Source organism: Heterodontus francisci, chromosome 8 (assembly GCF_036365525.1).
Source record: "Heterodontus francisci isolate sHetFra1 chromosome 8, sHetFra1.hap1, whole genome shotgun sequence".
NCBI lineage: Eukaryota > Metazoa > Chordata > Chondrichthyes > Heterodontiformes > Heterodontidae > Heterodontus > Heterodontus francisci.
The window spans coordinates 78,647,361-78,719,449 of record NC_090378.1 but is presented as its reverse complement, the minus strand read 5'-3'; the positions used below and the strand labels follow the sequence as shown (position 1 = coordinate 78,719,449).

Below are 72,089 nucleotides of genomic sequence, written 5' to 3'. Positions count from 1 at the left end.
ATCATTCTCTACCTCCACTCCAATCCCACCACCAAACACATCTCTTCCTCTCCCGTTACAGCATCCTCTCCCGTTACAGCATTTGAAAGGGACCAATCCCTCTGTCACATCCTTGTCCACTCCTCATTACCCCAATATCTGGTGTCCTTTTCTTGCATCTTCCCATGCAAGCGAATGAGATGCAATACTTGCCCTTTGACCTGCTCCATTTCCATCATCTAGCACCCGAAACACTCCTTCTGGGTAAAAGCAATTTACATGTACTTCCAAGCAACTATACTGTATTCACTGCCCATTATGCGAACAAAGAACAGTACAGCACAGGAACAGGCCATTCGGCCCTTCGAGCCTGTGCCGATCTTGATGCCTGTCTAAACTAAAACCTTCTGCACTTCCGGGGCCCATATCCCTCTATTCCCATCCTATTCATGTATTTGTCAAGATGCCTCTTAAACGTCGCTATCGTACCTGCTTCCACCACTTCCCCCAGCAACAAGTTCCAGGCACTCACCACCCTCTGTGTAAAGAACTTGCCTCGCACATCCCCTCTAAACTTTGCCCCTCTCACCTTAAACCTATGTCCCCTAGTAACTGACTCTTCCACCCTGGGAAAAAGCTTCTGACTATCCATTCTGTCCATGCCACTCATAACTGTAAACCTCTATTATGTCGCCCCTCCACCTTCGTCGTTCCAGTGAAAACAATCCGAGTTTATCCAACCTCTCCTCATAGCTAATGCCCTCCAGACCAGGCAACATCCTGGTAAACCTCTTCTGTACCCTCTCCAAAGCCTCCACGTCCTTCTGGTAGTGTGGCGACCAGAATTGCACGCAATATTCTAAGTGTGGCCTAACTAAGGTTCTGTACAGCTGCAGCATGACTTGCCAATTTTTATACTCTGTGCCCCGACCGATGAAGGCAAGCATGCCGTATGCCTTCTTGACTACCTTATCCACCTGCGTTGCCACTTTCAGTGACCTGTGGACCTGCACGCCCAGATCTCTCTGCCTGTCAGTACTCCTAAGGGTTCTGCCATTTACTGTATACTTCCCACCTGCATTAGACCTTCCAAAATGCATTACGTCACATTTGTCCAGATTAAACTCCATCTGCCATTTCTCCACCCAAGTCTCCAACTGATCTATATCCTGCTGTATCCTCTGACAATCCTCATCACTATCCGCAATTCCACCAACCTTTGTGTCGTCCGCAAACTTACTAATCAGACCAGCTATATTTTCCTCCAAATCATTTATATATACTACAAACAGCAAACGTCCCAGCGGAACACCACTAGTCACAGCCCTCCATTCAGAAAAGCACCCTTCCACTGCTACCCTCTGTCTTCTATGACTGAGCCAGTTCTGTATCCATCTTGCCAGCTCACCTCTGATCCCGTGTGACTTCACCTTTTGTACCAGTCTGCCATGAGGGACCTTGTCAAAGGCTTTACTGAAGTCCATATCGACAACATCCACTGCCCTTCCTTCATCAATCATCCTTGTCACTTCCTCAAAAAACTCAATCAAGTTAGTCTCCTGTACTCTGGGGAGGCCAAACAGATTAGGTAATCGCTTCGTTGAACACCTTCATTCTGTCTGCAAGTGTGAACTTGAGCTTCTGGTCGCTTGCCACTTTAATTTTCCAGCCCATTTCCACTCTTTCTTGGCTTCCTACACTGTTTCACTGAAGCTCATTGCAAGCTTGAGGAACAGCAACTCATCTTGCTATGAGACAGTTTACAGCTTTTAGCCTTAACATTGAGTTTGATAACTTTAGGTCTTAACCGTTGCTCCCACTTTCTTTCGAAAAGCAGGTGCTGTAATGGGTGCACCAAAACTACTGGGAATGTGGGAGTTGTGGGCTGGTGTTTGGGATTAGAATTCTTTCTCAAGACATGACAGCGAGGTATCGACCTGCCTTTCTTACACCACATTCCTGGGCCACAAGAACCATCTCTACTTGGCCAGATTTTCCTTGCTTCCTTCTGCTTTTGCTATTCTGCTGTAACCATTCACACACATCCTCTGGATACATCTTTGTTTCTTTACTTTCTCTCATTAACTCCTTTTGTTTTCTGATATCATCATTTCCGTCATTTAATCATCTGACATTTGTTTGTCTACTTTTTTCATGTAGGTGTTAACCTGTTTATTTTCTATGGGTTAATCCCTCTGCTAAAAATTTGAACAAAGAAATGCCATATGAACACCAAGTTGGTCCACTAATATTATCAACAGCAATTTTTGGACTACACTGTTTGCTGGATTTGTGCATAATAACTTAAGTAATTTTGAGATTCATCTCCTATCCTCTTGTAATTCATTATCTGTCCTTCGTCCAATCACAGACCTTTTTTTTTCTTTTCCTGCCCCCTTTTCCCTAGCTCTGTACCATTTCAACTGGAACGCATTTCAGTTCTGTTACTAGATCAGCCTGAAAAGTTTTTCTTGCCATAGATGCTGCCTGATCTGCCCAATGTTTCCAGCATTTTTGGTTTTTATTACTGTATTGTGTTACCTTAGTTATTTTTGAGTGTTTAATCAATTTTTGCTATATTTAAATAAGTAAAGACAAATGCATCATAAAGTTAACTATAACAGAGCACAATTTATATGTAGACTATTATGACCAAAGCAGGAGGAGTGCACTGTTAATTCAGTCCCACTTCTCCACAGGCCACAGTGTATCAATAAATTTTCCCACTTACTGAAACAGCCAATTAAATACTCTATTGGTCTGCAGAATAAAGCACACCAACCAGGTTTCTTTAATAAACAACAAAAATTATCTGTTTATTATAAAACCAAGTCTTAACCAATAATGAAGTAAATATATATATACAAATCAAAATATTAAAGCTCCTTATTTTTCCCTAGCCCTCACGCACACGCGTACACATCCAAAAACCAGTTAACCGGAAAAAAAAGGGATTTTTGTTTTCAGCTGCTCCAAAGAAATAGAAGGAGTACAAAAAAACTTTTACTGAGAAGATATGGAAGGAAGTCATTTGGTTTAGCGAGGTGTCCCAAAGTTGAATAGTTGGCGGCCACTAGACGTCTTTCCAGGCGAGGTTGATGAACAGTCTGTTTAGGGTAGGCGTTCAAAGAAATTCAACTGCAGCAGGTGTCACATGGCTCTTCCATCAAGTGTGCAGAAACAGAGGTGTCAGTATTCACACTCAATGCAAATGTCCTTTTTTTTTTAAAAGATGCAAGGTTTCTGCAAGCATTCAGGATGTCTTCAGAATTATAGGAGGCAACAGTACCACTTCATACAAACTTTTGCTTTTCCAGAGCAGGGATTCTTCAGAGACAGGAGGAAATAAGAATCTGCCACAGTTGAAATACAGGGTTTCTTCTCAAGACATGCAGGATTCTTTTTCAAAGAGAAAGATGGGCAGTTCTTCTCCTCTCCAGGCAGAAACAACAACTGTTTCAATAGTTCAAATTGTAACAAAACTTCCAAGCAGGTCTCATGCCAATCATAAATTCTCTCATCACAACAAAGGGTAGCTATAAGGTCAAAACCAGCTGTGGTTTCCTTGAAATCACCTGGTTTCAGGTATTTGTTTGCTGGTCAAAACCAGGAACTTCTTGTTGACCTTGTTTTTTTTAAAAGCATCCATAAAATTCAGCTATCTCCACATGTTTCAATGTCCATGAAATCCTTTTTAGTTTTTCAAAAATATAGATTCCCAAGTATTAACAAAAAATGGAACTCTCATAACAAGTCAATCATCCAGTTCTTTTTTTTAAAGATGTTAATTTATATAGTATCAACTATTTTAACTGGCAACCTCTTAACATATCCAATGCGGTGGGCAACTTGTTCCTTCTAATCTGAAGTCTTGCTCGAGGCTTGTTTATAGTATACTTTTTCCTTTACTTCTGTTCCTTCAGACCAGTTCATAGTGAAACAAGACCCCAGCTGTGCAATGCAATAAAAAAACATTTAAACAAATCTCTAGAATCTTTACTGTGTAGGTGGACTAAATGCATGCAGACAACTGACAAGAAAAATCTTTGGCAGACCATGCAAAGTCCATTCAGAGAACACTTGGAATATGAAAACACTACCATTCCACCCCCCCCCCCCCCTCCACCCCCGAGAGGAAATGTTAAATAGTGCCAACAATGGAAGTAGCGTATCCACCTTTGCTCATTCAGTGAAAATCCTTCCTGTCAAGCTGCAGTTGTTAAGTTTTGCTAAATTACTGATGGTTCTGCCTTAATTTTAAATTCTTCTAGAATCATAGAATGGTTACATCACAAAAGGAGGCCATGTGGTTTGTTGAGTCCGTGCCGTCTCTCTGCAAGAGCAACTCAGCTAGTCCCACTCCCCCACCCTTTCCCTGTAACCCTGCAATTTTTTTTCCCTTCAGGGGCTTATCCAATTCCCTTTTGAAAGCCACAATTGAATCTGCTTCCACCGTCCTTTCAGGCAGTGCATTCCAGATTCTGCGCCCCTTTTAGAATTGGACCCTATAGTAGTTCATATTGCCTCTCCTCATTCTTCTTCTCAAAATGTATCACTTCTTTGCGTAAAATTTCATCTGCCATATGTCCTCTCATTCCACCAGCCTGTCTATGTCCTTTATTCCTTTTGAAGTCTATCACTATCCTCTTCACAGTTCACAATACTTCCAAGTTTTGTGTCATCTGCAAATTTTGCAACTGATCCCTGTACACCCAAATCTAAGTCATTAATATATATCAAGTAAGGCAGTGGCCCTAGGACTGACTCCTGGCGAACACCACTGTATACTTTTCTCCAGTCCACAAAACACCATTCACCACAACCTTCTGTTTCTTGTCACTCAGCCAACTTTAAATCCATGCTGTCACTATCCCTTTAATTCCATGTCTTCAACTTTGCTAGAAAACCTGTTTTGCAGCCCTTTATCAAATGCCTTTTGGAAGTCCATATACACCACATCAACTGTAGTACTCTCATTAACCTTGTCTGTTACCTCGTCAAAAAACTCAGTCAAGTTAGTTAAACATGATTCGCCTTCAACAAATCCATGATGGCTTTCCTTAATCAATCCACACTTGTCCAAGTGACTGTTAATTTTGTTCCCAATTATAGTTTTCCTACCATTGAGGTTAAACTGACTGGCCTGTAGTTGCTGGATGAATCCTTACACCCTTTTTTGAACAAGGGGGTAACATTTGCAATTCTCCAGCCCTCTGGCACCACCCTAGTATAAAGAGGATTGGAAGGATATGGCCAATACCTCAGCATCTTTGAATGCATCACATCCGGACCTGGTGATTTATCAACTTTAAATACAGCCAGCTTTTCTAGTACCTCCTCTCTTTCAATCTTTAGCCCATCCAGTATCTCAACTACTGCATCTTTCACTACGACTTGGGTAACATCTTTCTTGTTAAAGACAGATGCAAAATACCTCAACCATGCCCTCTGCCTCCATGCATAAGTCTCCTTTTGGAGCCTAATTGGACCCACCTATTCTCTTACTGTTGTGATATTGCTTTAATTGCTTTCATACTGATTAACATACCAAAGATGTAAATAGTTTAGTATACATCATCCCAGGAAAGTGATTCAAGTTAACATGTGATACAGTAATTGGAGCAGTGTTAGCAGGTAGCACGGGTATTGAAGAGCTCTCCTAGAATCCTGTTTTTCTTCAATAAAGAACCTTTCATTTAATTTACCAATTATTGTTATAGTTTGGTATGTATGTATTATGAACCAATAACAATATGGTGGCAGAAATGTAGATGTGCGCAACATATTAGCAGCAGTGTTCGACATAGTGGCAGTGATCACAAGCATAACGTAATGCACAATGGGAGAAGCCATAAAAGCCTGGACAACACTGAAAACTGCTGGAAGAAGCAGCAGTGAGATTTCAGACCAGATTCGAAAATCACCCTCGAAAATCGGTACTCCGAGAGAGAGAGAGAGAGTGATCGAATGGGGAATTTTATTGGGACAGTAGTCGACCAGAAAGGCACTGTTCTGGTGGAATTGGGCTCAGAAATAGTTGATTTGAGTCGGGGCTGCGAAACTAGATTGCCATTAAGCGTTGAGTTTTCCTGCCGAAAAGCAGCCACAGAGCTCGGTATGGAAAGGTTCCAGTGCTGCAGGCGCAGTAGACCTGCATTTTTTCCTCGAAGAAAAGTCATTAAAGGGAAAGTTGTTTAAGGGGAAAGCCCTGGCAAAAAGAATTCTTGTGAAGCAGGGAACTGTGGCGCCATGACAATGAAATATCCAGCTATGAATTGAAAGGTTCTGGACGTCCTTCATGAATTCCAATGACTTCAACAGTGTATGGAGTTATGTTTTTTAGATCTTGCTGTTGCAGAACCTGACAAGCAAGCAACAAATATAAAGATTGTGATTTGCAGTTAAAGTCTCCATTGCATGAACACTGTCAGAAGCAGTCCAGAAAGATCCATTTAAACTCTGTACAATGCTGGAAGGTTAATTAAGGTCAAATTTAGAATCCATAAACTCAAACTGATGGCCTATAGACAACAGCCCAAAGAAACTAAAATAAAAACAAAAAGTGCAGGAAATACTCAGGTCTGGCAGCATCTGTGGAGAAAGAAACAGAGTTAACGTTACAGGTTTGTGACCATTCATCAAAAATCCCAAAGAAACTATTGACCAGTTTGTTAGTTGATGTCAAAACAAAGGCAAAGATTGCGATTTCTCAGACGCAGAGCTGTCCGAGAAAATAATGGAGATCGTAATCGCATCGATTCCAATAGAGGCTTTCCAAAAGAATCTGCTTGATGAGAAAAAAGGATACGACATCAACGGTCTACTTGAAGATGGCAGGAAATACAAAGATATAGCTGCGAGCAGACAATATATACAAACGCTTGGAGCAGCAACAACCATAGGTGAGATAGCCAAGGCACCTCAACGGGTCAAGGTGTGCGGCAAATGTATTAGCCATGTAACTGTTCTGCATTCATAGATACCTGCAAAGCATGTCATCTAAAGGGATACTGGGCAAGACTGTAGAAAATCTGTCGCGAAGAAGTGGTCAGAAGCCACAGCTCAACAAAAAACAGACACTGCCTAGTGGCAAGGATGAAAAGAAGAGTTCATCAAGTTCCATTTCAAGCACAGGCACTTCAACAGGGTAAGCAGAGACCTGGACAGCAAAGAAAGCACTGAAAACGGCAAACACAAGCTAGAAAGTGAACAAGCTTTCCATACAGTAACAGTCACATGGCATTTCAATGCAATCACATAGGAAGCTTTCACCACAGTCAAAATTATATGTCCTAACAAAAGTGGTAAGCACAAGCTGTGACTGAACATAGATACCAGGGCAAGCGCCAGTATTTTATCGCTGCGGATACTCCCGTGTATACCTCCCAAAGTGGGAGTCTGTTACAGCCAGCTAGACTCACCACATATAACAGTTCACCAATCTACTGCGTGAGAGCATTGATGTTGAAGTGCAGATATGGAAGTTCTGCATAGTCGCCACAAGTCTTCTGTGTTGTTGACACCAATGGCCCAGCGGTAGCAAGAATAAACGCATGCAGTGAACTTCGGATTGTGATGATTCACGAGATCAGTAAAGCACCAATGCTAGATAGTCCAGGCAAGTATGACCCTATCGAGTCTATTCAAGGTTTTCAACAGAAGTACCCAGATAGATTTGACGCCGTGGGCAGTTTTGGGAGATGCTGTTTTTCACCTAAAAGACAACACAGTTCCCTCCATAGATCCACCACGGAAGTGCAGTGTCCATATAAAGGACAAATTAAAAGCTGAACTTGACACGATCGATGACAAAGATTATTTGCTGTGTTCAGCAACACACTGGTGTATCTCTATAACCACTGTAATTAAGAAAGATGGTACCATTAGAGTATGCTTGAATCCCAGAAGATTAAATCAAGCAATCAGAAGGTGTCCTCACCTTAGAGGAGCTCAACCTAAGGTTTGCTATACCCAAGTTCTTAAAGGTCAACACGAAAGTGGATGTTGGTCAGTGCATTTTTCTCAGGATTCACAGGAACTGACCACATTCAGAACACTGTTTGGGATGTATTGCTTTCTACAGTTACCATTTGGACTGTTACTGAGTCAAGACCTGTTTTAACAGCATATGGATCGCATTACCGAGAATGTTCTTGGCTGTGTTTGCATTGTGGATAGCATAGCACACACAGGAGGTGAGAAGATCAGTATGACAAGAATCTTCACATTCTAATGGAGATGGCTAGAAGAGAAGGTCTTGTGTTTAATAGCAAAACATGTGCTAACAATGTGAGCCATATGAATTTGTTCGGCTCACTCTATTCTGACGTTGGAATATAATCATTATTTTTATTCGTTCATGGGATGTGGGCTTCACTGGCTAGGCCAGCATTTATTGCCCATCCTTACTTGCTCTTGAGAAGGTGGTGGTGAGTTGCCTTCTTAAACTGCTGCAGGCCTTGGGATGTAGGTGCACCAACAGTGCTGTTAGGAAGGGAGTTCCAGTATTTTGACCCAGCAACAGTGAACGAATGGTGATATAGTTCCAAGTCAGGATGGTCTGATGCTTGGAGGGAAACTTGTAGGTGGTGGTGTTCCCATGCATCTGCTTCCCTTGTAGTAGGGGTCGCGTGTTTGGAAGGTGCTGTCAAAGGAGCCTTGGTGAGCTGCTGCAGTGCATCTTGTAGATGGTACACACTGCTGCTACTGTGCATCAGTGGTGAAGGGAGTGAATGTTGAAGGTGATAGATGGGGTTCCAGTCAAGCGAGCTGCTTTGGCCTGGATGGTGTTGAGCTTCTTGAGTGTCGTTGAAGTTGCACCCATACAGGCAAGTGGAGAGTATTCCATCACACTCCTGATTTGTGCCTTGTAGAAGATGGACAAGCTTTTGGGGGTCAGGAGGTGAGTTAGTCGCTGCAGGATTCCTAGTCTCTGACCTGCTCTTGCAGTCACGTTCAGCTTCTTGTCAGTGTTAACCCCCCGGGATGTTGATAGTGGGGTATTCAGTGATGGTAATACCATTGAATATCAAGAGGAGATGTTTAGATTCTTTCTTGTTTGAGATGGCCATTGCCTGGCACTTGTGTGATGCGAATGTTACTTGCCACTTATCAGCCCAAGCCTGGATGTTGTCCAGGTCTTGCTGCATCTGGACATGGGCTGCTTCAGTATCTGAGGAATCGCGAATGGCACTGAACATTGTGCAGTCATCAGCAAACATCCCCATGTCTGACCTTCTGATGGAGGGAAGGTCATTGATGGAGCAGCTGAGGATGGTTGGGCCTAGGACACTACCCTGAAGAACTCCTGCAGTGATCTTCCTTTGCGCTAGATATGACTCCAACCAACGGAGAGTTTTCCCCATGATTCCCATTGGCTCCAGTTTTGCTAAGGCTCCTTGATGCCATACTCGGTCAAATGCTGCCTTGATGTCAAGTGTAGCCACTCCTCACCACTTTGTGGTCGAGGCTGATCATAAGCTGTTGGCAATGATTTGCCAAAAACCACTCACCAGCACACCACCTTGACTCCAACGACTGCTAATAAAGTACAGGGGTATGATTGTGAGGCCCGATATAAACCTGGAAACGTCTTGGTTATGTCAGACACATTAAGCAGGCTACCCAACCCCAAGAAGACAGAAGATACACCATTGGAGGTCCAAGTGGATGAAGTAGATATGGAAATAGAAGATGTGTACAATATTGACCTCATGTGATTTGAACAGAAAAAATGTGAAGTGCTCCAAAGAGAGACTTCCAGAGATCCTGTCCTCAGGGCATTATGGCAGCTCAGCAGTGGATGGCCAAATACAATGCAAGAGGTTCCCACAGACCTCAGAACCTTTTGGCCATATCATGATGAATTAGGGCTATCAAATGGAGTCATTTTCAAGGGAAGTCAAGTATTGATACCAAAAGTGCTTTGTCAAGATATTCTTACCCAATTAGATCGTGGGCATTGACAGATCAAGACGACTTTCACATAAGACAGTTTATTGCCCAGGGATCAATAACAACATAGAACGAGCAGTGAAGTTGTGCGATGCATGTCAAGAACACCAGCTGAGTCAACACAGAGAGCCACTTCATTCTCACAATGTTCTATCACATCCATGGTCAAGAATAGCTACCAACTTATTTACCGTCAGAGGTGATGGGGGCTACTCATTACCAACTATTGCTCCAAATTTCCAATCATTCACTAACTGAGGGCTACATCAATTGCATCAGTAGCAAACATGATGAGTGCAATTTTCAGTCTTTTTGTTTCCCTGAAGGAGATGGTGTCAGATAACAGTCCAAACCATTGCAAGAGATCTGTGCAAAGTGAGCTGTAAATCACATTATGTTATCTGCACACATCAAATGGACTAGCAGCAAGGATGGTCCGAACGGTAAAGTCACTAATCTTGATATTTAGAGAGATCAATCAAGGCATTCAAACAGCAATGTTGCACCTACAAGCAAGACCACTAGATACGGGATTACCACCCCAGCAAAGATTATGTTTGGAAGGTCAGTCAGGACAACTCTTCCAAGTCGTCATCTGATCAGACCGTCGTCCGTCCAAGATAAATTATTGGTAAGACAAGAGAAAATGAAAATCAAACATGCAGGCGTGGAGTTGTCTCCTCTTCAGATTGGACAGAAGGTCAAAACGATCCACCTGCAGGAGAAGAGATGGTTCCCTGTGGAACAAAGATTTGTAATGAGCCACCGCCATATGAAGTAACCACCTCGAATGGAGCGACATTCAGAAGGAATAGATGTCAGCTGAGCGAGTTGTCCAACAGCATCATACCCAACACTCCTTACAACACTCAAGTACAAGATAATTGTCAGTCCAAACCTACGAATCAAGAGAAAAGAATTGACAATTCCAGGTCTCAGCAAAGTTTCACTGTTACCAGATCAGGTCGAGTCAACAGACCATCTGTACGTTTCAGAGACACTTGAATAATTAATGTGCGAGTCCATACATGTGTAAATGCTGTTCACGATTATCCTATTTCATTATGTACATAGCTTATAACTTATGTAATTTTTCCATTTAAGGAAAGGGGGACGTTGTGATATTGCTTTAGTACTGATTAACGTACTACTGAATATGTAAATAGTTTAGTATACTTCTTCACAGGAAGTGATGCAAGTCAACATGTGATACAGTAGTTGGAGCAGTGTTAGTTAGCAGGTAGCACATGTATTGAAGGGCTCTCCTAGAATCCTACATTCTTCAATAAAGAACCTTTATTTTACCAACCATTGTTATAGTGTTTGGTACGTTTGTGTTAAGAGCCAATAACACAACACTTACCCCCTTTTTTACTTTTTATATGCCTGTAGAAGACTTTTGGATTCCCCTTTGTGTTAGGTGCAGTCTCTTCCCATACTCTCTCTCTGCCTCTCATTTCCTTTTTCACTTCCCCTCTGAGCTATATTCATCCTGGTTCTCACTTGTGTTATCAATCTGACATTGAGTAATTTGTAGCAGTGGTTCTGTATCTTAAAGAATAATTTCTGTCAATGTACTGTATTCTATAGTGGACCATCTATTTTTCACATTCTTAATAAAATTCACTGACCACCTACTTGTGCAGTGATATCCATACTCTGTAAACAGGACACCCTGCTTAGTCGACCCTGCAAACTCCTCCTAGCTAATATCTGGGGGCATGTGCCAAAAGTGGGAGAGCTGTCCCACAGGCTAGTCAAGCAATAGCTTGCCATAGTCATACTCAACGGATCGTACCTTGCAGCCCTTGTCCCAGACTTTTCCATCACCATCCCTGGGTATATCCAGTTTAGCATGCATGTAGTCCTGTGTTGTAGCTTCACCAGGTTGGTACTTTTTTATTAGGTATGCATGGTGTTGCTCCTGGCATGCTCTCCCGCACTCCTCATTAAACTACAATGGATGATCGTTTCCTGGCACCATTACTGAGACTAGCTTTCAATTCCAGATTTTTTAATTAAATTTAAATTCCACCAGCTGTTCTGGTGAGATTTGAACTGGTGTCCCCAGGGCATTGGCCTCTGGACTACTATTTCAGTGACATGACCACTACGCTGCTGTCTCCATCAATTAAGTATGAAGTGAGAAACACTATCCTTTCTTTGAATAAACATTTGGCCAGGCCACATCATGAATGCTGTGATGCATTGTAATCCCCTCATATAGTGGAGGTATATGGAGGCACTGGAAAAGATTTAGAGTAGGGCCATTTGTTTGGTAATTAGTTTAGGGGTCCTTGGTTACCAGGACAGACTTGTAGAGCTGGGTTTTTTACTTGGAAAAATGTAAACTTCAAGGGGATATGATTGATGTTTTCAAAATAATGAAAGGATTAGACTCCGTGCAAGTGGATGGCTGTTGAGCTAGATAAGTTGGAGAGAATCAGAGGACATTAGTATACGTGACAAAAGCACAGAAGTAGGTCAGATGCTGGGAGGTACCTTTTGCACAGAGTCATTGAATTCTCCAGAAAGTTTTTGGCACATTTTGAGTGCAGATTTACTTCAAACATTCAGATGGAGGCTGGACAAGTTCCTGAGAGTGGAAAATCTCTCTGCATACAGAAGGGTCATTGGGGTTATGCCACACAGTTACTGTGATCTCCTGGTGTTGGCTGGATTGCCTTTAGGGGCTGTACAAGAATTTCCTAAATCGGTCTACGTTTTTTTTGCCCTTCAGGAGATTCCACAACTGCGTTGAAGTGGGGGCAAAAATAGGGGTGATGTGCGGAGTTGCACCATACTGGGACGGGACAGGCTTGATGGACCAGCTGGTCTTTGCTGTCATTTTTTGTATGTTCTTAACTGAAGTTCTGAAGTTTCATTACTGAAGTATTAATTGAATTTTGTTTTTAATTTAGTCGCCATAGTTGACAAATTCTTTGCCTATTAAATTTAAAACATTGTGCAAGATTAGTTTCTAAATTAATCTCTCTATTCAGGCTGGTTTTGTTTTAACTGAACCTGGAGCAGTGGTTATGAAATAACTAATACTTCCTGAATGGAAAATAGGGTTTTAGTATAAAGCATTGGCTGTTCATGTTCCCATCTTTCCCAGCAACTTCTATGTTATGCCTTCATAAGATGATGAGAAAATGGAGCAGTGGGGGCTTTGTTCAGGAACAAGAGAACTTTGTCCACCAACTTTGACTCAATAATAAAATGATGCATGCTTCCTTCAACAAGCCAAAATTCTATGGAATTATTGAGTTGTCATCCCACAGTAGTGCCAACCCACTCAAGAATGTACTGCAGAAAAGGAGGAAATTAAAATTTCTGAAGATGACCAAATGTAACTTAATCTCTCGAGGGTGATCCAGCCAGCTTATCTTGAGGGCATAATTTATCTCATTGCCAATCAGAAAAAGGCTTCTTGGTTATATGTGTGTGTGAAAACTTTTGTAAGTACTTGTTACTGATTGCTGGAAATTGTGCAAAACAATACCAGGGAGCTGTTGAAATTCTTGATTGATGTTCAGATATAATGACATGTATATGTCTTCAGTAATGTCCTTAATAGTATGTTATCTAAATTTTAAAAATCCTACAGTGTAGACCTGATTTCTGCTTCTCAAACTTCCAGAACTGAACCCACTGTAGATATATGTTTATTTGGTACAAATAACATGCTGATTGTGGATTACACAATTTATTCTACCCCAAAGGAAAACCTTGAAAACTCAATTGGGATTTTTGCCATTGGAGTTATTACAATCTTTCTTATGATGAAACAGTATCTGTATTCTACATATCTCACTGCTGTCCACAACATCAGCTACTTGATCAAAACATTGTCAAAATTAAATCCTAATTATAGACAGTGATACATTATTGACATCAAGAAAGCGTGAACGTCATCATACAGTCAATTTGAAGAAGAGTATCTGTTCACAAAAGGCTTTTGATTTTTTTTATTAATCTCTATAATACGATCTCTGATTTTTTTAATTTACTGCCTGAATTCAGTGCTGCTGTTCAGATCCTGGGAGAGCAGTATCTGTAGGCTGTCTGCTAAACTTGGCTCCCTCATCCTGCCAAGCGACATGGGATTTTGCTCAAAAGCTTATTCAAAACCTATTGCATTTCTAACTTTACCTAGTTCTGACAAGATGTCACAAACCTGAAATGTTAGGCTGTTTATATCTCCACAGATGCTGCCAGACCTGCTGAGTATTTCCAGCATTTTTTGTTATTTCAAAGTTCTTGGTTGGTGTGCAAGTCTGCCACAGGGATAAGGGAGCTGGTTCACAGTAACAACTTGCATTTATATAGCACCTTCAATGTAATAAAACATTTCATGGATGCTGGTTCCCCAGAATCTGCATTTAAACATTGCCAACATAAAAACAGCTGAATATATGTTCTTTTCCTCAAATAGAACTTAAAATAAGAGATCTGAGTGAGACTCAGCATTCTGGGGTGACCAAATGGAATAGTGGTTTCAAATGATGCTCTTACACCTCTGGTTCCTAAATCTAGCTCAGGCTATTGGGATGAAAGGGTCCTTTGATAACTGTTCTAAGAGAAATGGATTTAAGCATTCTCAATAAAATTCTAGTGGCCACAAGTCTGCAGCACTAAGATACCCTTGATTTGACACTATGAGCATGAAATTGCCTCGCATACACGTTCCCTTTAACTTCTGTTTGCTGTGATGTATACATCTTTAAAGGGAACATTGCTTATACGCAGCCTGTTCATTCACTGCACAGCACATTCCCAATAGCTGTGCGACCACACACCTATGTGGTTTAGAGGGAACATCGCTCGCATAGTGACTCTTTACCTGCGTGACCTGCGCCGCTGGCCGCTTCCTGCGTGGCCCTTGCAGTATTGCTGAAGGAGAAGGGCGCACGTGGGAACATCCCCGTGCACCCAGGGCCTTGAATCGACACTATCCTAATGTCAAACAGCCCAATCGGCTGATTCCAAATTTGACCAACGCATGTGCAGGCAGCCTTTGTTGTTCACTCTGCAAACAAGTGTGAAGCTCCAAGATGGGCCCTGCATTAGTGTTATTTAAGTACCCAGCATCTTGGTGTGTCCCATCAGCGCTGTCCTGTATGCCACCCTCTCAAGATCCGCATCTGAGTCCTCTGCAGCAGTACTCATATGTGACCTCGTCCTCTGATACACTAGCCAATGAACTTTCCTTTCCCTGGCCTGGCTTCAGGCCACCTGTTCCTGAATGATTCACCATGTGCTGATCCTAACTCAGTACGAGCTTCCAAGGAATGTGCAGTATCTGAGCTGGTGGCTGTGAGTGACAGATCAAGGGACAAGGCCTCTTCATCAGTGCTGTGCTGTTTCTCTCTCGGGCTAGTGTGGCTGGGCAGGTGGCAGTTTTTTGGCGCCTGACAGCAGGATCTCAGAAAGGGACGGTTGATGTGAGGGAAGCAGGGTCGGGTGGGAAGCAGGAGGTCCACAGTCACAGCATCAGCAACTTGCTTATCATGTCAGATGGCAGGATGAGGGCGTGCTCGGAGTTGAGAAGGGACATAAGGCAGGAAGATGTGGTCATCCTCACTGTTCTCAGTGACGTCGGATGCCACGGACTTTGTTGCAGCTGCCCCATGATGCAGACAATCATCTCCTTCAGAGAGCTCAGGAGAGCCCTACGGAGGTGGGTTCACCAAATTTGCATGCTGCCCATCTCAATCTGCATGAGCATGGGCAGGTCGCAAATCATAATCCTGGCATCCAAAAAACAGGGCTATCCAATTTCTAGCCCTAATTCTCTTTTAAAGTCTAAAAATTGTTGTTCTCACCTCCCAAAGGTGGTAATTGTGGGAAATGTTCTTGATTAAAGTGCATTGTTGAAGTAGTCCAGAGATAACTTTACCCTATATGGAAATGTTCAGAATTATGAAGGGTTTGATAATATTATTAGGAAACGACTATCCCAACCCGTAGCTTGGCAACATAAATTTAAGATCATCACCAAAAGAATGAAAGGAGTATTTTTACATGCAGAGGATTGTTGAAACATGGAATGCCCCAGCAGAAACAGTATTGGAAGCAGATTCCATAATAGCTTATAAAAGAAAAAGAAAAATGTAAAGAGTATGAAGAAAGGGAAGAGAAATAAGTCTAAATGGGTGGCTTTTTCAAGTAGCCAACACCAGTGATAGGTTTAATAGCCTCTTTCTACGCTGTAAAATTCTCTGATTTTGTACAATGTGATATTCCTGCTTTTATATTGATTTCTGACACTGAGGGAGAACAACTGTTCCATTTCCCAGCACTGACATTACACAATAAATTAAACCACAAACCTCAAGCAGTTGTACATGGCTGTACATGCAATAGAATATATTAAGTGTATTGAAGAGATGCCCATCACTAGCGGCAGAATCACCAAAATGGTTCACAATTTTAAAAAAACAAGTTAAATCTGGCAACTCGTTTGACTGCATGGGATATTAAGAGAACCAATGTCATTTTCCGAACAATTTCAGATAGTGCTATACTATTGGGCATGTTTCTATTTTACCACAGAGGTGAGTTTTTTTGAGGGTTGCATGTTTAATATTCTGGACTAGACTTTACCTAATCTCCTGTTTGCAATTGTCGTTTCAGAATTTTGTCATCTGATAGTCATGTTCAAGACTTTCAGAAGCTCACTGAGATTCTGCACATCTTTCTAAATAATGAAGAGGTATAACAATAACTTTCAGGAAAATAGCTAGAATGTTTAAGCCTTTCTGTTCACTTAATTCACTTTTTAAAGTTTTATGCTGAATAATGTAATAAAAGTTGCTGCATAACAAAGTACCTACTTGATACCTATTTGCATAAAACAATTATCATGGAGATTGCTCATGTTTCTGTTTGTTTTCTATTTTGTCTGTTTAACTTTTGTCACTATAAGAAGCCTTGTTCAGGTATTTTATTGACTTGTTCCCTGCAGGCAAATATTTCTGTTACCAGGATCTCTGCGCAAGACTTGCATGAATGTTTCACTCATGAAGAGTACAGGTGAGTTGCAAACCAGTTTTGGCTGGCATGGCTGTATACAATTTGATCTGGCGAGTATGCTATTGAGTCTCTAAATTGTTGCCTCACTTCTGTGATGTTATTTTTGATATGATTTTCTGTATTTAGCACACGAGCAGAGCCTTTTTAACATTAACATAAAGCTATCATTAATACATTATTTAAAACTTTGGAAAGAACACACAGAACTGGACCAGTTAAGGAGAATCTGGTTTAAAATCTAAACTTCATCTACAGGGCCATTATTCAATAATATATATGCAAAATATTAATGGCTTCATGGCTAAAATCAAGTTTATGACTGTTGATTCTGATTAGTCAAACACACTTCATTGGCTTCTAACCTTGTTATAAAGTGGCGTAAGTGATCACAAAGAAACACCCTGGATGGCAAAACACTTAAAATTCTGAGTGAAAAGTTTCTAAAATCCTTGAAAAAACTGGAGAATGAGCCAATCTGTCAAGATCGCTGCAGCTTCCTCTGCATTCAGTTATCTATCTGTGTATATTTCGATCTGATTTTCTGTCTCTGTGCTTCTGTTTCATTCCCCTGCATGCTACAACTGAAAGAACGTAAAATTGTGGATCCCATTCCAGTAAAAATGTCATTTGTGGGGACTAGGACAGTTTTCCATTTTTGATACCTAGTTACAGTATCAAGGTCAGGTATCACGTGGCAAATGCAAACTAAAAATCTTTCTACTTTTCTCCGGTAATATGGTTTAAACCCACTTGTCCCCGTAAATTTTTTCACTTCCTACACTGGCTGCACTTAATTGCCATTCTGAAATTGCCAGTTTCACCTTAATTTGTGAGGAATTTTGTGTTGTGGCATACCAAATAGAAATTAGGTTTGTCCAAGCTCATTGGAAACATTTAACCAGAGAGGAGACTTTGCTGATAGTAATCTAAGCTGATCTCAAACCTGGGTCACAGACATGAAAGTACAGTGTGCTAATTCACTTGTTGCCAAAGCCATAAATAGGCATTATGCTATAAACTAGAATTAAAAAGATTGTCTTGTACTGTAAAACAACACTTGTATTGTTCTGATTAAAATTGTATTCTTGTAGTACTTAATTTGGTATAGAATTCTACTGTTTTGAAATTGTCTGCTGTACAGAGCAGCACAGATGTCATGTCTATTAATTATATCTCCAAAATGCATCACTTATAAGGAACACTGTGGATCAGAAACTGAACTGGAGCAGACACATAAATACTGTGGCTACAAGAGCAGGTCAGAGAGTGGGAAATCTGTGGCGAGTAATCCACCTCCTGACTCCCCAAAGCCTGTCCAACGTCTACAAGGCACAAGTCAGGGGTGTGATGGAATACTCTTCACTTGCCTGGATGAGTGCGGCTGTAACAGCACTCAGGAAGTTTGACACTATCCAGGGCAAAGCAGCCCGCTTGATCAGCACTCCATCCAGCACCTTCAACATTCACTCCCTCCACCATCGATGTACAGTGGCAGTACAGTGTGTACCATCTACAAGATACACAACTTACCACGCCTCCTTCGTCAGCACCTTCCAAACCCACGACCTCTTCCACCTAGGACAAGGGCAGCAGATGCATGAGAACGGCACCACCTGCAAGTTCCCCTCCAAGTCACACACCATCCTAACTTGGAAATATATTGCCGGTCCTTCACTGTCGCTGGAATTCCCTCCCTAACAGCATTGTAGGTGTACGCACACCATATGGACTGCAGCGGTTCAAGAAGGCAGCTCACCACCACCTTCTCGAGGGCAATTGGGGATGGGCAACAAATGCTGGCCTTGCCAGCGACACCCACATCCCTTGAAAGAATTTAACAAATATATTTTTATGACATGCAGACAACCTTGAAGATCAAAAAGATATGTAAGGCTCAAATACTAAATTAGTTTAATGTCCATTAAAAATAGACCAGAAAAGACAATGGGTAATACTTGTCTATCATCCCAATTTTGGGTGATTGCGATACAGAAGAGGACTAAAAATTCCTGCAAAGTTATGGCCCTATTCGAGTTGGGCCTGCAGCGTGCACCTGAAGCTCCCATTGCAAGTAGACAGGAAATGCAGGTGACGACCTATCCGTACTTTAGTCTGACTCTTTTTTTTATTGCTGGGACGATTGCTTCAAGACATCCTGTCTCGGCTGTTGTGTGTTCATTGTTTCCTGTTTTCATTTGAGCACTAAAGTTAATTTCTATCTGTGTTTCATCATTACATGAAGTGTATTTCTGTCTAATTTAATTTTATGTATAATTTGGTTTCTTAAAGTTTCAGTAATATTTAGTCATAAGGAATGTAAAAATAAGTAAGGACTTCTTTTCATTGCATCTAATAATATTGTAACGACCAGGTGGGAAAGGGTCTAGGGGTCTTTTCAGCCTTCACCTGGTCTTATTGTAACAGGGTTTAATTTTAAACACACTGTGTTTTGAGCTCCCCCTTGGTGAATCCTTGTTCACCACTTTCCAATTATAAGGCAAAGAAATTAGCATAAACAGGCTTTCTTCGGTTTAAAGAAGAAAAGTGAAATTTATTAAAACTTAACCTCTAATTCGGTTAACGCCTACGGATACAAGACGTGCCACACGTTAGCATGTATACACGATATGCACATGCAAATAGAGACAGAAAAGAGCAGGAGAAAAATAAAATGGAGAGGTTTGAGGCAATATCAGAAGAGTTTCTTGTTTACTGTGCCCCAAGCTCACAGTAGTCCTTTTGTAAGTCGTCTTGCTTTCCGTTGGGGCCCAGTATTCTTCTTAAACCTTGTTCCTTGTAGGAGGCTTTTCTCTCTTGGGGTTCATATGTCTTCAGTTGTTTCCGAAGCTGGTGAGAGCGAGATGAGAGCAGAGAGGAGAGAGGTGTTCTCCCTCCAGGAGCAAACATCTTTCTCAGTTTTTACCCTGTGGTCAGTTCAAATTCAAAAAACTCCAACAGTCAGCCAGTCATGTGACTAAACTGGTCTGACCATGTCTGCTTGTGTATTTGGCCATCTTAGTAGTTAACCTGAAATGCTTCAATGTCTGGTAATCAAATGTCTATTGTGGATTAAATTGGAGCAGGGAATAGCCCCTTTGCCCTTTGAAGTACTGGCTGTTGATATGCTAATGTCTTTCTCCAGCCAGAATCTCCAATTGTTTTAAAGCAAGTTCCTTCTTCACCAACGGCAGTTTAAAATCAATGTTGATGTGGCAAAATTAATTTTCCTCATTCTTGGCAGGTGGGTTGGGTGGGGGTGGGGGCTTGCCTGACCATATTCTCAGGACATGCTGAAGCTTTTGACAACCAACCAATTACTTTTGAAATGTAATCATTGTTGTGTAGACAAACATGGAAGTTAACTTGCACACATCAGGAAACCGCAAACAATAGTGAGATGAATGGCAAGTTAATTTGTTTTTGGTGGTGTTGGTTGAGGAAGGAGTGTTGGCAACAACACCCGTGAACACTGCTCTTTTTCCAGTAGTGCCATGGGATCTTTTGCGATCTCCTGAACCATCGGAACAGGAAGTGAGATTCAGTTTTAATGCCTCATCCAAAATGCAGCAGCTTTGATGGTGCAGTTTTACATAGTTAAATAGTACTTACAGCACAGAAATAGATAGTTCAGCCCAACAGGTCTGTGCTGGTGTTTATGCTCCACTTGCACTTCCTCCCACCCTTCTTCATCGAACCCCAACAACACATGCTTCTATTCCTTTCTCCCTCATATGCTTATCTAGATTCTCCTTAAATGCATCTACTCTTGTGGTAGCGAGTTCTGCTTCTAACCACTCCTAGGGTAAATAAGCTTCTCATGAATTCCCTATTGGATTTATTAGTGACTATCTTATATTGTTGACCCCGCAAGTGGAAACATCTCTTAGGTCTACCCAACTTTCTTGCACCTTCTCCAGTACTTCTATATCCTTTTTATAATATGGAGACTAGAACTGTGCACAGTACTCCCAAGTGTGGTCTGATCAAAGTTCCGTACAAGTTTCACATAATTAATCTGTTTTTGAATTCTATTCCTCTAGAGCTGAACTCCAGAGTTTTGTGATACTACAGTGCACGAACAACCATATAATAACCCGCTGACTTGCAGCTTTTATTCAGGCAGGACAAGGGTCGGACAGTCAGCCCGCTCCCAGGAGGAAGGTTGGCATTTTAAAAAGGTTAATGAGGCCAGAAGCCTCAGATTTAACCTGCTGTGGCCGACCAGGTTTCCTGGGCCTCAGGAAACCTGGCAGCTGCAGAGAGGCATGGACAGTCTTGGAGAGAAGAAAAGTGTCTTCACAGCCCTTGTGGACCAGGAGTGCTTCCTCCTGGCCCCCCAATTTCAACCCATTCCCCCCCCCGCCCCCCACCTTTGCCCAAGATTGTGAATCGGACTGTCGCTGCCTCACCCCTCCCCCCCCAGGATTGGGAACCAGATCTCACCGCACCCTCGTAATCAGACCCCTCCTCCAAGGAGTATGTGGTCTCTTTACTCTTAAACCTCACATCTATATTTTAGTTCATTTGCCCATTCTGCAAGTTTCTTCATGTCTTCCTGTATTTTGTCGCAGTCTTCCTCTCTATTAACTACACTGCCCACTTTGTGTCGTCAGCAAATTTTGAAATTATACTTCGATTCCCAATTCCAACTTGTTTTTGTATTGACGTGTCAACCTAGATTAGGCTTGGAACAGGGTTTGAGTACTCAACCTTGTGGCTCAGAGATGAGTTCAACTGACTGAGCCATGCTGTCACAAATATAGTAATTTGATATATTATTTAGGTTTGGATAACACAGGATTTCCAACTATCTTGGTACTTCAAGATTAGGGTATGCCTTAGATATTTTCTCAGATACAGGAATGCTAGTCACTTCAGTAAGTTTTCTTGGTGTTTTAAATTTAAGAGTGTGCCATGCTCCCCAATATCTAGCTATATAACAGTTTAATCTAGGGGTGTGAGAATTGTGATCTCAATGGATTTCATGTGCATTTATGGTGGACTGAAATATGGTGAAAGGAGGTGAATGCGAATTAGTAAGCAGTTTTATTTCACAGACAGTAAATGAATGTATAGGGTAGCAGTCAAAAGTAGTTCAATTTACTTAATTCATTCTTAATTTCTTTCCCTGAAAACATGGAAGAAGAAGCCATATGTCCTGTACCTTTCATGGGCTGACTTACCTGTTTTTGGCATTACTTTTCTTTCAGACTACTTCTAACAGGAAAAAAAATGCCTTTAATTTTTAACTTCCAGCTCCAGGCCTCCAGCTGTCTATACATGTAGCCCATTGAAATCCCGGCCAGGGGGTTGGTTGAAGGATTGATTTCCTCTGTGTAGCGATTTGCCAGTAGGGATTTCAATAAAACTGAGTACCTTTTTTTAGATTAGATTAGAGATACAGCACTGAAACAGGCCCTTCGGCCCACCGAGTCTGTGCCGACCATCAACCACCCATTTATACTAATCCTACACTAATCCCATATTCCTACCAAACATCCCCACCTGTCCCTATATTTCCCTACCACCTACCTATACTAGTGACAATTTATAATGGCCAATTTACCTACCAACCTGCAAGTCTTTTGGCTTGTGGGAGGAAACCGGAGCACCCGGAGAAAACCCACGCAGACACAGGGAGAACTTGCAAACTCCACACAGGCAGTACCCAGAATCGAACCCGGGTCCCTGCAGCTGTGAGGCTGCAGTGCTAACCACTGCGCCACTGTGCCGCCCTTTCTTCCTCCTTGCGGTGTAAATTTTAAAGAGGATATTGCCAAGTTGAATGGAGGCCATCCTAGCTAAAGGGCCTGGAATTAGACAGTTGACCCTTATTGTTTCAATTTGAAGCAGTTTATTAGCTGTTAGGTTGCACAAAGTGATCCGCTTTGTTTTAATGCACATCTTCAATGCCTGCAGCTTGTGGCTTTCCCCTTTTTAAACCTGTCCAGATTTAAAACACAAGTTTTAAACATAACTCAATCCCTAAATACTTCCGATTTTAGAAAAATTCAAAAATCCTGAAATGTGACATTTGGTTATTATATGGTTGTTAGTGCACTGTAGTATCTGTGCATTACACACATACAATACATGGAATGGACTTCCAGATAGAGTAGTGGAGGCAAAATCCTCGGAATCAACTAGGAACTAACTGATGCTTAGGTGGAATTATTTTAGGGTATTTCTGGACAGATAAACTAAGATGGGTCGAGTAATCTCTCTTAACTGTAATTTGTTTGTAAATAAATATGGAGTTATTAACAGAACAGTCTCCTGTAAAGATTGTATTATTCCAGCTATTTTATGTTCTACATATAAAGTAAAGGATGGGTGGAGCAAAGATTGTGAAAGGTCTTTGTATTACATAAAGATAAAAGGATAGCTCACTTGTCCAACAATGGATTTAATATTTATTGCACTCGACATGATTTGGTTAAAGCTAAGCAACTGGAAGTTCTTCAAATTGATCTTACAGCTCATGTTGTGAGGAAGAGATAAGTTTAAGACCTGGTATAAGAGAGTTATTTATAGAGGTCACACAAAGGATTGATTTAAAGCTCCTTCAGAACATGAACTTTTATTTAGGTAGTACTGTAAATTTAAGAGATGCAGTAACAGATCGACTACACTGCTGTCCGGATGCTGTGTTTTTTTTAATTCATTCATTGGATGTGAGCATGCTGGCAAGGCCAGCATTTGTTGCCCATTCTTAACTGTCCTTGACAAGGTGGTGTGAACCACTTGCTTGAACTCCTGCAGTTCCTGTGGTTTAGATACACCCATAGTGCTGTCAGGAAAGGAGTTCCAGGTTTTTGATCCAGCAACAGTGAAGAAACAGCGATTATAGTTCCAAGTCAGGATGGTTTGTGACTTGGAGGGGAACTGGTAGGTGGTGCTGTTGCCATGTTACTGTTGCCCTTGTCCTTCTAGGAAATAGAGATCATGGGTTTGGAAGGTGCTGTCAAAGGAGGCTTGGCAAGTTGCTGCAGTGCATCTTGCAGATGGTACACACTGCTGCCACTGTGCGCCGGTGGTGGAGGAAGTGAATGTTTAAGGTGCTGATCAAGTAGACAGTTTTGTCCTGGATAGTGTCGAGCTTCTTGAGTATTGTTGGAGCTGTACTCATCCAGGCAAGTGGAGAATATTCCATCACACTCCTGACAGGTTTTAGGGAGTCAGGAGGTGAGTTACTCGCCACAGAAGTCCCAGACTCTAACTTGCTCTTGTAACCACAGTACTTATATGGCTGGTCCAGCCAAGTTTGTGGTCAGTTGTTATCCCCGGGATGTTGATGTTGATGGTGGGAGATTCAGTGATGGTAATGCCGTTGAACGTCAAGGGGAGATAGTTAGATTCTTTTTGATTATGGTCATTGCCTGGCACTTGTGTGGCGTGAATGATACTTGCTACTTATCAGCCCAAGCCTGAATGTTCTTTGGAAAATCCAATATACTGCAAATTAGTTGCCAGTAGAAATTATATTTGTTGATTTTAATCTTTGTATAGAGCAAGCACAGCATTAAGCATTATAAACACCAGGGGCTAGAAATTGGTGTGCCCCAGTTTTTGAGCACAAGGTCGCAATTTGCAACTTGCCTGCACTTGTTCCGACTGAGGTGGGCAGCATGTAAAATTGGTACACCCACCTCAATTCCATGATTGTAACGTGGCCCCAAGCGGATCCTGCGCTGCACTCCTCTTTGTAACACTGCTGGCGGCCTCTGTGCACTATAGGAGGCCAATTAGCATTGTGGGAAAACCGCATGCTCGAGGCAACCTTCCCTTTTTAAAGGGGCAGTCGCAATAAAACAGAAGCTGATGGAGTGAAAGTTGCTACATAATCACTTTGGAACACTCAGGCTGAAGGGAGACGTTGTGCCGTGCCAGGGAGAGGGCTTCCTGCTTTAGTGACATCGTCCTGGAGGCACTGGTGACACAAGTGGAGGGCAGGAAAGGTGCCATGTTTTTGCCAGGGGACAGGAAGCCTTTGAGGCAGTCCCTCAGAAAGGAATGGAAGTAGGTGGCAAGAGCAATTAATGTCCAGAATGTCTCACCCAGGCACAGAAACAGTGCAGAAAAAAGTGTAATGAGCTCACTCAGGTGGTCAAGGTGAGTGAATGCATCTGCACATCTCAGTCCCACCACATCATCCAGTGCTCAATGCCCCACACCCTCACCGCTCTCACCTTGGCACTCGGGACTCACCCCTAACATCCTTAACACTGCATCTCACCCAAACATACCTTCCAGTCATGCCAGCTGCATACACGCCTCTCCAACCTTTTGCAAATCTACAGCTATTTAGCTATGGCAGGCACATCACCCAAGCACAGTGACACACAAACACTGACATGCTGCCCTCTCTTTCAGGAGAAGGTGGTTAACAACCAGAGGGAAAACCCAACATATCTGCATCCCCTCACTGCCCTCAAACTCATGGTGCAACGAGTTCTCGGTGCTGCCGAGGCCATCCTGAATGCCCTGTGCACCTTCTTCATTTACCTCTCACCTTCATCCTGAAAGGGGCCATGAAATAGAAACTGCAGTTGGTGTGACCATGAAACTCCTGTTTTCCTCCTCATCCCACTTTTCCCTCAGCCCAATCCTCCCCATATGCTTTTGTCCTTTCAGATTGTCAAGAACTGATGTCTGCACAGGCTCTATAGAGCCATGAGGAAGAGGAAAAGCAAACTCACAACACTGAAGAGGAGACACAGTCACAATCTTACACTTGCAGCCACCAGCTCAGATACTGGCACTGCACAAACTTTAGATGCTAGTATAAAGTCAGAATCGGCACATGATGAACCACTGGGCATAAATGGGCTGCAGCCAAGCCAGGGAGTTAGGACAGCTTGTGTGCGAACTCCCTGGAGGGCAAGGTTGTACACCAGTTCTGCTACAGGGTACTCAGTTGAGGATCTAGTTGGGGAGAACACTGATGACGATGTACATAATGATGCTTGGTGCATTGGCAGGTCTGCCAGAAGGTCTCCAGTTACTGGTTTGGAGCATGAAGGAATCCGTTTCCAACATGCCGGTAGGCATTGTGCAGAGCTTGTAGCCCATCTTTGCCACTTTGGAAGTGGTGGCCAACTCCATGGTACTACTGCCAGACCAACCCATGATGTAGCATCTGCAGCACAAGTGATGACCTCCCGACATCTCATTACTGTAATGGAAGCTCAGTGAATGCTGTCATCGTGGGTGCAGATCTCAGTGCTCAATGAGGCATGCAGGCTCTCACAGCAGTCCAGCAATCTGTGTTCCAGCAGATTACTAGGATTGCTGAGGTGCTGTCCCATGTGAGTGGCAGTCACACTGAAGAGCATGAACTTGCTGTTCTAATCATAAATGTAAATGGTGGACTCTACCGACACTTCCCCCAACCCATCATAACTCCTCTAACAAGTATGTGTCATTCTCTACACTTCAGTCAATTCTTTATCCATACTCAAAAATTTACCTAGAATCCTTAATAATTTGGTCTTAACTAATAGCCTGGAAATCTTGGTACAGTTTATCTTCAGCCTTATACTAGCTTATTTGGGATCTCACTTTCTCAAACAAGTCAAGGAGGTTGTTCAAGCAGAATCTTCCTTCTGAATCCACGTTAAACTGATGAACCTCAGTGAGTCAAATGTTTTTTTCTTATCCTTAACTTTCTAAATGTTTTTTTGCACACCTTAAACCAAACTTATAGTATCTTTATACCGCAGCTACTAAATAACAATTGGTTTAAGGTAGTGCAAGTCAGCATCACCAAATTGTACATGTATTCGCTTTTAATGTTAGGCTCTTACTAACATTAAAAACTGAAAAACATAGCCCTAGCTGTTACTGCCTAGAATGTATTTTATTTTTAAAGTTTAAGATGATGAGTTGATGCCAATTTCTGTTATACATTTTTTGTGCATGGATATAATGCAAAGCACACATCTTATTGCTGAACTTAGAGCTGCTCTATTAAATATAGGTATTAAAAACAACATAGAAATTTCTATACGATTGGAGGCTGTTTGACTTATTCTACCTGAGGGTTGTTAGCTCCCAGATCGGGATTATCAGATGTACCAGTGCTTCTCTAATATGTATTGCAGTCTGTTAGCTAGCTGTCTAAATATCTTTGAATTTAATCTGTGCATTCAAACTTTTATAGTCCATAGAGACATGGAGGTTGCAGTACAATGCTTTTTGGAGATGAATAAAATGAACGATCCTGCTGACAGTACAGCAAAGGATCTCAGCAATTTGATTTTGGATAGATTTTGAGTTTTTTTAATTAGTTTAATCCAAAGGAAAAAAGTGATCAATTAGCTTAGAAAGTACAAATATCTAATGTGGATTTTGTTGGATTGCATGAAATGATATAAATATTGCTGTTCTAACAAGGCTTATAAAATGTAATTTTCACCACATACAACATGGCAGCAGGATGTTAGATGTTTCCAGTAAGTTGCGTTTTTTTTTGTAAAGATTAATCTGTTTCTTTCCTTTTCAGGAAGAGGCTGATGGTCGGTTATAGCCAGTTGGCTGAGTTAACCTACAGTTTGGAGCAATGCAATGCAGCAGTCTGTCTCGAGGCCAGAAACAGAGGTTTAGTTTAACACTGCTGAACGATCGTACACTAATATTTCTCCACAAACTGGATTTAGTTCATTATGTTGTACTAATGTTCATCTCTTGTTATGAGAATGATAAAATTCTCTGTATCAGAGGTAAAAAATGTAAAAGGTTTTGTTAAGGTGCTATTTAAATAAAGAAAAAAAATTATATACTGTCTAAAACCATGCAAGAAATTTTTCAAAGGAGCACTAGATCTAATATTTATCTCATAAATCCTGTATGGAGTGTAAAACTGAATGTATTTTTGAGCATTCATTCTGAATTGTTTTAGGACCGGGAATAATGCTATTTAGACCTCCTCATTTCCAGGTTTACAGAGGCCTTAGAAAAAGAAATCTGAATGGCATAGTACATTGAATTTCCAACAAAATTTCCAGGGAATTTGTGTTTACTTAGCAAAGTTTTCCAGCTATAGATTCTTTCCAGCAGCATACAGACTATTTACAAAATGTCATTGCAAGTTCTGTTCAGCCATATTTACATTTCAATTCAGTATCCTGTGTTTTAAATTTTCCCAGAAATTATAGCCATTAAATTTAGGAAAAGAAAGCTGATTTTGTTTTATTCTCCATAAACAAATTTCAATACGGTTACATTGGGAATCAATAGGGATACTTGATCTATATAATGTCCTTGTGAATGGACTTAAACTACTGTCTTTTATCTCTTTTAAGTGTTGAAATGCAGGATTGACGGGATGAAAACCACTTCTCAATAACTAAGGCTTGTAAGTGAAATGAGATTGGTAAATTTCAATCAAATGCCTATTGGGAACTTGCACACTGTGCAAAATAGCTGATAAGTCAGCACTGATTGGCACTAAATCTTCAGTCCCGTTTGGAGAGTCGGCTTCTGTGGTAACAGACATAGGAGGTGCATTTCTGAGGTTGGGATTCAAGCCACATTGTTTGTGTGTGTGTAAGATGGCTCTGTCTGTAATTACCCTGCATTATTATCGATCTTTGGAGTGGTTGCATGCTGAAGAAAGTTTTCCATTCCCCAACCAAACCTCAACACTCCACCCCCCTGCCCCACCCCACCCCACCATCAAATGATTTTTCTTTAAAAATTGAGCAGGTGACCATTCTTTATGTTTTCTATTCCCCATCCCTAGACACGTTTAGGCTTTGCACAGATTCCAAAAAGTTGAGCTTCAAAGTTTTTTTTAATAAATATTTTGACAGGCTATCTTATTTACTGATTGTGTGGCTATTTAAATACATCATTGCTGTATGCTTACAAGATAGTTCTTTTGTACAGATTTTATAAGTTACAGTGTTAATTGACCCACTGATTTTAGAAACCAGTCACAGTACCAGATTTTTTAGTCCATTAAAAAATGGGAGATTTTATTGAAATGGATCACAGCAGTCAGCACACCACACACAGGGATTAAACTAACTGCAGAAGGCACTGCAACATTCCTATGGAAGCTATTCAGATTGAAGTAGGTCAAAGGATAGATACTGCAGAGGTTAAAGTCAGTCCAGAGACTACTGTCAGAAAGATGTTCATCGGACTAGTAGTGTCCATGTCATTAGCTTCTTCCTGTCTGAGGTGAAACCAAGGTCTTTGGGTTTTTTGGATAGTGTCAAAATTTTGAAAATGTCTGCCACTATTAAAAATTTATTTCTTAAGTTATTTATCACATCTTGAGCCCCTAACAAGCTAGGGATAACAGCAAACCTGCAGACAAGGGTGGTGCTGTTGTTGTATGGCGTACCGACCTCTACCTTGCAGAAGCTCAACGCCAACTCACAGACACCTCTTCCTACCTCCCTCTGGACTATGACCCCACCACCGAACATCAAGCCACCGTCCAAAGGACTGTCACTGACCTCATCTCCTCTGGAGATCTTCCCTCTACAGCTTCCAACCTCATAGTCCCGCAACCCCGGACAGCACGCTTCTACCTCCTTCCCAAAATCCACAAACGGGACTGTCCCGGCAGACCCATTGTGTCAGCCTGCTCCTGCCCCACTGAACTTATTTCTTCCTATCTAGACTCTATCTTTTCTCCACTGGTCCAGTCTCTTCCCACCTACATCCGTGACTCTTCTGACGCCCTACGTCATTTTGACAATTTCCAGTTTCCTGGTCCCAACCGCCTCCTCTTCACTATGGACGTCCAATCGCTCTACACCTCCATCCCCCACCAGGATGGTTTGAGGGCTCTCCGCTACTTCCTGGAACAGAGGTCCAACCAGTCCCCATCCACCACCACCCTCCTCCGCCTGGCTGAACTTGTTCTCACATTGAACAACTTCTCCTTCAACTCCACGCACTTCCTTCAAGTAAAAGGTGTCGCTATGGGTACCCGCATGGGTCCTAGTTATGCCTGTCTTTTTGTGGGATATGTCGAGCATTCTTTGTTCCAGTCCTACTCAGGCCCCCTCCCCCAACTCTTTTTCCGGTACATTGATGACTGTATCGGTGCCGTTTCCTGCTCCCGCCTCGAACTAGAAAACTTTATCAACTTTGCTTCCAATTTCCACCCTTCTCTCACCTTTACATGGTCCATCTCTGACACTTCCCTTCCCTTCCTCGACTTCTCTGTCTCCATCTCTGGGGATAGGTTGTCTACCAATATCCATTATAAGCCCACCGACTCCCACAGCTACCTCGACTACACTTCTTCACACCCTACCTCCTGTAAGGACTCCATTCCATTCTCCCAGTTTCTCCGTCTCCGACGCATCTGCTCTGATGATGCTACCTTCCATGACGGTGCTTCTGATATGACCTCCTTTTTCCTCAACCGAGGATTTCCCCCCACTGTGGTTGACAGGGCCCTCAACCGTGTCCGACCCATTCCCCGCAGCTCTACCCTCACCCCTTCCCCTCCCTCCCAGAACCGTGACAGGGTTCCCCTTGTCCTCACTTTTCATCCCACCAGCCTCCATATCCAAAGGATCATCCTCCGCCATTTTCACCACCTCCAGCGTGATGCCACCACCAGTCGCATCTTCCCCTCCCTTCCCCTGTCAGCATTCCGAAGGGATCGTTCCCTCTGCGACACCCTGGTCTACTCCTCCACTACCCCCACCACCTCGTCCCCGTCCCAGAGCACCTTCCCCTGCAATCGCAGGAGGTGTAATACCTGCCCATTTACCTCCTCTCTCCTCACTATCCCAGACCCCAAACACTCCTTTCAGGTGAAGCAGCGATTTACTTGTACTTCTTTCAATGTAGTATACTGTATTCGCTGCTCACAGTGTGGTCTCCTCTGCATTGGGGAGACCAAGCGCAGACTGGGTGACCGCTTTGCGGGACATCTCCGCTCAGTCCGCAAGCAGGACCCTGAGCTTCCGGTTGCTTGCCATTTCAACACTCCCCCCTGCTCTCATGCTCACATCTCTGTACTGGGATTGCTGCAGTGTTCCAGTGAACATCAACGCAAGCCCGAGGAACAGCATCTCATCTACCGATTAGGCACACTACAGCCTGCCGGACTGAACATTGAGTTCAACAATTTGAGAGCATGACAGCCCCCCATTTTACTTTCATTTTTAGTTATTTTTTCTTCCTTTTTTTTTTACATTCTTTTTTACATTTTTTACTATCTTTTTTTGCATTTATTTCATTTCATCTTAGTTTGTTCAGTTTGCTTACCCACTGTTTTTTTCAGGTTTTTTTTCAGGTTTGCACTTACTGCTGTTCAATATTCAGTGTATTCACACCTAATCTGTACTAATGCTTTGTCTTCCAACACACCATTAACATATTGTTTGCCTTTGCTCCGTGACCTTTTGGTCAGCTATGTGGCCAGGTCCAATCTGCACCTTCTCCTTTGTTATCTCTTGCCCCACCCCCACCTCACTTGCTTATAATCTGTGACTTTTCTAATATTTGTCAGTTCCGAAGAACGGTCACTGACCCGAAACGTTAACTCTGCTTCTCTTTCCACAGATGCTGCCAGACCTGCTGAGTGATTCCAGCATTTCTTGTTTTTGTTTCAGATTTCCAGCATCCGCAGTATTTTGCTTTTATTTTAGGGATAACAGCTATACAGCTAACTGTCCAGAAAGTGGATGATGCCACTAAAAATCAGCAAACTTTTTTCTATTAAAAACAGAAACTGCTGGAAACGCTCAGCAGGTCAGGCAGCAACTGTGGAGAGAGATACAGGGGAATTAATGTTTCAAGTATTCTGACCCTTTGTCAGAACTGGAAAATATTGCCATCAATCAACATTTAAAAAGGCACAAGGGGGAGGGAACAAACACAGGAAAAGAAATAGAATGACCTATGAACTGCCGAAGTGGGGATAGGATGATGGTTAAATCGTATAAATGATATTAGCACATCATGAGAGAAATAAAAGATACGTACCACAGTTTGTGAATAGCTTAAAGAGGTGAGGGATAATGAAGTAGAGAGGGGAGCAGTTAAACTGGCAGAGCAGAACAGGCTCCAGGAGCTTTCTAGAAAAATAAAATTCTACACAAAAGGTGCAGACCACCTTGCCAGCACTGTTTTTACAGTGGGGCTTCACTCAACCTGCTACCCCCCCCCCGCCCCCCCAAATATTTTGGAAATGCTGGCATAGCTATGCCACATACTGCCAGCAGTTTTTGCCAGAGAGAAAATAGGGAATATACTTAAGTTTTTAAAGTCAATTTTAAAGCCAGAGGGCTGCATAGTAAGTACTGAGTAGAAAGATGAGGTGATATTCCTCAAGATTGCAGTGAGTTTCACTAATAGTCTAAAAAAAAGACATCACAGTAAGACTGGGACAGAGAATTGAAGTGGCGAGCAATAAGGACCTCAGGGTCACATTTACGGGTAGAACAGGAGCAGACCCCTTTCCTATCCTGAGTGGCGTGAAACAGGGCTGTGTTCTCGCACCCACACTTTTTGGGATTTTCTTCTCCCTACTGCTTTCACATGCGTTCAAGTCCTCGGAAGAAGGAATTTTCCTCCACACAAGATCAGGGGGCAGGTTGTTCAACCTTGCCCATCTAAGAGCGAAGTCCAAAGTACGGAAAGTCCTCATCAGGGAACTCCTCTTTGCTGACGATGCTGCTTTAACATCTCACACTGAAGAGTGCCTGCAGAGTCTCATCGACAGGTTTGCAGCTGCCTGCAATGAATTTGGCCTAACCATCAGCCTCAATAAAACACACATCATGGGGCAGGACGTCAGAAATGCTCCATCCATCAATATTGGCGACCACGCTCTGGAAGTGGTTTAAGAGTTCACCTACCTAGGCTCAACTATCACCAGTAACCTGTCTCTAGATACAGAAATCAACAAGCGCATGGGAAAGGCTTCCACTGCTATGTCAAGACTGGCCAAGAGAGTGTGGGAAAATGGCGCACTGACACGGAACACAAAAGTCCGAGTGTATCAAGCCTGTGTCCTCAGTACCTTGCTCTATGGCAGCGAGGCCTGGACAACGTATGTCAGCCAAGAGCGACGTCTCAATTCATTCCATCTTCGCTGCCTCCAGAGAATACTTGGCATCAGGTTGCAGGACGGTATCTCCAACACAGAAGTCCTCGAGGCAGCCAACATCCCCAGCTTATACACACTACTGAGTCAGCGGCGCTTGAGATGGCTTGGCCATCCCCAAAGACACATTGCACAGCGAGCTTGCCACTGGTATCAGACCCATCGGCCGTCCATGTCTCCACTTTAAAGACATCTGCAAACGCGATATGAAATCCTGTGACATTGATCACAAGTCGTGGGAGTCAGTTGCCAACGTTCCCCAGAGCTGGCGGACAGCCATAAAGGCGGGGCTAAAGTGTAGCGAGTCGAAGAGACTTAGCAGTTGGCAGGAAAAAAGACAGAGAGGCGCAAGGGAAGAGCCAACTGTGTAACAGCCCTGACAATCAAATTTTTCTGCAGCACCTGTGGAAGAGCCTGTCGCTCTAGAATTGGCCTTTATAGCCACTCCAGGCGCTGCTCCACACACCACTGACTACCTCCAGGCGCTTACCCATTGTCTCTCGAGATAAGGAGGCCAAAGAAGAAGTAAAGCAATCACTTAATCTGTGTTAATCTTCCCAAAGTAGGTTACACCCTGAGCAGCAATTGCAGCATACTGGTTTGGACTATGTATACATAAATTGCTGGAAGGAGTGTTTGAGTCTTGGACTGTGAATGGGTAGGTATTGCATCATCTCTCTTTTGCCAGGAGAAAGAGAGCATGTGGTAGGGCTGATGGAAGACTAACACAGGGTGCCATCAAAGGAATGGGAGTGGTCCCTTTAGAAAGCTGAGAGATGAGGGGAAATGTGGTTGGTGGTGGAATTGTATTGAAAGTAGTGAAATATGTATTGAATGCAGAGTCTGGTGAGGTGGAAGGTGAATGTAAGGAGGACATTTTTTTTTTGATAAAAAAGGCACGAAGGTAACAGCTTGAGATAGAGTGAGAGCTTGGGAATTTAGTAAATGTGGGAATTCAGTTTGATGAAGGAGGAGGTGCTGTTCTGACCTTTTACAAGAGAAAAGGAGCCGGAGACATGAGAGCTGAAGCCTGGAAGCATTAATTAAGTGAGCAGACAGTTGAGTTTTAAGTTTTCTTTCTCCCTAAATAGGGGCAGTTTAACTGGTACTGGTGAGATACAAATATTGAATTAAATTGATTGCTTAAACCAATTGATATAACTACAGATAATTGTTGAGTCATATTTCTAAAGCTAATCTGTTAAATAAAAAACTGTAAAGATGGCAGGGCAGGTGTTGTATTGCAGCTGTAGCCTGTGGGAGCTGGTGGACACCTTTGTGATCCACAGCAACTACATCTGCCCATAAGTATCTGCAGCATGAGAAACTTTGGCTCAGAGTTGATGAGCTGGAGTCCGAGCTTCCGACACTGTGATGCATCAGAGAGGGGGCAAGTTACCTGGACACTTTGTTCCAGGAGGGAGTCACAACCCTTAGGTTAGGTACTTCTGATTTGGTCTGTGGTCAGGGACAGGATGGTGTGACTGCAAGGGAGGCAGGTATGGGGATCCAGAAGATAGCACTGGAGGAGTCTCAGCCCTTGCAATTGTCCAACAGGTTTGATCTTCTTGCAGCTTGTGTGGATGAGCAAACTGACCATGGCACCTTGGTGCAGGGGTCCCTTCAAGTGGGAGGAGTTAAAAGGAATGTAGTTGCATTTAGGAACAGTGTCGTTATGGGGATAGAAATGGTTCTCTGCAGCTGAGAGCATGAGTCCCAAAGGCTGTGTTGCCTGCCCTGTGCCAGGGTTAAGGACATCTCCTTGGAGCTGGAGACGAACTTGGAATAGGAGGGGAAGCATTCAGTTGTCATGGTCCACATAGGTACCAAAGACATAGGTAGGACTAAGAAGAAGTTCTGCTGAGGGAGTATGAGCAGCTAGGGGCTAAATTTAAAAAGCAGAACCACAAAGGTAATAATCTCTGGATTACTATCTGAGCCACAAGCAAATTAGCGTAGGGTAAATAAGATCAGAGAGTTGAATGTGTGGCTCAAAGATTGGTGTGGGAGAGTGGGTTTCAATCCATGGGGCACTGGCACTAGTACTGGGGAAAGAGGGAGCTGTATTGTTGGGACAGCCTTCGCCTGAACCGCACTGAGATCAGTGTTCCAACGAATCGTATAACTAGGGAGGTAGAGAGGGCTTTAAACTAAATAATGGGGAGGAGGGTTCTCGTGAGGGAAGATTTGGGAAGTTAAAGAGAAAGGACAAGGAAACTGCAAGATATTTATACAGATTATGAGAACCAGAGTGTGACAGGAAGGGACAGAGCATACAAACATAAGAGTTTGTATGCAAATAGTGTCAGAGTGGGGAAAATTGCTGAGAAGACAGAATTAAAGGCTCTTTATCTGACTGTTCACAGTATTCACAACAAGATGGATGAATTGATATCACAAATAGAAATAAATGAGTATGATGATAGCCGTTACAGAGACATGATTGCAAGGTGACCAAGGCTGGGAGATTAATATTCAAGGGTATTTGACCTTTTGGAAAGACAGGAGAAAAAGAAAAGGAGGTGGGGTAGTTATGTTAATAAAGGATGAGATCAGTACAACAGTGAGAAATTATCTTGGTTCAGAAGATCAAGATGTAGAATCAGTTTGAGTGGAAATGAGAAATAGCAAAGGAAAGATGTTACTGGTGGGAGTAGATTATAGGCCCCCTAACAGTAGCTACAAAGTGGACAGAGGATACATCAAGAAATAATGGGGGCTTGCAAGAAAGGTATAGCAATAATCGTGTGATTTTAATCTTCACATCAATTGGACAAATCAACTTTGCAAAGGTAGCCTGGAACATGAATTGATTGAGTGTATTTGGAACAGTTCCTTAGAGCATACCAGGCTATTTTGCACCTGGTAATGTGTAATAAGGCAGGATTAATTAAAGATCTCATCGTAAAGGATTCTCTAGGCAAGAGTGATCATAACATGATAGAATTTCACATTCAGTTTGAGGGTAAGAAATGTGGTCCATAACTAGTGTCTTAAACTACAAGGGTATGAAGACAGAGTTGGCTAAAGTGGACTGGGAAAATAGGTTAAAGGTAACACGGTAGAGAAGCGGTGACAGACATTTAAGGAGATATTTCATAACTCTCAACAAAGATATATTACATTGAGGAATAAAGACTCTTCCCGAAGGATGCACCATCTGTGGCTAACTAAGGAAGTTAAGGGTGGTATCAAATTGAAAGAAAAGGCGTACAATGCTGCAAAGATTAAGTGGTGGCCAGAAGATTGGGAAAATTTTAGAAACCAGCAAAGGATGATAACAAAAAATAGAGGGAGAAATTAAGAGTATGAGAGCAAAATGGTAAGAAATATAAATAAAGACAGTAAAAGCTTCTTTAAATATATAAAAAGGAAGAGTAGTTAAAGTGAGCATTGGTCCCTTAGAGGGTGAGACTGGGGAATAATTGGGAATAAGGAAATGGCCAAGGCTTTGACCAAGTACTTTGTACATGTCTTCACAGTAGAAGACACAAAAAGCATTCCAAGAATAGAAAATGAGGATGCAAAAGGGAGGAACTTAAAACAATCACTATCACTGGAGAACAAGTAATGGGGATAATAATGGGACTAAAGGCTGACAAGTCCCCTGGGCCTGTTGGCCTGCATCCGAGGGTCTTAAAAGAAGTGGCTGCAGAGAAATTAGATGCATTGGTTGTAATCTTCTAAAATTCCCTAGATTCTGGAAAGGTCCCAGCAGCTTGGAAAACTGCAAATCTAACACCTCTGTTTAAAAAAGGGAGACAGAAAGCTGGAAACTATAGGCCAGTTAGCCTAACATCTGTCATTGGGAAAATGCTAGAATCCATTATTAAAGAAGTAGTAGCAGGACATCTAGAAAATCGGAATATAATCAGGCAGAGTCAACATAGCTTTGTGAAAGGAAAATCATGTTTGACAAATTTATTAGAGTTCTTTTTGAGAATGTAACCAGCAGGCTGGATAAAGGGGAACCAGTAGATGTATTTGGATTTCCAAAAGGCATTTGATAAGGTGCCACATAAAAGGTTACTCCACAAGATAAGAGTTCATGATGTTGGGAGTGATATATTAGCATGGCTAGAGAACTGGCTAACAGGAAACAGTCAGGATAAATGGGTCATTTTCAGAATGGCAAACTGTAACTAGTGGAGTGCCACAAGGATCAGTGCTGGGGCTTCAACTATATACGGTCTATATTAATGACGTGAATGAAGGGACCTATTTTAGCCAAACTTGCTGACGATACGAAGATAGGTAGGAAAGCAAGTTATGAGTAGAATGCAGAGTCTGCCAAGAGATATAGATAGGTTGAGTGAGTGGGCAAAAATTTGGCAGATAGATATAATGTGGGAAAATGTGAGGTTGTCCACTTTGGAATAGAAAAGCAGAATATTATATAATTGATGAGAGACTGCAGAATGCTGCAGTATAGAGGGACCTGGGTGGCCTTGTACATGAATCACAAATAGTCTAAGATCAAAGTTCATTGAAGTTACAATTATCCTTAGTGCACTCTAATAAAATAGGCAAATGCTGTTTAAGATTACATGATTTAATTAAATAAATTTGTCGTACATACTCCATTATATCATTTTTATTATTTCTGCTTTACTGCATAGACATACCAGTCATAGGTAGGTTCTTCCTTATGGCAGGTACAGCAAGTAATTAAGATAAATGGAATGTTGGCCTTTATTGCAAGGGGGATGGAGTATAACTGTGGGGAAGTCTTGCTACAACTGTACAGGGTGAGCCTGCACCTAGAGTACTGTGTACAGTTTTGGCCACCTTATTTAAGGAGGGACATACTTGCATTGGAAGCAGTTCAAAGAAGGTTCACTAGGATGATTCTTGGGATGAGGGGTTTGTCTTATGAGGAATGGTTAAGCAGGTTGGACCTCAACTCATTGAAGTTTAGAAGATTCAGAGGTGATCTTATTGACAGGTGTAAGGTTTTGAGGGTCTTGACACGGTAGATGCTGAAAGGATGTTTCCTCTTGTGGGGCAATCTAAAACTGGGGGGCAGTTTCAAATTAAGGGGTCTTCCAGTTAAGATGGAGCTGAGGAGGAATTTCTTCTCTCAGAGGGTAGTTAGTGTTTGGGATTTTCCCCAGCGAACAAGTGGCGGCTGGATTATTGAATATATTCAAGGCTGAGTTAGACAGATTTTTGATCTACAAGGGAGTCGAAGGTTATGGCGGCCAGGCAGGAAGGTGGAGTTAAGGTCACAATCAGATCAGCCATGAACTTATTGAATGGCGGAGCAGGCTTGAGGGATCGAATGGCCTAATCCTGCTCCTATTTCTTCTGTCGCAGTGGAATTACTTGTTTTGAAAAATTCTGTTTTCTGAAATAATATGAATGTGACATGGCTATTCTGTCCAGCCTTTTCTCCACCCCAAGTAGAAATGATTCTAATTTTTTATTATATTGTATATTTGCTTTCTTGTTTGAAAAAAACTGAGGGAGTAATTCAGACCTTGGCCTTATAGACTCTTTGGGAAGGGGCTGATAAAAGTATTTATGCAAAAATATCTTAATGGGACAATGTTTCAAACAACATGGGCTTTTGTTTGATGTGGAGGATGGCCTTTAAAACATAAGGACTTACCTGTGACTGGTATGTCTGTGCAGCAAAGCAGAAATAGTAATGATATAATAGAGTATGTATGACATTTATTTAATTAAACCATGTAATCTTAAACAGCATTTGCTATTTTATTACAATTATACTTTGTGCACTTTAATGTCAATGAACTTTGTTCCTAGACTATCTGCAATTCATTTTAATATTTTTGGTGTGATGATTCTACAAAATGGAGTCCTCTTCCACTTTGTTTAAGCAGTTCTTTGCTTCTTAAAATGCTTCTAGATTTGGTATGCTATGGAACAGGAACAGGATGAAACCCCATCTATGCTTCATCTCCAAAGTCAACAAGCTTCTCCTCAATACACCAATGTGAATATTTCTGCTTCTTATTCATGTGAACTGTGATTTTGTCCGGAATTTTACCATATTAAAGACAGGAGTCCTCCAAGGCATTAGATGGCGGGTGATGACGTTGGGTCGGATCCCCGATGTCATGATGCCCAAAAGCCACTTTACGCTGGTTAGACAGCGGCCAAGATCACAGTGCTACTTGTCGTATGCTTAAGAGACAACTAAAGGCCAATTGAGGACGTTAATAAAGCACTTGACAGCCATTTTATGCAGGCTGTCAAATTTTACGGCAGTAAAACGAGTCGAAAGAGGGGTCGGGAACCCGGCAGCTTTAAAAGTGCAGCAGGCAGTGTTTCTATGAAGGAGTTGGGGGTACCTTTTTTTGATTCATTGTTCATTGATATTTCTTTTTGTTTAGTTTGGGATTCTTTCTGCTGGTTCAGCAGGGGTCATCTGAATATGAAGTGTGTCTGTCCTTACAGCGCCAATGCTGGGTTCCCCATGGTCCAAGCCATTATTGACTACACACATGGGGCCATTAGAGCACCTAGGCCAGTCAGGGGCCTTCATTAATCGAAAGAGGTTTCACTAAATGAATATGCACATTATCTGTAACCACCATAAGGGGTATATTGAAGATGTGTGCTCATTATCCTGGAAGCAGTCACGATGCATTCATTCTCCGGAACTCCCAGGTACCAGCACTATTCAGCCCTCCTGCATGCCTGGATACTTACTTGGCTGCAGGGCTGATGACACTTGTGAGGAACCCACGGAATGAAACAGAGGAACGTTACAATGCGACCACCAGAGTCCCCATAGAGCAGACCATAGGTCTTCTGAAAATGATATTTAGGTGTCTGGATCACCTCAGAGCCACAAAAGGTGCTGACAGCCATTTAAAAGGGCCGTCAGCACCTTCTTTCGGCTTTTGCTCTGCCAACGAATTTCTATAGTGCTCAATCGCAGCCACAGAGCAGAAGCAACTTCAGCACCCACTTCTGCCACTGGGACTGTGGACCCCAGGCTGGGTAAAATTCAAGCCTTTGAGTTTGTTTTGTGGATGTCTTCTCACCATGTGTTAAGATTCAGATTTTTCCACCCAATTGTTAAGGGTGAATTTGAATAGCATCCAAGTGAAAGAATGGTGTAATTCACTGTTCTAGCTCATCAACCTGATCCAAATTGGAGCACATGGTGTTTTAGAGTGAACTAGAACGGTCCCACAATTTAACTCCTCAGTATGTTAATAATTTTCAAGTCTCTACAAGTCAGGACTCAAAGGCTGCATTTTAATGCTTATAATTACTTCAATATTTCTATTTGCTTCTGGAGATTGAGGATTGCTACAAGCAGTCAAACTAACTGCACACAAGTCAAACCAAAATACACACAAAATGTTAAAAAGTAACACTAATGTGGAAAGAGATCCAAAATGTATTCCTCAAGTGTCCCAAATTGATCAATTATTTAACAAAAATCCAAACAGTATTTTGGATAAAGCTCTGCTCTATTATCAGCAGTAACAAAATGCTCCTTATGGAATGCATGGAGTTTGAAGAGCCGTTCTTCCTAAATTGCACATTCATATCAATTTGTTGATCAGATGCTGGTGTTTTATCTCCGCTACAAATATTTAACTTAATTACCAAAGACTCATCTAAGCCACAGTATTAAGTTGGTAGCAACCGGTGAACAATTTAACCCTTAGAATTCTTGCTCTGTAAGTAGCAAAGTTTTCAACTCATCCATTCTGTACCGCTCAACACAGCTGCAATGACACCAGGATTTTTACTGGTAATAAAAACTGTTTCAAATCATCTTCTATACAAGTAGTTTTACTTTGCAGTTCCCTTTATCAGGTTGATATCATTTTCCTACCTCCTCCATCTTGTTCTAACACCATCCCGTAAATTTTAAAAGTTAAAATCGTCTAACTGGCTAAAAATTGTCAAAGGTCAGATAAAGGGAAATAGGAGCTCAAATAGGCTATTTAAACAAATCAGCAGCTCTCCCATATCATTTCTTAGGAAATACAAAATAAATAGAGTTGAACAGTTGTTATAAACATTTCAAGTTGTTCTTGTGCCAAGAGCAGGGAGGTCTCTTGTCTTAGCCAACGTTCATTCCTCAAATGAACAGCAGGTTAACTACTGCTTCTTGCTATGTACAAGAGATGCAGCTACAAAAAAAGGCTTTAAATGACCCATTTTGGGACACAATGTTAAACAAAGCATTATATAAATGCAAGATTTTTCTTAGACTGAAGTTATGTGATATGATTTTATAGTAATATTTAAAACCAAAGAAGATTTAACTTTTTCTGGATGTGTTTATTTCAGTCTGACCATCCTGGTCTTGTAATCTTGAAAGGTTGGAGCACTGGGTAATAAAATTACTGTGTCTGATTATATTAAACTGAAGAGGAAAAGAAACTTTATAAGGATGTTACATACCATTTGATCATGGACTTACCCAAAATGTGAACCCAGCTTTCTTTTTCAGCTGCCAATGTGAAAATGGGGAATGCAAATAAAGTTTCCTAGCCTAAGCACTTTCCTCACTATCCTGTATATTATATTCCCAACTTAATTGAATAAACCTTATTGCAAGAGGTAAATGTGACTGCATTTTTGCCTGCACAATTTTACATTACAACTCTTGTTACATTGGAGTATTTGGATATATTTCAAAATGATGCAGCTGTTCACAAATTCCTGTATTCAATGTCATTCTTTTGATCACAACTGGCATTGTTGTGTTCTAATACAGTATTGTAAACAATATTCAGTCCAGGTGAACCAAACAAGTTTTTAAGCACAGCCCAAAATATGAGGTCGCAGGAAAGCTCATTCAGCTTGAAAAGTTTAACTTCATTGCTTAGATTTGACTGTGAACCCTTTAAATCGGCTCCCAGCTGGCTCCTGGGAAATCTGTACAATGCTATATTTCATAGAAGTAGAACCAGCATCGAGTTATTTAGTATTAATCAAGCAAACACCATGCCAGTTTAAAATGAATATTTATGCCAGCAGCTCCAGAAACTAAGTGAAACTGAAAATCTGCTTCATAATTGGAATGGTTTGCACTGTCCAAGTGCTTAAAAGTCATATTAATCTAAAATTTATTGTAAACTGCAAGTTTATAGAATTCTTAGATTTGTTCTGGAAACAACTGATTGTGTATGCCAGATTGAAAAGCTCAGTTCAAGTTCTGAGAGAACGGTGTAGACTTTCTCCCCACTTCATTGTGCAAATCTTCTGACAACTGTAAAAGCCAACATTATGGTTATGGAACATCCGCAGTATTTTGCTTTTATTATGGTTATGGAATTTAGTGTAGAATAATGCAGATATGAATATATTATGACACTTTCAATGCTAATGCATCCCCACTGTGGAAAATCTAAACACACAGGAACAAACCACCTTCTTGCCATGCCCTAATTAAGTGCAGAAAAACAGATGTAGTTTTGAAATTCCAGGTATTCTAAGTTGGTGCACCTCTGCATTTTGATCATCTCATGTAGCAATTAACCCACTGAACTCTACTTTTCGCATATGTTCGAATGGTTTTCCTAAACATATGGGGTAGAAACTGATATGCATTCACCCATTTCTCAGGTACAACATACAAGGTACCATGTCCAATCTGTTGCAGCATTACTAATTCATTACTTGTCAGCTGATTTGCACTGGATTCATGTGACCAGATACTTTGCACCTGAGAATTTGGATGCATTGTTATGGTTAAAAGCTACCCCTTAAGTACTCAACCAGATTAGCTGACATTGTAGATTAAGGTCTGGTAAAAACATTATTAAAATCCTATTCTTCTGGCTTTATAACATTTAAATAATACACAAAGCCCATGAGGTCAGGAGTTCAAATATTTAATTTTCTAGGTCATCTATTGTTTTAGGAATGTTAGCTACATAGCTTGTAACAAAATTCTCACTCAGGTGCTCTTCAATCCTTCACTTTCATCCCAATACAATTTCACATTCAAAAACCCTCAAGTTCAACAAGCATTTAGAGTAGTACAATAAGTTATAGCAGAGGCAAAAATTAAAAGCTCTTTCAATAGGAATTCTGTGTATGTCCCATTCTGGTGCCTCAAAGTCTAGTTATAAGCTTTTAGTTTAGTGCTTCCAAACAATATCTGATTTTGTTTCTCTTATATAGTATATTCATCCAAGTATAAAAATTGTTATAAAAAGGTGATCATAAAACAGTTAATCCAAAACAAAAATGCTTTAATTGGCAGGCTGGTCAGCATATCCATGACTTTGTTTAAACACTTCCCTTTCCTGTTAAACAAAGATTTAAAGATGAGGCGAGAAAGACGATCCTGTCTCTGCTTTCCCAGCCCCTTCTCTCCATCCTAAATTTACCATGTTATTTCATAACTATGCTGCACTACTTCAAAACAGATAACTTCATGATGAAACAATGTGCAAATGCTGCAAAACAAACTCTGGGGAAGCTCTAAAAATATGTATTTCCTATTAGCCAAATTTTGAAATTAAAACCTTCTGCACACCAGGTTTGCACTTAACCAAAAAACCCACTAGGAACACACAACAAACATACCTACATTCTGGGACATTAGTATTTACAGGTCAATGTAATTATTATAAGCAAATCCAAAAGGTTTTTTGTTACCATTAAAACTCAGACTTCATGCTTTAAATTGTTCTAGATAGCTACAGCCCAACCATAAACATCCAAAATTGTAACCATTCTCCTTCCCTCCCCCCGCAAACAGGTACAACACAAATTACATCACTAAACTTGTTAAGCTGCAAAGAAAAAGCTAAAAACTTTATAAACTGGACATATTTGTTTTGGTGTATGGGCTCCATTCATTGGTTTCTGGGTTGTATACTTCTACGTTGTTCAGAAACTCATTGCCATCGAAGCCTCCCACAGCATAAAGAAGTCCATTCACTGCAGCAACCCCAGCATTACTCCTTGCTGATGTCATGCTTCCCATCATCTTCCACTCATTTTTGGCTGGATCAAACATCTCAACACAGCTGAGCGCATGGGTTCCATCAAAACCTCCCACGGCAAAAATTCTTCCTGCAAAATTAATTGCATTAAGACAACATTAATGAATATAGGGAGGTATGATCAGTAAGTTCACAGATGACATGAAAATTGGTGGTGTCGTAAATAGTGAGGAAAGCCTTAGATTACAGGACCATATAGATGGGCTGATATGATGTGAGGTGATGCATTTTGGGAGGATTAACAAGGCAAGGGAATATACAATGGATGGTAGGACCCTAGGAAGTACAGAGGGACCTTAGTGTACTAGTCCATAGATCGCTGAAGGCAGCAGCACAGGTCGATAAGGTGGTTAGAAAAGTATATGGGATACTTGCCTTTATTAGCCGAGGCATAGAATACAAGAGCAAGGAGGTTACGATGGAGCTGTATAAAAGGCTAGTTAGGCCACAGCTGGAGTAGTGTGTACAGTTCTGGGCACCACACTATAGGAAGGATGTGATTGCACAGGAGAGGGTGCAGAGGAGATTCACCAGGATGTTGCCTGGGCTGGAGCATTTCAGCTATGAAGAGAAATGCAGAGGCTAGGGTTGTTTTCCTTAGAGCAGAGAAGGCTGAAGGGGGACCTGATTGAGGTATACAAAATTATGGAGGGGCATTGATAAGATAAGATTGGAAGAAACGTTTTCCCTTAGCGGAGGGGTCAATAACCAGGGGGCATAGATTTAAGGTAAGGGGCAGGAGGTTTAGAGGGGATTTGAGGACATTTTTTTTCACCCAGAGGGTGGTTGGAATCTAACACACATTGCCTGAAGGGGTGGTAGACAACATTTTAGTAGTATTTAGATGAGCTCTTGAAACGCTACAATTCTGGGTACTGCCTGCGTGGAGTTTGCAAGTTCACCCTGTGTCTGCGTGGGTTTTCTCCGGGTGTTCCGGTTTCCTCCCACAGCCAAAAGACTTGTAGGTTGGTAGGTAAATTGGCCATTATAAATTGCCCCTAGTATAGGTAGGTGGTAGGGGAATATAGGGACAGGTGGGGATGTGGTAGGAATATGGGATTAGTGTAGGATTAGTATAAATGGGTGGTTGATGGTCAGCGCAGACTCGGTGGGCCGAAGGGCCTGTTTCAGTGCTGTATCTCTAAAATAAACTAAACTAAGTATACAAGGTTACGGGCCAAGTGCTGGAAAATGGGATTAGAACAGATAGGTGCTTGATGGCCAGCAGGGCCTGTTTCTGTGCTGTATAACTATGACTAGACAACAGGGAAATAACAGTGTTCAGCAGTAGCCAATCACCAAAATATTAAATTAGAAATAAGAGCAACTTGCATTTTTAACTTCCTAAACTATAAAAGGGAGTGTATCAGTATGGATAGAACGTTGGCTAAAAAAGGTACAGAACAGCAACAGTTAGTGGCTGTTTTCTATACCGGATGTCCTTTATAATTAAGGGTACAGTACAAAACCTAAGGTAATGGTAAACTATGCAGAATTGGTTAGACCACACAGTTAGAATCTTAACTCTAGTTTTGGGCACTCTATTACAATAGCACAGTTGTGGGGCTTTAATTGTATTTTTTTTTTTTAATTTATTTTATTTAGAGATACAGCACTGAAACAGGCCCTTCGGCCCACCGAGTCTGTGCCGACCATCAACCACCCATTTATACTAATCCTACATTAATCCCATTACCCTCTCACATCCCCACCTTCCCTCAATTCACCTACCTATACTAGGGGCAATTTTTATAATGGCCAATTTACCCATCAACCTGCAAGTCTTTGGCTGTGGGAGGAAACCGGAGCACCCGGCGAAAACCCACGCGGTCACAGGGAGAACTTGCAAACTCCGCAAAGGCAGTACCCATAATTGAACCCGGGTCGCTGGAGCTGTGAGGCTGCGGTGCTAGGACAGACTAGAGAAGATGGGTTTGTTAGTAGCAAAATTCAAAAAGGGGAGATGCAAGCTGTTCAAAAGTTACAAGGGGTTTTGGTAAATTAATTTTAAAACTGATACCTTTTTGATTAAAGAAAATCTATTAAATAGCAGACAAAAGATGGGTATATTCAGATCAGCCATGATGTCACTGAATAGCGGAACAGGTCAGAGGGGTTAAATGACCTACTCCTGTTCTTATGTTCTGTTAAAGTAAATTGGGAAAAGCTATTTACAATGGTGAGTTTTGAAACTAGAGGATCTCACCACCACAAAGAACAAAAAAGGAGAAGCTAGCAGACCTTATGTGCAGAGGGTGGTTAGGATATTGAATGGCCTACCTGAAAATAATGGGAGTAATAGCTTTTAAAAAGCAAAGTTGATTAAAAATAAAATTAAGTGTTTCTCGAGAAAAAGCCAGGGGAATGGAACTAAATAACTAGCTTTGAGACCCCATGTAGATACAATGGGCCAAAATGGCAGCCTCCTTGTGCTGTAAAATGTTTTCTATAAACTCAGTACTTCCTTACTGCTGTTCAAAGCTCAATTTTGGCACAGTAACATTTAACTGGCTAGTTATTTGCAAAAACAAAGTTCATAATTAAGTGATTTGCTTCACCATGCACCATCCCTTATCCTCCCTCTCCATTCCCATTAAAATATTAATCCTTATGTTGACACACTGATAAATATCAATTTCCAAATGTCAAAATGCATTTGCTCTTACCACCGTAGACAGCTACCCCTGCTCCACGGCGAGCCATATTCATGGGTGAAACCAGAGTCCAGGTGTTGGTTTCAGGATTATAGCGCTCCACAGTGTTCAGACAGTTCCAAGACTCTGCACCTCCAGCCACATATAGGTAACCATCCAGTCCACATACAGCAGCTTGATGTCTACCTAATATTCAACATTTGTAAATCAATAGCAAAGATTTCAAAGGTAAGAGTAGCAATTTTCCTTGTAATGACAAGTTTTTGTATATAAAACCCATGATCTAAAATCTCTTTTGCGAGTAAATTTTAGTGCAAAGTGCTCTTTTAAATAATGTTTAAGTCACAGCCATGCATTTGTTACAGACTGCATTTTGCATTGAGAATTATACTTACGTGTAATTAGAGGAGCACAATTTATCCAGGTATTTGAAACTGGGTCAAAGGCATCACAGTTTTTCAGTCCTTTCTGTCCATATGGATCCGAGCCACCAACAATATACAGCTTTCCATTCAGGGAACAGACACCTACAACCAACCAGAATTCAGTTACTAGCCACTTATCAATAAATCAGCCATTACATGAATTAAGGGTTACTAGACACTTGCCTGCATTGCAACGATTAGTACGGAGCTCTGGTATGGGGGTCCAATCATCAGTATTTGGATTATAAGTCTCACCGCAGCAAAGTTCATCTGAGTGGCCATTGGATCCACCAGTTACATACAGTTGACCCTACAATATAAAAGGCAAAACACATTCATCTAAAATCAAAGAAAAAAAGAACCTGGCAGGTTTCATGAATTTAGAAAGATGGAACATTTAAAAAAAAAACAGGAGCATGTGAAAGAATAGCTTACACATATACAAGCTAATTCATCTGGACAGATTAAAATTAATGCTAGAAAGCACAACATAGGTTATTAAATATGCTTTTCCACAATGTTTTAAAAAATATAGCATAATTGGTTTTAAGCAATCTAAAACTGTCAGCCATTACCAAAAGGTACAATCTCAGGTAGGTTTTATAAAAAAAATTTTTTCCAAGAATGGTTATTTTGTTCTGGTCGCTTACCATCAACACTGCCATCTGAAACCGTGCACGTGGTGTCCTCATTGGAGCAATGAAAATCCATTCATCAGTTGCAGGATCATAGCACTCTACTGTTCTTAAACATTCCTCACGATTGTAGCCACCTAAACCAACCAAAATGTTAAGTCTTCGCAAATCTCAGGCAGTAAGCATACTACAGGAAAAAGCAACCAGAACCACACCAATCTACATTCAAGAGTTACTCAACATAACTTTACATGTACAACTATATTCAAACTGATTTTACTAAATGGCAAATTACAGCATGTATAATTGTGTTATGCTAAAAAAAACAGCCACTAGTTGAGCAGGTAGTTTGCAGGGTGGGGGTGCAGGCGGAGGAAGAAAATGAAAAACATCAAAATAATATTTGTACTGGTATAATTGAACATGGAAATCATTGGTGCAGTTGCATGAACTTCAAGAATGATGGGAAATGCTCTGGTAACAAGAGTGGACATTGTTGACAGGATGCAACTCAGATTGATTGTACCCAGTATTTAAAAGCAGCTGTTTTGTTGAAGCGAAGGAGCCGGGAACCAGGGGAGAACCGCTCCCCAAAACTGGTTATAGAGCACCAGCGAGATCTACAGAAGAGTGTACTGGCAAACCAAACTTAGCTTGGGGGGGGGGGGGGGGGGGTGTAAAAGGTACCAACAAAATCCTCAGTTATAATTCCACATTATTATATTCTCCCCTCAATGGTAGGATTACAGGAGTTATTACTTCCAGATAGTACACGTACACAAGCCTAGTCTGTACAGAGGAAATCAAACTCAGATGGGCAGCAGTGAGGGCACTGCACTTGGCCTTAATGTCCCTAGATAGAGGCAGTGTGTAGCATATACAAGATGCGCTGCAGTGACTCACCAAGCCTGCTTAGGCAGCACCTTCCAAACCCACGAGCTCTACCTAGAAGGAAAAGGGCAGCAGACACACGGGACCACCACCATCTGCAAGTTCCCCTCCAAGCCACACAGCATCCATTCCTTCGCCACTGGGTCAAAAATCTAGAACACCTTCCCTAACAGCACCATGGGTGCACCTGCACCAGGTGGACTGCAGAGGTTCAAGAAGGCAGCTCACCACCACCTTCTCAAGGGCAATTAGGGATGGGCAACAAATGCTGGCCTTGTCAGCAATGCTCACATCCCAATAAAAAGAATAGCTTAAGACAGGAATTCTTGCAATTCAACCTACTACTCGGGTGTATGAATGTACAAACACTGGGTGAAGACCAGATCTAAAGTGATTGCAATAGCCCTGCAAGTCAAACAGTTCATTTTAGTTCATACATAAAGAACAACCAACTTGAGTATGAGGTACTGAAAAACAAATGGACAATCTAGAACAAACTGCCACTTTCAGATGACAATGTACACAAGAAGTACAAAAAAGAAAACTGGGGAAAAACCCAAAGATATATACAAAAAAAAAGATTCTTTTGCTGAATACTTATTTAATTTGGACTCACCAGCAACAATGAGTTTGCCATTCAGCTCTGCTGCTCCTAAACCCGAGCGGGCATACTGCATGGGGGGCAGGAGTTTGTCGTCATCATCTTCAGCCTGAACCTCAAAACTTATACTCTTGATTAGGCACGGAGTGCTGACGGGTGAACTGTGGGGACTGTTGCGGCCATGAAGGAAGATGACACACAGCACACCATTTAGAACAGCCAAGCACAGATATGTAGTGCCTGAAGAGCAAAGCAGTTGACTCATTAGCAAGTAGGCAGGTATTCATATGTAAACCAATGCAACCCTAGCCACACCTCCAATATGGTGGATCAAGCCTTGCTCATAAAAGGAAAGGTTGGATAGGGGTTGGGGGGGGGGGAAAGAGATAAAATTCCCATTTTTTTTCCTCCCATGCTAAATGTATAACCCATTCCAAGAAATTAGTAGAACTGTGTACTTGCAGAGCAAAAAAAAACCTTCCAATTTAATATTCTTGTAGTTGTACAACTTACATGATGTTTTCTCTGAAGCAATGATTTTCCACTCATCTTTGTTTGTATGCATTTGAGTACACAGATTCCCAGAAGAGCTGCTGTGCATCTGCCGGTAGCTGTTCTCCCGCGGAGATTTCTTCTGCAAAAATCAAACGGGCAGCTAGAAAACCTAGCTAGGCTGCACCTGCATTCACCGTCTACCTTCACTATAACCCTACTTGATGCACAAGTTACTGTCAGCCTACACAAGAAATCTGACCGCTAATTAACTCCCACCTTCCAAAATAACTTCCTAGTCACTTCACTCAAAACACAGTATGAATGGGCTACAAACTAATCAAGTTTGCCAATACATGTTAAGCAGACAAATGTGAAGGTGCTAAAATCAGAAGTACCAGAACTAAGCACCCCAAATCTCGATACAAGAGGCAGGCAAACACTGGCCAGTTGACGCTAGCATGTGGCTAAATAGCCCTATATGCAGTTTATATACTAATCTCCATTGGAACTCCATGCACAAAAAGATTCATGTCTCACTTGGACCCTGCAAATCATGCTTTCCAGGGTGGTGCCAGCTGGTGAAGGCTTAGCAGCTCTCCAAAAGCAGAAGGAAATTACTCAATATACAGTTCAGACAATTCTAGAAGTAATGTTAAGAGTAGCTCTAGCCAAAGCTCAACAGGTTACTTGCCCCTTCTCTGCTATTGAAGGATGCATGGCCAGGGTGAGAAATCCTCAAAATACAGCAATTCTATGATGCATCTGACTGCACATCTGCGTTGTATCTCATCCCAGTCATTAAATCTCATGTAGCTTAACATACACCATGCAAGACAAACAGCTCAAAAACTTCCAATGCACTGCAATTGCTCTACAAGCAAAAAAAAAATTCTGCGCTAGTCTAATTAGTGGGAATTGATTGCACCATCCCAACTAATTTTTATATGTACACCCTTTAATATTCAGTACCTGTACAAACTGAATGTGGTCATCATCAATGCCAAACACTTCAGCCTGTCCATCTAGTACGTTCCCATCAAGCAGTTTGTGATCAGCAGAGTAGTACAAGGTTTGAACCTGCAAAACAGCAACAAACACCCATGTGGCTACTGTTTCCATAGCAAGTAGTTTACGTAAGCTCCTGGTTATTTTTAGTCCATTAGTGATGGAAGATCTCTGCTTTCTTGAAGAGGACTGCAGTTGTCTGATAGAAAATTAAGTCATTTGCACGATGGTAGAAGCTCATTCTAAATAAATGGATGATGTGCAAAGAACCACTCAGTTGTTTTGGATACCTGAGGCATAAGAAATCAACTCTGCAAAATGAGACAGGAACATTCTTCACACTAAAGATTCCACTGATGTTGCTAGAGAGAAATTGTGCAAGAAATACAGGAATTGCAGAACACAAAATCATGATTTGAAGACAAACACCTCCTTGTATATGCACAAGTGATTACAAATATCTGGCCTTGGAAATGAACAAAATTCAATGGACAATTTCTCACCTTTCCAGGAACCTGATCTATAAGCCTACAGGTTATGAAAGACTGGCCAGTCTGAAGAGCACAAATTAAATTTTCCTTTCTCGAGATCACCTACAAAACGTCAAATCATGCCACTCCAATTCACAATCTGGACAAAACTAGCTTGTGGACAGCAACATCATTTAATGTTGAATCAACAGGTAGTCATATTATCTTAGAATTTAACTGTTAAAAGGGACAACTCCACAAAACGACCAATGGCTAGAAATACTCTGGGAAAAGGACAATCTTTAATTTAGGTTAGCTTCTAGTTTACCACAAGCAACAGGTCACACACCTAGATACACTAGAAGAGTTACTTGTTCTCAACTAGAATGCTGCTAGATGGGTAAATCTTGACAGTTGCATTACTTCTGGCATAGTTTGATCCTTCCCCTTCTCTCCCCACAGATGCTGCCTGACCTGCTGAGTATTTCCAGCACTTTGTTTTTATTTCAGGAATTCCAGCATCTGCAGTATTTTGCTTTTATGTTAGCTTGATCCTTGCCATACTGCAATACCATGCTCCAAATCGGTACAGGCTCTTGGGTTCCACCTAGTTTGGCTAGTAAATCTCAAATAGAACAACTGCCCCCAACCCCACACTGACAGTAACTAAAGGCAAGCTACTAGATCTCCAAAGATTTGTCTGCTCAGAAAACTCTCTATCCCAGCACACCGAGGGGCTGGAACCCGTGTAAAACCCCTCGGGCTGTATGCACCAAAAATGTTTTTTTTTTGCTATCTAATGCACATGTACATTGCATGTAAAATAGAATGGTAATAGTTGAGGCACTTCACATTTCTGTATCGAAGAAATCTGATCTCGCGTACTTTCTGAAATGTAGAATTTGAACTGTTTTATAATGTATTTTTTGCAATTTTTTTTAATTTTAAATAAAGTATATTTTTGGAAGAAAAAAATTACTGCCAGTCATGAATCTTCCCTAAAACACTACTCTGCACAGGTTACCATTGATATAAAACAATGTTAAGCTATATGTTGCATCCAGTTACATTGTTTCTAAGGCTCAAACAATGCTGTCACACATCACACCTGTTAGTGCACATATTCATACTTCTACCTGTATCAAATGGTACATAAATATGAAAGTACTAAAAACACCAAATTTCATGAAAATAGAAGTGGTTTCGGCAAAGACACCTCACCATTCAGTGATAGTATAAACTCCAGCTGGACCTTGAACTTACAATATCTAATAACAGGGAAGCAGCTCTTGAGCAGACTCTCTCATGCTCTCAATATGGCACAGGCAGTTTTTTTTTTTAAAAAAAAGGAATCTAAAGTACAGAAGCTCTGCACTCTAATAATTAGGAACATTGGATTTTGATTGTGTAGATTGAGAGATTAACACTGACTGGGAAGTGATCTTCCTGTTAAAGCAAAACCACTGAAGTGCAGTACTGCTATATAGCAGCATAGGCAAAAATGCACAGAAGTGAGTGGAGCCTCTGCTTCCAGTATGCAGCCGGGAACAGATGCATAATTCAAGCTAGACTGAAAATCAGTAATGTTCTGTGCATTAACCAAACAAATTTTTTTTTATAAATGGACACTTCCAGTTTTCCCATCATCATCATTCCCCGAGGGTGGCAAAGTTACCATATCCAATAATTCTGGTTTCAACCAGCCAAATTATTTTTGGAAATGCATTAGCTGCAAATAGGACAAAACTGAACTGTACTGGAAACAAAATTGAGGGTTTTTTTGGGGGGGGGGGGGGGGGGGGGAGTGTAAAGAGGCAGTGCCCTACAGCATATTTTGCAAGCAGCATAAGTACATGAGGGAGAAAAGGAATGGAAAGATATATTGACAGTGTGAGATGAAGTAAAGTGGAAGGAGGCTAGTGTTCAGTAGACCAGTTTTTATGCTGCAAAATTCCATGTAATACTGGTTCAAGTAATCATGGAAATTTAACATGAATCGCCAAATAACTGTTACTGCAAGAAGTCTTCTAGTGACTACACTTCACAGCCTTTGCAACATGAATTGGAAGAATTGCAATTAGAAAACACAGACTTGCCAGAGTAAAAATTCCCAGTCACCTCATCTACATTACTTAAGCTTGCCTTCTGCCTTTTACAGAACAGTAACATGTTATACAATAAATCAAAAGTTTCTCACCAAAAACTACTCCAACAGCAATAAGCAATTTTAGTCAGATTCTGCCACAATGTCATAACATATTAATGTAAGTAACCTTGATAATCCTGCAAAGGAGCAAACACCATTAAATCAATTCTTGCCCAAAGCAAAATTCTGCAGACTTTAGGGAAAGGCCGCTGCTTCCTTATGAGTCATTACCCTCGCAGCATCTTCAATTTTCTTCAGGCTTGAAGTATCCTACTTTTGTTAGATTAAACCTAAGGAAATAAAAATCAATTGGGAGGGAGAGAAATTAGAATATTGTACTTACTCATATGGATTAGCTGTGGAAGGAAGCAATTAAACATAGAAAAGTATCTTCTCTCCCTTTCTCTAAAGCTTTTTCTACACGGCAAAACAAATAGAAATTTCCACAAATAAGGCAGCATAGAGCAGGGAAAAAAAAACTAAACAATTTATACTGCTCACCTTCACACCCCCACTTTCTCAGCTTAGGGGCACCTACAGCAAAATTTAAATTCTTTAGGATCATAGTTTATCAATCACACTGTAATAGGTGCAAACCTCCATATAACCACAAAGCACTGTTTTTTGTTGTTGTACTAACCTCTTCCATCAGTTCTTCCAGGTTTTTTCCATTCTCCCAGATACTACGCTGCACCCAGCTGATTACCTTTGTGTAAACTTTACCGTTGCTTGGCAAGGAAACATTGTCCTCTAATATCACCTCCAACTGAGAAGAAATAAATTCAATGAATATAGGTCAGTAGATTTTTAGGACCCACATGAATATTGTATGCAGTTAGTATGTTTGCAGCTAGTACAAAGTTAAAATTGAATAAAATTTCCAAGTATTATAGTGAAAGAATACTCTTACCTACTTAACAGGAAACAAATCAATCATGCTGTGGTTGGAAAATAGCAAGTTCAAACTATCAAATCTAAAAAAAGACCATTAGCATTTATCAGCCCACAGAAGTGCTCAACTTGTACTTCTTTTACCTTTAGTCGTGGAAGTTTGAGAAATTCATCCTGTTCAGAAATCTCCAACAAATTTTCCTGAATGCAACTGTCAATCTGACCCAACAGCCGAGTGTCTCCCATCTGACTGGCAAAGTTTCGATAAGAAATACAGTTTTGGACATCCATCCTGGATAGTATATAATCACCACAGACCTAACAAAGTTGCATTAGAGCAAGTTAGCACTTCATTGCCACAGTTCAATGGGTTTGGGGGGGGTGGGGGGGGGGTGGTGCTGCAGTAGTGACACAGCAAAATCAGGTACTGCCACATCTGAAGGAACATCAAGGGAATACAACATAATTGCACACAACACTGAACAGGTACAAGTCCACTGCCATTTAGAGCTAAGCAGCACTGAGTGCACTTATACCATTACTTTCTCAAATGTAAAGCCTTTTCAGGTATAGATTAAACACAAAACTGTCAATATAATTTAAAAGCTATTGAATGAATCTGATCCCTGGCTTCAGCATGCTTAAGAACAATGAAAACATTAAGCTGCTTTTCTTGCATTAGCTAAACTCAACAGATGCAGTGCAATTCCAGCCCAGTACGAGGCAATATTTAATACCAGAAAGGTTGAGTGAAAACAAAAACACTTTTATCCACCTAGCAACATCAAGGTAATCATCCAGCAGAGCTCTATGTATGCATCAAAGCAATGCTGAGTGCAACCACAAGACACTTTTAGTAGAGTGCTAGTCTGTCTCACTAAAGATCACTCTCTATAGGTACCAGTATGATTTGATCTAGTGTTCAGAGCTAATCACTTAGATGTAACCAGTGACAAATCAAGATATGTACAGCCAGAGATGAGGGAGAAAGATGAATTGAATCCAATTGTGAAAATGCCAAATGATAATTCTTTTAAACCACACATTTTTTCTAACTAGAGGCAATAAAAAATTGCAACTACTTTCAACAATTCAATTTTGGCAAAGCCTCAACCATCCTCCTTTTTAAAAAAAATCAAGTATCTGCCAGGTTACCATTTACACATACCTGCCTGACTCTATCCATCTTCAGTTTTTTGGCAGCTGAATACACATCTTTTACCAGTTCTTTATCTGCTTTAAGCCTGCAAATTAAATTTGAAAACAACATTAACTAACAAGTCTGTTAAAGTCCCTAAAACACAAGTTCATTCTGGACATAATAAAGTGAGATATTCTCATCTAACCTGACAAAGAATGGAACAGTGATGAAAATTTTGATAAAATGTAAAACATTGGAGAAAACAGTCAACTTACTGACTAAGTGAGATAAATGGGATAGGGGGGGGGAGGGGGAGAAAAGAGAGGGGGGAGTCAAAAGACAAGGATTGCAAGTTAAGATTTTCTTTGTGCAAATCACGAATACAGAAACAATTTTTGACTTCAAAACCAGGAAAGATATGTGAATCAAAGCAAGTGAGAACATAAATTCCTCCTAGAAATATATACAAACAGGCCTGTAATCAAATCAAAAGGAATCAAGTACATCACTAAACACAGAAGCTTTAATCAGTTGTAGTTGCTTACTGCTGCAAAACAACGGCTTAGACAGTTACTCATGAACCACCCTCTTCCCAGCTATGTTGCAAAATTATGGTTGCAGGAGCAAAAGTGTCCTTTACTTGACTCAGTTAGTAAATAGGTGACTGATATAAATAAAAAGGGGCCGAAACAGCAGCAACTTATAATTTCAACTAGTTATGCTGCTGAACATAGGTGGATTCTCATGAGAAACTGTCCTCAAATTGGGGAGGGGCAAATTAGCAAAGTTTTGGCTTACTATCCAATGCATGTGCAGACATTGGTCGGACAGGATCAGGCCACCGTGCTGAATAGATTAGTGAAACTCAACTACCTAGATTCCAGACATGAAGGGCTGAATTTTACTAGCCTTCTCATGAGAATCTACCTTGGAAGACAAGTTAAAAGCCAGGGTTTCTAAAAATTGCAAAAGTAAATTCAAACCGCTCATGTTGCAGAGCAACCCATTTACGTGCCTTCTCATTTTATTCTTGGAGCCAAGTGTGCATTACAAACTGGAATTATAAAGGTTGCTTCTGAATGCTATTTGTTTTTTTTTTAATGTTCAGTGTTTGTGGCCACAGCCCTACATTGGACAATAACTAATTTAACATGTAATTTCACATGGACACCACTTACTGTGCAGTGTAGGCATAGTTCATCAGGATTTCAACTGCAGCTGGATTCAGGTCATCAAATTTCACATGAGAAAACCCATGGGGATCACTATCATTGTTGAAAATTTCAAATAGGTAAGGACTGCAGCAAGCAAGGACAGCTCTATGAGCCAGCATTTCATGTCCACAGACCTTAAAATTAGATGGGGAAAAAATTCCAAAAATCACTGAGGTAAATGATTTCACAAAACACATTCCATTCAATGGTGCAGGTTTTCCTGAATATAAATAAATAGCTACAACCATTCTTGCAACCAAGTTAACAATCACTTGATATTTAGAACTACAAATTGATGAGCAATCACAAGCCAACTCCCTAAACTGTAATCCCCCCACCCCTGCCCAAAATCATACAGTTCAGGTTCAATCCGTAGCATGGTCTGTCAAGACAACAGTAAGGATACAACTGTCCTCAAATTGGGGAGGGACAAATTAGCAAAGTTTTGGCTTACTATCCAATGCATTGGTAGGACAGGATCAGGCCACATTGTTGAATAGATTAGTGCAACTCAATTATCTAGATTCCAGACATGAAGGGCTGAATTTTACTAGCCTTGCGACACTGTGGGGAGGCGTTAAAATTCTGCAGGTAGATGCACGCCTCACCCTGTGTAGCTGTGTAGTCACCTGGCCCTTCATCTAAACGATGAATCTATACGGAGTTCTGAGGTGGGAACCTGGTGGGGGAGCAGGAAAATCACTTTTTATTGGATGTGGGGATGGTGGGAAGGAGTTGAAGGGCAAAAGTTAGACAGTTGTGGGGGGGGGGGGGGGGGGGGGGGTGTGGGGCAGGGGGAGATCAGGTCGGGAAAAAGGCAAGTGTTTGTCATACCAGACAATGAAATGACCATGACCATGGGGAGGGGTTGGGGAAGGGCCTTCATATCTTTCTTATTTGTTAAATAAAAATTCTGAATACTTTACCTTTAAAAATTAAAACTACTTCTAAGGGCTTAAAGCCCTTTAAAAATGGCACCAACACCTGCCCCCTCTACGTCATTGGGGGCAGCGGCTCCACCCCCTGTATTTAAAATAGCCCCCGCGTGTAATATCGCAGGGGCTGTGTGGTGGCCCTTCCATGTGGGAAGGGCACGGAGTTCAAAGTGTGCTGCTACATAGCACGGTGTGCAATTAAAATCCAACCCGAAGAATGGTCACTTGCGTGAGAGACACCAGAGGGCACCTGTGGAACCACACTAAAACAAGGAATCAATGCCCTGATAGAAAAAGTAATGAAAAAAAACATGATAATGGGTGGGAAAATGTCAGTATGAAATATAGACAAACTAGGAGGGAATTCCAAATTTTGTTAAATAGATTACATATGTACCATTAATTTGCAAAATATAGTTGATCAATCCTAGAGTCACTGTGACTAATTACTAAATATGCAAAGTTTAGAATCCAGCAATTTATGAATACCTGGAGTCTGACATCACAGAACTGCCCACTTTTTCGCAGGGCATTGAGTTTGGCCACAGATGACTCAATGAAATTCTCATCTTCAAAAACTAAATACCCGTTGGGAATCATTTTTCTTCCTTAATGGGCAAAGGAACCTGCTAAAATAAATGTAATTTTTTTTTTTTAAAAAACAATTTGTTGATAGTTCAGTGAACATCCAATCCAATCACATTTTGAGCTGCAGTAGATCAAATCAATTTTTTTTTAAAAAGTTCAGAACCATGTGTATAGAGAGAACAGAGCACAAAACAGAAATATTTAGGCATTCATGACAAATTAGAAGTGTTCTGAAGACTTAGTTATATAACGAGAGCCCATTATTTGAGTGATGCAGGCTTAAAGGAAAAAAACACAGATGTACTCTGGCAAAAAGAGGGAACACCATGAAGTACAATGTTGTTCAAGAACATGTCTCATGTCAAAAAAAAATTGGTCAATCAGCTTCACGCATCAACTGTTCATTTCTAATACGAGTACCTCATTCAGTACTGGGATATAAACGGAGAGTACTGCATGGCAAGAAATGAATTATCTACTTCAATTCAAGATATACAATTTATGAAATAGTTACGAGCAGCAGGAAAAAAGACAGAGGCACAAGGGGAGAGCCAACTGTGTAACAGCCCCGACAAACAAATTTTTCTGCAGCACCTGTGGAAGAGCCTGTCACTCTAGAATTGGCCTTTATAGCCACTCCAGGCACTGCTCCACACACCACTGACCACCTCCAGGCGCTTACCCATTGTCTCTTGAGATAAGGAGGCCAAAGAAGATAATGTACTAGAAACAGGAACAGGAGTAAGCCATTTCACCCGAGCCTGTTCGACCAATGAGATCATGGTTGATCTGCAACTTAACTCGATACACCTACATTTTCCCCATATCCTTTAATACTTTTGGTTAACAAAAATCTATCAATCTCAGATTTAAAATTAACAATTGCCCTAGCATCAATTGTCATTTGCAGAAGAGAGTTTCAAACTTCTACTACTGTGAAGTCATCGTGCCCAATTTCACTCCCAATAGGTCTGGTGCTGGTTTTTAAATTATGCCCCATTGTCCTAGATTTCCCTACCAGGGGAAATAGTTTCTCCTAATCTACCCTTTCTGTCCCCCTTAAAATCTTCAACTTTAATCAAGTCATCCCTTAACCTTCTAAATTCCACAGAATACCCTTAGTTTGTATAATCTGTGTAATTTTACCATTGGAGGAGTTCAAGTATCATTCTGGTATACCTACGCTGCACTCCTTCCAAAGCTGATATAATCATTCCCAAGATGTGGGGTGCACAGAACTACACTCAGTATTCAAGTGTGGTCTAACCAGGGATTTGTATAGCTGAAATAAGACTTCAGCCCCTTTGCATTCTAGTCTTCTAGATATAAAGGCCAGACTCTATTAGCGTGTTCACGACATTTTAGCGAACCATGTACCTGGATCCCCACTGTTTCTGGCTTCTCACCATTTAGAAAGTATCCTGTTCTATCCTGGTTAGGTTCGAAGTGGATGACTTCACATTTACGTACATTGAAATCCATTTGCCATTCACTTAATCAGTATCTCTGCAATTTTCTGCTTCCATCGACACGGCTTACTTTATCAGCGAATTTGTGTTTTTGTTTAAGTAGTCAATAAATAGTGAATAGTTGAAGCCCCAACACAGATTCTTGCAGGACACCATTCGTCAGCCTGCCAATTAGAGAACCTGTCCATTATCCCGACTCTGTCATCTGCCACTCTGCCCATTTCCTAACCAGGTCAATAATTTGCTTTCAATTCCATGAGCTTCAACTTTAGCTAAGTCTCTTATGAAGAACTTATCAAATGCCGTCTGGATGTTCATATAAATAACATGCACAGAAACTACTTCAAAAATTGAATAGCTTTGCAATCAAATACTAAGGCTCATACATACTGGCAAGATGTAAAACTGAATTCCAAGGGAAAAATTCTAATCTTAATTCTCCAACCTTTTAATGCAATGTAGGAAAAGCATTTAATAGTTTCCAACTCCAGAACAGAACCTGTCTGACAGCAAATAAAAAAAAAATCGACCATCACAATTAGTTTTATGTAACCATACTCTATTTTTGGTCATTTACATGAGTTATCAATTAATGAGGGGTTTAACGCATAATGAAATCCATAAAATATTAAAATGTTTTATCTGAATTTAGCTATGCGCTATAAATTGGGTTTCCAATTTTAGAAGACCCAATCTTCCAAATGGAAAAATTTAAAGTTTATCTTTAAGAGTACTTGCAAGAGATCGGTTTGCCTAACGTACCATGGTTTGCATGCAAAATTTATTAAACTTCTATTCTGCAGAGTGTACTTATTTTAGAAATCAAGCACTATTCCATGTCTAGAGATCAAAAGCAATGCTTTTAAAAATGGATATCCAATTCCAGCTCTAATGAAAAAGGACCACGTGCAACAGAAAAATTGCTATAATACCAAAACCAGAAACCCGAGAAAGATACTGAGACAAATTCCACTCTCAAATGAAATTTATATTTATAAATAAAACAAGAGAAAGTAGCTTTGTACTGCATACTTAAATTAAGTGGTTTTTCACTCTATAAAAGACTCTAGGAAACTGAAGGACCAAAGTTCTGTCCCCTTAATTAACCAAACAGAATGTATATAAAATATCAGTTAATTAGTACCAACTGTACAATGGTTACACCAATCACATGTGAAAGCACGAAAAACATTTCAATTACATCACTTCACTATCTGCTTTCACAAGCACATTCTGTGCATACAGGAACATGACATGTTGTATATAATGGTTTAAAAACTTACTTAATACTGCTGTATGTCAAAAGTATTGAAACAAAATTTCAAAAAGGTGAAGGCACTTGAGTTTTTGGGCACTCTGGATCCAGTTTTTAAGCAAATTCTGAAAAGACAACTGATGTATCAATATGCAGGCAGGTAACGACGAGTCCAGTAACGATAAGCCTCAAACGGTGCTGACAAAAGTCAGGCTCGCAGCCAATGAAAAGGAGTCCCAAAATACACCAAGGCTATAGACACGTATTTCTATTGTGATGATCTTGCATATTATCCTAGAGGAAAAATACATAATTGTGGTTACGTAAAAGTTATTCACATCCACTACATCTGCTGCTCTTTACCCCCAAATCGCCAGTTCTACTCTCCACTTTTGCACTAAATTTGATGCTTTGTAACATTTTGTGGATAGTCAACAGAGTGACTGGATATTTTCACAAAAATCCCCACCTGTATAAGTGATGGTAAACACATTCTTACGTTTGAGTTAAAGCCAGGTCACTAAACCTTACTTAATGGACAAGTTAAAAATTAAATTAGTCCCACTTGTGCAATAGGAAACCAAGCAATCCAATATAGTTGGATTTCAGAAATTTCCTGATCATAGGTTTTATAGTAAGATGTTCAATTATAGACAAATAACACTAATTGCAGAAAGTGACAATAAATGGTATTAACAACTAGAAAACCAGTTTTTTGGGGGGGGGGGGGGAAAAGAGAGAAAAAAGAGAGTGCTGTAAGTAGGCAAATGCATTACTAAGCTATGCACAGCAGAAGATTCCAGCTACAATTCTGGTCAGAGTTAACCCATGGCTGCTGTGGTAACATTAGAAATACTACAATTGTCTACAAATCCATTATTTAGAAGCTGAACAAAAAGAGAGCTGGTCTTTCTCCACCCAACTGCTATCCACCACCCCCCACCTCAAAATGTGGACATCAGGCAAGCTCAGGATTGAGTGAATTTGTTACCATTACTGCTGAAGTTGCATCCAAAGCTCCCAAAGTGGAAGGGCCTACCTGGGATAAAGCACATTAAAGCACACTAATTTTAAGCTCAGAGGCCTAAAATAAGTTCTACACTTCAAGTTGGGAGGACAGGAGAGAAGAACTTCTATTTACCAACTTAAATCAAATAGCAACATCTCAATATATAAAAGCAAAATACTGCAGATGCTGAAAATCTTAAATAAAAACAAAAATGCTGAAAATACTCAGCAGGTCTGGCAGCATCTGTGGAGAGAGAAGCAGAGTTAATGTTTCATGTCAGTGACCTTTCATCAGACTTGCCAAAGGTTAGAAATGTAAAGGCCAGACTTTTGCCAATTCTGATGGAATGTCACAGACCTGAAATGTTAACTTTGCTTCTCTCTCCACAGATGCTGCCAGACCCGAGTTTAGTTTAGTGATACAGCACTGAAACAGGCCCTTCAGCCCACCAAGTCTGTGCCGACCATCAACCACCCATTTATACTAATCCTACACTAATCCCATATTCCTACCACATCCCCACCTGTCCCTATATTTCCCTACCACCTACCTATACTAGGGGCAATTTATAATGGCCAATTTACCTACCAACCTGCAAGTCTTTTGGCTTGTGGGAGGAAACCGGAGCACCCAGAGAAAACCCACGCAGACACAGGGAGAACTTGCAAACTCCACACAGGCAGTGCCCAGAATTGAACCCGGGTCGCTGGAGCTGTGAGGCTGCGGTGCTAACCACTGCGCCACTGTGCGCCCCAAAAAAATGACTACAAATGCAATAGGTGTGTTGACCAATAAATGCAGAACTATTCCTCATCAGTTTGATGCATTTTTTTTAAAATCACAACTGCAGTAATGCCAATCTACAAATGTAACATCTTACAAATAGTAAATGGCAAATAAAAACGAGAAATGTAGAAGTACTTAAAAAAAAAATTTAGCATTCAATGCTTCATTGCAACATGCAAGACATCACTCCATCACTATTTAATTAAGCACTTGAATCTTTCCCCGCTGCATAAATACAAAATTAAATACAGATGATTCTAAAATTAATTTTGTAGCTCTCGTGAGAAGGTTTAAAATCTTGCTTGCACTCCCCAGGGTATAATTTGGTGCTTTATCCTGGCTGTCTCATCACTTAAATGGATTACCTGACCATAAAGAAATGAGCAACTGTTCAATAAGCGGAAGTATTAATTGCATTAAGGCTTCTGTACATGCATGGATATACAACACAAGCCAAAATATGTCAAATTTCTACCTAATTTTACAAACCAGCAGTATGAATTATTAAGCAAACTCAGAGTTTTGTATATTAACCACATTAGAAAAACCTATCCCTCAGGGCAAAAAGCTACCTGTGTTCATCACCAGAGGAAGCACTGTTCAAACAAGTCTCCAAAAACAAACATATTACTGTATAGCTCAATGGATGTTCATTTACTTTCAAAGATGCCACAAATGCAAGTGACAAAATAAACAGATGTCCTATGGCATCACTACAGCATGACCTGACCAACAGATATTTTATATAAATGTCAACTTGTTTTTGTTTTTAAGGTGAATATTATACATCCCATTTTCAATAGTTCAAGCAGCCTCTCTATCCGCAGGCCAATAAGAAGATTCCCAGCTTCTCAAGCTCCAGTACACAAGGTGTAGAGTCACAATTAAAATCAGAAGGACTCAGTTAACAAAAGTGTCAGTATGAGTTCACGCCTTGCTTGTAATTTCTGTCAAATTAGGGGATGACACTTAAAAAGGGGGAAGAGGCTATTGCGGTTAGGAATGTGCCTTTTCATAATTATGAAGCTTCATAACAAACATCACTTATCATACTTTAGCATCAAATACAGCATGGTGAGGAATATTTACAAAATTAAAAATTCAGACCAGTTAGCATTTATTGGCATACAAGGAAGATAATGTTCAGTTTGTGAGGACAGTACATGAGCAGATTTTAGCTTTGATAGTTTAGTTCAAAATGAAACCAACCCACGGGTACTTAACTACAAATTGCTCTGGTGTGACATTGACAATGTGGTCTTTGCTGCCAGTGAAAGGTTTAAAAAATGTTTTATCCAGGTCACAAAAGGCAGACTTAAGCTACCAGCCCAAAAATCTTAATTTATTTAATTCACTTTTAATTTTTAAAACCACATTTTGGAGCATTAACAGCATCTCCTCCTCAACAACGTTTAAAAATGCAATTATTTCAAGCTCTTCATAATCCAATGCATTAAAAGAATGTTATTTCATATAACCCTAATCTTACAACAAGGTTGCTACTCTCACTTCAGCAGTAACATTCAAAATCCCAAGTGTCAATCCAATACTTTACCTTGACTGGATCATTGACTAAAGTTGTAATCTAATGCTGTAGAGGTGGCAGATCACTGATCTAGGTCATCTTTGATTACTGCTGAAAAGACTACTCTCTTTATATTGAAGTGCACATCATTTTCATTCCAATGAAGGTATAGAGCAACGATAGCAGTATGCTGGATAGTGATAGTTATAACAGATACCGTGCTGAAGACTAAGGTCAAAGGGTGATACTGGTCATACGCCAAGGCATGGTTTGTTAAAAGAAAAGTTACCTTGTCCACAATATTCAATTTCGGTCAGAAACCAGCTGCAGCAAAAACACAATTTAAAAAAAGTCATGGGGTTGAGTCCAGATAATATGTATCCATTAATGGTATAAAAATTGTGTCGCCATTTCTCAGAATCGTTACAGTGCAGAAGGCTGCCATTCAGACCATCGTGTCCGCACCAGCTCTCGGAAAGAGCAATTCCCTCAGTTCCATTCCCCTGCCTTCTCCCATAACCCTGCACATTCTTCCTTTTCATATAACAGTCTAATTCCCTTTTGAATGCTTCAATTGAACCTGCCTCCACCACGTTCGAAGGCAGCACATTCGCTTTGTGAAAAAGTTTTCAGGTCACTTCTGCTTCTCTTCCCAAATACTTTAAATCTGTGCCCTCTTATTCTCGATCCTTTCAAAAGTGGGAACAGTTTCACTAACTATTCTGTCCAGTCCCCTCATGATTTTGAATAGCTATCAAATCACTGCTCGGCCTTCTCTACGCCAAGGAAAACAGCCCTAACTTCTCCAATCTATCTTCATAACTAAAGTTCCTCATCCCTGGAACCATTTTTTGAATCTTTTCTGCACTCTCTCCAATGCTCTCACATCTTTCTCAGAGTGCAGTGCCCAGAACTGGACAATACGCAAGCGGAGGCCAAACTAGTGACTTATACAAGTTCAACATAACTTCCTTGCTCTTAGAACCATAGAAAAATTATGGCACAGCAGGAGGCCATTCAGCCAGTCGCGTCCCTGCCAGCCGAAAAAACTAGCCACCCTATCTAATTCCACTTTCCATAGCCTTGCCGGTTACAGCACTTCAAATGCATGTCCAGGTACCTTTTAAAAGAAAAGAGGGCTTCTGCCTCCATCATTCCTGGCAGTGGCTCTTTTACTCTATGCCCCTATTAATTAAGCCCAGGATACGATATGCTTTATTAACTGCGCTCTCAACCTGTCCTGCCACCTTCAATGACTTATGCACATATACACCCAGGTCCCTCTGCTCCTGCACCCCTTTAGAATTGTACCCTTTATTCTATTGTCTCTCCATGCTTTTCCTACCAAAATGAATCACTTCATATTTCTCTGCATTGAACTTCATCTGTCACCTGTCTGCCCATTCCACCAACCTTTGAAGTTCTCCACTATCCTCTTCACAGCTCACAATGCTTCCAAGTTTCATTTCATCTGAAATCTTTGAGATTGTACTCTATACACCAAGGTCTAGGTCATTAATATACATCAGGAAAAGCAAGGGTCCCACCACTGGGGAAGTCCACTATAAACCTTGCTCCAGCGATAAACATCCATTATCCACTACTCTGTTTCCTGTCGCTCAGCCAATTTTGTATCCATGTTGCTACCATCCCTTTTATTCCACAAACTACAAGTTTGCTCACAAGTCAAGTTTAAGTTGACAGTACTTTTTTAGTGCCTTGTATGTTGTACACGTTAGTCGCGGCTCAATGGTAATATTGCTGCCTAATTGAGAAGGGTGTGGTACAAGTCCCGCTCCTAAGACTTGAGCATATAATCTAGGTCGACACTTCCACGTGCATACTGAGCGAGTGCTGCACTGTTGAACGTGCTGGCTTTCAGAGGAGATATTAAACCAAAGACCAGTCTGTCCACTCAGGTGGGTATGGTTCAAAAATACTTCATTTTCATTCTTGAATTTTATCAGTACTCAAAATAAAAATATTTTAAACTGATTTTCTCCAAATTGACCTAAGCTTTTGGCATTCAATTCCTTCCACTGACATTCTTCAAAAATAAAATCCTGGAAATAAGCCCAGGTTTTCAAGTCTGAAAAACAAATAATTTTGATTACAAAAGAAAAGGCACAACTAAGGGCGGCACAGTGGCGCAGTGGTTAGCACCGCAGCCTCACAGCTCCAGGGACCCGGGTTCGATTCCAGGTACTGCCTGTGTGGAGTTTGCAAGTTCTCCCTGTGTCTGCGTGGGTTTTCTCCGGGTGCTCCGGTTTCCTCCCACAAGCCAAAAGACTTGCAGGTTGATAGGTAAATTGGCCATTATAAATTGTCACGAGTGTAGGTAGGTGGTAGGGAAATATAGGGACAGGTGGGGATGTTTGGTAGGAATATGGGATTAGTGTAGGATTAGTATAAATGGGTGGTTGATGTTCGGCACAGACTCGGTGGGCCGAAGGGCCTGTTTCAGTGCTGTATCTCTAATCTAATCTAATCTAATCTGTGCAAAACATTGGTTGGGCCACAACTGCAATACTGGGCACAGCTCTGGTCATGCTAATATGGGGAGCATGCTGCAGCTTTTGTAAGCTGCAACACAGATTCACTAAAATACAAGAATATCATGATGGGAGGTAATCAAAGCTAGGACTGTACCCACTGGAAAAGACAAAGTTACAGGTGGGGGGAGATAAAGTCAATAAGAACCACGTCAACTATAACAGATTTAAACAAGAATGACATGCGAAAAGTGGATTACATTTATATCAGAACTAAAGCAGGCATGATTGGACAAATGACCTGACTTGTCAGAGCTCAAATTTCTACAATTCTATTATCCTATGCTACTTCCATTGCTTAAGAGATTGCTTGCCTATATTTTCAGGTGGAAGCAGGAAGTGGGCAGAACGAACTGAAGAGGGAAAAATTAAAAAGATTAAAAAATCTGACACCTGGTAATACAATATTTCTCCTTTTAGCACCTAAAAATGTACTATGTTACTATCCTTGTGCCACCTTTTATAAAAGGCCAACATTAAGATAAGAGGAGTTTCTGCATGGGGTAGAAACTAAAATAAAAGCACCAGTATCCAACAATTAACTATTTTCAATTTCAGAAGAGACACACACAAAAGCAGAGATTTTAAAAAGCCAAATACATTTTGGAAAGCACATTCAGTAATGGCTTATGACCTGTTATACATGTTCACTAGCCACTGAGTGATGCTCACTACTTAGAGAAATGTACTTGATCTCAAGTGGGTTCTAGAATTCACTGGAACCACCAACTGATGCCAGAGGGGCGACAACCCTTCAAGGGCAAACCAGCAAAGATGCTTTTCTCAACAAATTAATTTTGAAACTAAATATTTTCGGTTCCAGTTAAAACTTATGAGCCACTTCACAGAAATTGGAAAGATTACATGAGCACCTGGATATTCCAGCCGCTACTCATTAAGAAATCATTTTATCAGTAGGGATTAACATTGCTTGTAATTCTTTCAAGAATTTGTAAGTAAAAATAGATTAAAATTGTTCGAGACTAAATACATTGAATTAGGAAATATTTCAAGCAAATGGCAAGACAAAACAAGCTCCGTTTTTCTGACTCTTCTCAAATAAAGTCGCCCAAATACAAATTCTCCTGACCAGTTTGGCAATACTTTCAACCCCTCCTCTCAACATCGCCCCCCAAAAATCTTAAGCGCGTGCAAGTTCCCATGCAAAATCTGGGGACAAGGTCCTAAATTCTTCCCATGCCCCACCTGAATTCTGACCACAGGATTTAGAGTCCAGATCCTCCCCATACTAACCCTAACCCAAGCTAACCAGGTCTGATAAAAGGTCATCAACCTGAAATGTTAACTGTTTCCCTGTCCACAAGATGCTTGAGTATTTCTAACATTTCAGATTTGCAGCATTATTTCACCTACCTCAATAACCTTTCACCCCCAAAAAACTATTTACCTCTGTCTTAAAAATATTTTTAAAAACTGCTTCCACAAGCCTTTAAAAGGGAGAGTTTCAAAGACTCACAACCCTCAGAAAAAAAATTCTAAATCTCTGTCTTAAATGGGCGACCCCTTATTTTTAAAGTGACCTCGAGTTCTAGATTCTTCCACAAGGGGAAACATCCTTTCCACATCCACCGTCAATCTTACCCTTCTAAACCAACAGGTAGAAGTGGAGTTGAGGTTACAATCAGATCACACATGATCTTATTGAATGGCGGAGCAGTCTCGAGACGCCGAGTGGCCTACTCCTAATTCGTATGTTTTCTTATATCACCAGTTTCCTCTTCCTAATTTTGACCTTAAATGTTGGTTGATAATCTTTGTCTCTCCCCCACCCCCACCTCGTGGTATACAGTCTCCGCCTCTCTTTCACCCGCGCCGAAAATCATCGGGCTCAGTCTGGACTTTTCCCACCTCCCGCGAATCTAACTGCAACCACAAGCCTGTAATCACAGCTTGGCTCTTGCACCCTCCGTCTAACTGTAATCCTTCCCTTCGCTTTTTACCGCCCCCACCACCAAAATAAAAACCCTCGTCCAACGCAGGGTCTGCGATCTGTTACCGGCCTCGCCACTAAAACGAACCATGAGACGGGGCCGGCAGCAGCTCCCACCCACGATGCCATTAGACACACAATGCCATGTGCGACATCAACTCCCGTCCAACGTGTACTGCCCAAATCGAGTCAAGTAGGTTCATCAGCGAGGCGCGAACCGGATCAAAGGTGGAAAACAGAGAGGGAGCAAGAAGCGGTCATTCCCCAGTGAACCAGCATCGGCATCATGTCCCCGGGGAGAGGGAATTAAGGAGAGTGCTACGTGGCCGTACCGCAACCTGACCGGGTTTCGGGCTCATTTCCCTCTGATATCCGCTCGTGTCACGGGCGGCCTCCGTTAATTCCAGCGCCCGCCGCCGGCACCGTCCCGTGGGACCCACATCACGACCGTTAACGTCTAACAAATATGAAAATTAATTCGTTGCGTTCTTCGGCTCTACCAAACTTAACCCGCTCTGAGCACGAGCCCACCTCCCCACCCTCGCCGATTGGCTGCACCCTTCGCTCACAATGCCCCCCATTGATCATTCGCCCCGTCAATCACTATCGCCACGCGGCAGCACAGCTACAAAGTTAGGTTGTCATTGGAACGAGGGAGCGCGCGCCTCAACAAAGAGAAGCCAGAATTAAATACCGCAGATGCAGATAAATTCTCCAGGTCGTTACTTTAAATAAAATAAATACCTTTCTAGGAAGAAAACGAACGATATAAATCATATTTGATAAAGTAAATGTTCTGTTTCCACTGCTGTTCGTCCTCGCCGCGGTAAATAACCGAGATGAATATGTGCATCCACCTAACTGCACTGCTTCCAACGCGCCCTCTGTAAGTGCTGACTCCTCACGCACAGATAAAATAGTGACGTGATACTGGGTTGTTGCGTGCACTGCGCATGTGCGTGAACTGAGTCCGCCCTCAGAACTGCACTTGTACACCAGAGGCGATATTGACTGGGGGCGGGGAGCGCGAGCCAACGGGTTTCAGAACCGCAGTCAACAGTGGGAACCCTGGTTACAGTGTAGTGGTTGGAACGCTGTGTTCAACCTCTCCACGTGGGTACGCGTCACCCTGCTTATCAAAACCTTCAGGGACCAAAGAGTAATCTTCGTGCCCACATCCCTGCCCTTAGATTCACAATAACACACATTTTGAAGGTGACCTTGGAGTATTAAGAGTGCAGCTTCACTGGATGCTTTGCTCGCCTTTGGACATTACAATTTTCAGGTGTAAACAGAAAATGCTAGAAACGTTTTTTATTCATTCATGGGATGTGGGCGTCACTGGCTAGGTCAGCATTTATTGCCCATCCCCAATTGCCCTTGAGAAGGTGGTGGTGAGCTGCCTTCTTGAATTGCTGCAGTCCATATGAGGTAGGTACACCCACAGTGCTGTTAGGAAGGGAGTTCCAGGATTTTGACCCAGCGACAGTGAAGGAACGGCAATATAGTTCCAAGACAGGAAGGTGTGTGACTTGGATGGGAACTTGCAGGTAGTGCTATTCCCATGCAGCTGCTGCTCTTGTCCTTCGAGGTGGTAGAGGTCGCGGGTTTGGAAGGTGCTGTCTAAGGAGCCTTGGTGCGTTCCTGCAGTGCATCTTGTAGATGGTACACACTGCTGTCACTGTGCGTTGGTGGTGGAGGGAGTGAATGTTTGTGGATGGGGTGCCAATTAAGCGGGCTGCTTTGTTCTGGATGGTATCGAGCTTCTTGAGTGTTGTTGGAGCTGCACCCATCCAGGCAAGTGGGGAGTATTCCATCACACTTCTGTCTTTTGACTTGTAGATGGTGCTTTGGGGAGTCAGGAGGTGAGTTACTCGCCGCAGGATTCCTAGCCTCTGACCTGCTCTTGTAGCCACGGTATTTATATGACTACTCCAGTTCAGTTTCTGGTCAATGGTAGCCCCTAGGATGTTGAGAGTGGGGGATTCAGCGATGGTAATGCCATTGAATGTCAAGGGGAGATGGTTAGATTCTCTCTTGTTGGAGATGGTCATTGCCTGGCACTTGTGTGGCGTGAATGTTACTTGCCACTTATCAGCCCAAGCCTGGATATTGTCCAGGTCTTGCTGCATTTCTACACGGACTGCTTCAGTATTTGAGGAGTTGCGAATGGTGCTGGACATTGTGCAATCATCAGCGAACATCTCCACTTCTGACCTTATGATTGAAGGAAGATCATTGATGAAGCAGCTGAAGATGGTTGGGCCTAGGACACTACCCTAAGGAACTCCTGCAGTGATTTCCTGGAGCTCAGATGATTGACCTCCAAGAACCACAGCCATCTTCTTTTGCGCTAGGTATGACTCCAGCCAGCAGAGAGTTTTCCCCCTGATTCCCATTGACACCAGTTTTGCTAGGGCTCCTTGATGCCATACTCGGTCAAATGCTGCCTTGATATCAGGGGCAGTCACTCTCACCTCACCTCTTGAATTCAGCTCTTTTGTCCATGTTTGAACCAAGGCTGTGATGAGGTCAGGAGCTGAGTGGCCCTGGCAAAACCCAAACGGAGCATCACTGAGCAGGTTATTGCGAAGCAAGTGCTGCTTGATGGCACTGTTGATGACACCTTCCATCACATTACTGATGATTGAGAGTAGACTGATGGGGCGGTAGTTGGCCGGGTTGGACTTGTCCTGCTTTTTGTGTACAGGACACTCCTGGGCAATTTTCCACATTGCCGGGTAGATGCCAGTGTTGTAGCTATACAGGAACAGCTTGGCTAGGGGTGCAGCAAGTTCTGGAGCACAGGTCTTCAGTACTATTGCCGGAATATTATCAGGACCCATAGCCTTTGCTGTATCCAGTGCCTTCAGTCGCTTCTTGATATCACGTGGAGTGAATCGAATTTGTTGAAGTCTGGCATCTGTAATGCTGGGGACTTCAGGAGGGGGCAAGTCAGGCAGCCTCTGTGGAGAAGGGAACAGAGTTTGCATTTCAGGCTGATGACCTTGCTTCAGAACTGGAGAAGGATGGGCATATTTAATTTTGCTATTGCAAAATCTTGATTTATTTTATTACATTTGAAACCCACATTGTTCATGATATCACAAAAGCACTGAAGGCACTGGATACTGCAAAGGCGATGGGCCCTGACAATATTCCGGCAATACCACTGTGCTCCAGGACATGCCGCGCCCCTAGCAAAGCTGTTCCAGTACAGCTGCAACAATGGCATCTACCCGGCAATGTGGAAAATTGCCCAGGTATGTCCTGTATACAAAAAGCAGGACAAGTCCAACCCGGCCAATTACCGCCCCATCAGTCTACTCTCAATCATCAGTAAAGTGATGAAAGGTGTCACCGGCAGTGTTATCAAGTGGCACTTGTTTAGCAATAACCTGCTCAGTGATGCTCAGTTTGGGTTCTGCCAGGGCCACTCAG

At 41.4% G+C, this 72,089-nt stretch overlaps 2 protein-coding genes across 11 annotated transcripts in view; one reads left to right on the top strand and one right to left on the bottom strand.

The window, feature by feature from the left end:
* swt1 (SWT1 RNA endoribonuclease homolog) overlaps positions 1-28,897 on the top strand; it is a 113,309-nt gene extending 84,412 nt beyond the window's left edge. Inside the window, exons 8-10 of the mRNA XM_068038070.1 lie at positions 16,573-16,651; positions 16,904-16,971; positions 27,476-28,897. Of these exons, the coding sequence (XP_067894171.1) occupies positions 16,573-16,651; positions 16,904-16,971; positions 27,476-27,581 (253 nt within the window). The 3' untranslated portion in view covers positions 27,582-28,897. The remainder of the gene's footprint in view (positions 1-16,572; positions 16,652-16,903; positions 16,972-27,475) is intronic.
* A 13,975-nt stretch (positions 28,898-42,872) lies between these two features.
* Positions 42,873-69,546, bottom strand: ivns1abpa (influenza virus NS1A binding protein a). 10 transcript variants are annotated; one of them, XM_068037418.1, is made up of 16 exons: positions 69,393-69,546; positions 60,854-61,119; positions 59,961-60,073; positions 58,003-58,142; positions 56,543-56,712; positions 55,392-55,467; positions 54,368-54,541; positions 53,973-54,098; positions 50,681-50,788; positions 49,730-49,850; positions 49,232-49,456; positions 47,740-47,861; positions 47,273-47,399; positions 47,060-47,191; positions 46,677-46,850; positions 42,873-44,080 (listed from the first exon to the last, which is right to left on the bottom strand). In XM_068037418.1, the coding sequence occupies exons 4-16, from the start codon at positions 58,111-58,113 to the stop codon at positions 43,821-43,823; spliced, it is 1,926 nt and encodes a 641-aa protein (XP_067893519.1). In that variant the 5' UTR covers positions 58,114-58,142; positions 59,961-60,073; positions 60,854-61,119; positions 69,393-69,546; the 3' UTR covers positions 42,873-43,820. The 10 variants fall into 10 exon arrangements, with proteins under 10 accessions (XP_067893519.1, XP_067893518.1, XP_067893520.1 ...); XM_068037417.1 differs by having other exon boundaries at positions 60,016-60,073; XM_068037419.1 differs by having other exon boundaries at positions 58,003-58,139; positions 60,016-60,073.
* Positions 69,547-72,089: the final 2,543 nt, after the last annotated feature.

Excerpts from the sequence above, each read along its gene's own strand:
- ivns1abpa (XM_068037418.1), bottom strand. The coding sequence starts at position 58,113 with ATGATTCCCAACGGGTATTTAGTTTTTGAAGATGAGAATTTCATTGAG. Across the intron at positions 54,099-54,367 it reads TCAAACTTCCACGACTAAAG|TTGGAGGTGATATTAGAGGA; the intron begins GTAAAAGAAGTA and ends ATTTCTTCTCAG. Across the intron at positions 50,789-53,972 it reads TGGAAGAACTGATGGAAGAG|GTTCAAACCTTGTACTACTC; the intron begins GTTAGTACAACA and ends GCTGTTTTGCAG.